Consider the following 72,089-nt stretch of genomic DNA (forward strand, 5'->3'; position numbering starts at 1 on the left):
AAAAATGCTTCTATTCAACTCACGCCTCAAATTGTTTTCGAGAAAACTTAAGTCGAAATGGTCGGGACCATTTGAAGTCACTCAAGCTTTCCTTATGGAGCAATTGAGGTGGTTAATGCAAGAAATGAGTGGTTCAAGATCAATGGACAAAGATTAAAACCCTACTTAGCGGGTGAAATCATCCCCACGGGACTTATATGTCCTTTGGATGATTCTTCTTCAGTCTAAAAAGCTAATACTTTGGAGTTGAGTCAATGACTATAAACAAAAGCGATAATTGGGAGGCAACCCAATGTTTTTGTTATATATGTTAATTTGATGTGATTTTATGTTTAAAATATATATTTAAGTTTGTTTATTATTTTTGTTATGTAGGAATTCAAAATGAAAGCAGAGATGACCATTTGAGGTAAAAAAGGCAAATTTCGGTCAAGGAACTCAACCCTTCGATTTGAGCAAATGTTGTTTTTGATTCGTTAGAAGGGAGTAAAATGCATGTTTTGATCATTCTACATATGCGCATATTGATTATTTTCATAAAAGAATGATTTAAGATGTATTTTGAGTAATTGGGGTAGCATGTGTAATTTTTGAAAATTAAAAATTCTGCAAAAAAAGTGTAGAAGAAAACACTGGTATCAGAAAAACGTGACTTGAAGTCGCGTTTTCATCATCTCGCATATTGTCTTCTGCGAGTTTACAACAGAAAACGCGGCAACAGAATATGCGACCTCAGGTCGCGTTTTCTAAAGTTGTGTATTGTATTCTACAAGTTTAAAACAGAAAATGTGATTAAGTAAAATGCGAGAAACATGAAGTTGCGTATTGTTCCTTGGCTTTAAAATGAAAAACGCAGGTTGCACAATTTTTTCTTCTTCTCTTCTTCTTTCTCTTGCGTATTCACACATCCACATGCACACAATTCATAAACACTCATTTTTAACCAATTTTCTTACTAGCAATCACCAACCCAACATTTTGTGACCCTCCTAGAGTCTTTCTAACCAATTGAAAATCAAGAAAACCATCCAAAAATTTGATTTTTAAGAAATTGAGGCTAGGGTTCTTAGTTGTTCAATTTTACAATTTGAGGTCAATTGGGGTGTTGTTGATAGGGCTTTTTGCATATTCTTCATCACCAAATGTCATTCTATGTGATTGAGGTGAGTTTCTACATCAATTCTTTGAGTTTTAGAAGTTGGTATTTTTCAAGTTCCTGAATTTTCAGACATCTTCTAATTTCAAATTTTTGATAAGAATTATAGATGTTTATGACCTCTAATATTCTAATTGAGATTGCTTAAGTATGATTACATATTCAAATGTAGTAATTGATATCCATATGGTTGATAACAAATTAAGGTTGCTATATTGAAAAAAATTGGAAATTAGCTTTGAATGATAATGAGACATATTCATTAATGTGTTTGGCTAAGATATGGTTGGTTGGTGATATTTTAGCATGTACATTGTTAATTAGGAGTAATTTTAATGAATTTTATGATTTTTGGGATGATTTTTGCCTAATCATATTTATTGCTAAATGTGGATTATTGTTGTTAATTTATATTTGCTATGAATATGATTGTTGCTAAAAGACACTAAATTGATCATATTTGTTGCCGATGTTAATAATTTGGTGATTTTAGCAATTTTCTGGAATTTTTCATGTAATGTCTTATATGTCATAATATTGTACATTTTGGGGATTTGCATTGATTATTTATGACATTAAGATGTGTATGATTAATTGAGCCTATTTTGATCCTTATACTTGAAAGATAATTCTATAAAATGTCTACGGATGCTACAATTTAAAAAATTTTTCTTTGACATTTTGTAAGAATTACATTTTGTATAATGTATGATGTGTACACAATTTTGATATATAAAGTAATGGTCTTTTCTTTCTTAGATAGCATAGTGAGAGGAAAACGACCAGTGGTTCGTGAACCCTCTTCTTCTAGTAGTAAAGAAAGCGAGGAGATGGACGTGAGCGAGGAAGTCGAAGAAAGTGAAGAAAAGGAAAGATCACCTTTGCCTCAACCTACGCCACCGCATCAACAGGGGAGCACATCACGACAAGCTCAGTCAGAGGTTTATGATAGCGATAAATTTTCAACTCGAAAGAATAAAAAATGGCACAAGACACGTGCTAACTTGGAGTTTATCTTTGAGAAGCATGTGAGTTCGGAGATTGAGTCGGTGTACTGCATCTTTAAGGCATTCAACCAACTTGGTTGGGCACCTATTCTTAACTTGCTGACTCACTATTACCCTGACTTAGTGCGCGAGTTCTATGCTAACACTGCTAACAAGATGAGTCGCAATGGGAAGTTGGTGGACTCGTGGGTGCTCGGAACTAGGATTTACTTAAGTCGTGACCTACTAGTACAAATATTGGGTTACACCAACATTGGTCCGGTGGTTGATTTGAAGAAAGGGTTTGTTGCTCCTAACAAAAAGTGAGATCCATCACATGCCATGTCTCGGTTTGGTCTCAAGTACCAACCGTTCCGGTCTTCAAGGAAAGAGACGATGGTGACAAGCGTCTTTGGCACTTGCCGCTACCTCATTATATACATGATGGCGCACAATGTGATCCCAAAGAAGACTGATCACAGTGAAGTCCGAAAAAGCGATATTTATTTCCTAGACTACATATTTCACACCCAGAACTCTTCGTATGTTCATATTCCCCTTCTGAACATCATCATAAGTTACATACGATTTACGGCTAGAAGACGCACAAAGTCGTTTAAGTTAGCATTTTCTCGGCTACTATCCTTGGTGTTCGAGAGACAGGGGGTCAATTTGGCTAGAGCCACACGGGAGACTGTTTGTCCTAGCACAGAGTTATCCGTCTCTTCACTTAGTAGCATGGGCATTGATGTGGCTCTTATTCCTTAGCCGATTCAAGAGCAACGGTCCAAGATAAAACTGGACCCTCTACCACTGCTCCACCTCCTCCACCACCTCAATCCAATTGGCAGAGGTTATTTAATTACTTAGATACCATTGACTATCAGTTGGGGTCGATGGACATTCACTGAAGGCATATTGAAGACCATTTGGTCATGCCTCCACCTCCCACTGGTGACAAAGATGAAGATGATTGAAACCAAGCCGGATTCATCATGCTCTTTATTTTTGTTTCCATTTTGCTTATTTTTAGTAGTTTTCTTTTTATCTATTCTTCGTAGCATATTTAACTTGCACTTATCGTTTTGTACTTGGGGACTTGTGGCAGCTCTAGTAGATACTTGGTTGTTGATTGTAGATGGCTCGTAACTCATGGTTAATCTGGATCTCAACCATTAAAATTGGGGTGTAACTTGTTCTTATTTTCTTTACTTTCTTTTCCTACATATTGAGAATAATGTGTATGTTAAGTGTGGGGGAAGAATTGTCTTTAGATATTACTTTTGTGCTTAAATGATTGAACATACTATTGAAAAATTTTCTTGTGCTTAAAATGTTGCTTCTTGGGTATTGCTGGCGGGGAGTTTCCTCCAATTGTAATGGGAAACTCTATCAAAATTTTTTAAAACTTTTTCCAAACTTCAACTTTTAGCCCCAAATTTTACAATCTACTTAGATGAAGTTCACCAATACATGACAATTAAGTCCCTTTTTGTTTAAATTCCTTCTATTTAAGTGAGATGATTTAAGTAACTTGACAATTCGATGTTCACTCAACTTGAAAGTAATTATTATGTGATAACTATTATTACATGTGAGAAAGTATATCTTGTAAAATAGGAAAAATTATGTCTACAATTTTGCATGATAATGAAATCTTTCATCCTACCTGGTTTTACATGTAATTGATTTATATAGTTGCTAAGGTTTTTTCTTCCTTGTATCTATATTCTTGAGGGGATTGTTCATAAAAAAAATCCAATAAATTCAAATAACGAGTAATCGGGAGTCTTCATCTAAAAATGTCGACTTTCGCATAAAAAGATATTTGGAATTAAGAAGAAATAAGTGAAGTGTCGAGTAACCGGGGATCTTCAGCTAAAAATATTGATTATCGAATCAAAAGACACTTTCACTTTGTTAAGAATGAATAAAAGAAAACTAAAAGTGAATAGTTTCATCTTAAACCTCAGAAGATCAACATGTTATTTTAAAGGAAGAAACTCTACGGTGACTATATAGGTTTGTTATTTGTGAGAGTAGACGAGAGAGAGAGAGAGATTAACTTTGTTGGCTTAAATTTTAGGTATAATTATCTCTCTTTTATATGATATGATGAGTATTGAGGGTAATAGGAATGATTGCACAATAAAAGTTTGTCGAGTTGAAAAAAGGATTGAATTTGAAATTTACTTGATTCATCTCGCCTCTTAAACCATTATCTAGATATTTTCTTATTACTTGAGGACAATCAATGATTCAAGTGTGGGGGAATTTGATAAGTGTTTATTATTAGTATTATTAAGTAGTATTTTGTGCTTATTTTTTATACAAATTAGGATGATTTAGGATATAACTTGCTCTTTAAGTTTCTAAATTTTGCAAGTTTCATTTGAGCAACTTAATATGCAAAAAGTGGTTATATTTGTAAGAATTGAGAAAACACAAATCGTCGAATCAAGTCGAATACACTTCAACTTCATTAGAGCGTGATTCAACGATAATTTGGAAAGGACATTGGTTACTCAAGAAAATTATTCTTGGCGCAATGCATGGATTCAATTGAGGACATCTTGTTTTAAACCTTAGAATCAAATTGGAGCAGAAAAGAAGCAAGAAAACGAAGCAGAGGAGAAAACACGACTTGGAATACATGAGCTGAGGTCGCGTATTCCAAGGTCACGTATTGTGCTCAGATTTTCTGCAACTTGTCTTGCAACTTACTCTATTTTCACACTACTTTCCAACTCAATTCCAACATAGAATTTTGGCTGTACATGCTCAAGAAACCTTAGGGGAGTAGATTGAAAGCTTTATGTATTGTCATATGATGCTTTTTGACAATCTTAACATTGTATATATAAGAATCATTAGGTAAGAGAGAAGTTACTCATTAAAGGAGTTCTTATCAGATTTTAGCTTTAGAGTTTAGTTTTAGTCTTTTTTTGTTATTTCTAACAAGAAAATTGTGAGAACAATTGGAGACTTCATTGTACAACTCTTGTTGAAAAAATAAAAGATCATTGAGAGTTTGTTCATCATCTTGGCTAAACTTTCTTTATATATCTTTTTACTTGTGATTCAATATGTGTTCATGCAATGAAACTATTTTTTTTTTTGTGATATATCATATGAGTAGCTAAATTTCTAGATATAAGGAGTAGATGAAGTTTATGACTACTTGATATGAGTTGAATATGATTTACACTTGTTACATCTTGTATTAACTTGTTCATTTAAGCATGCTTATCATTTGTTGTTGCTTGATCATCAATAGCAAGTGCTTAGTTGTTATTAATCAATGAAAGTTGGCAATAATGATGGAACGAAATAAATGAAACTTATGTAGTAGACTCATGAGAGTAGAGGTACACTTAAGTGGATTAATTTTGCATTTCATGAAGAATACAAGAGTAGATCTAGTAATTCACCATGAGAATAGGAAAAACCTAGTTGACGAGATTCCCCTGCACCCTAGTTTTGTTCAATAACTCCCTTGTTAGTTGCAAGTATACAAGTCGTTTTGTAGTACAAGGAAGTTAAGATCGATTCCTTGAGGAGCACTCACAACTACTAGAATTTAATCCTACTTTATTATCTAGACAAGCAACAACAATGAGGAATAAAAGCTGTTCTATATACTAATGTGTAACAACTACAAGTTAATGGATGAATTCAACTAAAACACAAGCTCTAGGATATGGAATTAACCAAGTGTTCTTGTCTATAGTTCAAATGAGTGATAAATATTACACTACTTGTCTTGCTAAGGGTTCATTCACATAAGGTATCTGAAACTCGCTTTCACGGTGAATCGAGTGTCACCTATACATGCATTTCCCTACTTTCGTGGTGAAAGAACAAGCATGGTGCCATTAAACTCAAGAATGTATTAAAGCCCACCTAGTCTCAACACTACTTTCGTGTGCCAAGATCCTAAACTCCATCTAAGCTTGTTCCATCATCATCTACCAACTTTCATTGATAAACAACAACTAAAATAATTTGTAAATGGTGATCAAGCATTCACAAATGTCCAAGCAAGCTTAAATGAACTAGCAAGTACAAAAGGCAACATTTATCAACTCATTCCAACTAAGATCAAGAAACACAAGGCATCATCCACTCCTAGAACAAATATATTAGCTAGACATGAAAAATAAACGCATGAAACATAAATCTTTGATAAATCCCAATATATATCCAACAAAATAAAGAGAAAGAGAGAAGAAAATCTTTATCTAATTGAATGAACAAGAATCTCCAATCTCCAAATTCTTCTTTGCCTTCAAAGTACCAAAATTACATCAAGAGTTCATCAAGAGTTTTTGTTAAAAGTCCTATTCTATTCTAGAGAGAGAAAGTATAAGTTCTAGTCTAAGAAAGTTACTCTCCTTCTCTCTTCTAACTTCTTCATATATCCAACAAAAGTGTCTTTTCTATTCTTCATGAAGCTTCTCTCCCAAAAGTCTTCATCCATCCTTTCTTGACATAATTGGATATTGCAAATGACTTAAAGTTGCGAAAAGGTGAGAAAAATTGATGCTCTAGACCTAGCTAGCAGCTGTCAAGACGTGCTAGTTGTCACCATAAAAGGAGTTGAAAAGTTGGCATCAAGTTGTGCACATTGCACAACTTGGAGATTTTTCAAGCCCAAGTATACGATGCAGTATCCGAAGGAAATTTCACTATCCGGCGTCGTATACTGCTAAACACTCTTCTTCGAAAAACTCACTAACGAGTATCTGGTGCAATTATCCGACTTGACTCCTTCTATTTGGCGTTGTATATTTTCCCTGAGACCAGGTATCCGGCACTGTATATCTTGTCTTCCTGTCACAACCAATTTAGCAGATAAATCTTTCCATTTTCACACAATTTTTCATACTTTGCTTACTACATCAACTAGTTATCACCTAATAATCATAATAGTCATTCTCAACATCATTTTAAGCCTAATTCCATCACAATCCATCCAAAATATGTACAAAATATATACTTGCCAACTCCCCCACACTTGAATCATTGCTTGTCCTCAAGCAATTTACAAAATCTATCATGCAATGATTCAAGGGTTGAGATCGCACATATACCCCATCAAAAATTCTTTGTGAGTCACCAAAAGATAACTGCTATGCGATTGCTCAATAACCATTTTAGTTTTCATGATATTATATGGAATAAGGGTACTCATGCTTCAAAGTGGACGAACTCAGGTCAAAGTTTTGTTTTCAAATGATCACACGAATGTATGATTTTCATAACTAATGCATGTTCCAATTCCTCTACTCTTTGCTCTTTAGTTTTGTGTAATTAGATTGCAAAGGGGAATTCAATCTTTCTTTCTTAGCACATTGAAATTGCTTTTTTACGTGAAAACCAACATTTGTAGATGCAGGTTCCCGGTTATTCAGCACTTCCTTACTCAAGTACCTTTTGACGCGAGAGCTAACACTTGTAGGTGCTAACGCGGTTACTTAGTGCTCAAGTTGTATTTATTTTGCTTTCCCTCTTTTTACACTTTTTCCTCTTTTAGTTTTTCAAAGTTACATCAAAACCAAGGAGCTACAAGTAGAGAAATAATGCCCACACTCATCATGTTAATCTCACAATTTCAAGTAATCATTTAAAGACAAATCTTCTAACTGAGCATGCACTTTTAACACGAATGCCCTTGTTTCATATAATATACTTCTCTAGATTCAATACTTACACAATTGCATCACAATTTACTTCCAGTTCTTCAGGTCATGAAATTTTTTTTTTATATCAGAATATGTGCTAAATCAACCAACATGGGAGTCATTTCCTAGCTTACCATCCCAAAAAAAAATTAAGCAGCATTTCCCCTACACATGCAGAAAAACATCATGCCAGCAATTCAAAATATACACCTTATGTACTTATAATTCAGTCAAAAGTCCAAATACTTTACTCTGCCCATCACAACTCACATAATGCACACAAAATTATCCCTCCCCCACACTCAAAGATCACATTGTCTGCAATGTGAGGGAAGAAAACTAATAAAGAGAGATAAAGGAAGCAATACTCCCCTTGCTTTGACCGTAGAGCGAGTTGAATGAGTTTGAACTGTACTTCCTAACTTGAACACAACACAAACAAAGAACAATAAAAACATCAAAAGAAACTAGTAGAAAAGTAACACAACACAGGCACAAGAACTAAGTGAAAACAAGTGAAAATGTTCATTATTGCAACATCAAAACAATTCAAAAGCAAAAAAGGTCAATGTTTGTGACGCTCGGTGAAATACTGGATTGTGATTGCTATGAAAGTGAAATATTGAAATTCTCTTCATCCTATTCTATAACCAAATTCCAACAGAACCACATGAATCTTATTCCAGAACACAATATTAGAAATTGCTAATCATAATATCACCACCTTCAATCAAATTACATCAAACCCATGAGAAATTCAGCCACTTCCCTTAACGACCCTATAGAACCCAATAAAAATTTGCAATATGTAAACAAAATTTTTCTCACATGAAATCATTGTCACCAATAATATGCATAATATAGCAAAAGGGAATTATCAAGTATTAATCTGAACCCTCTCATGAACATAGCATCTCAACTTCACAATTTCATGAAAACAAAAATCTCTATTTAGCATAGCCGAAAATTGAAATCGAACAGTTTGTGAGATAATCATACCTGGAACAAATGACTGGATGATTTGTGATGCAAATATGTGAAAATCTCTAAAAATTAACCACAAAATTTGTCCCAATTACCATGAATTCAGAGCTACAAATGCTAGGGTTCTTGGTTGACTCCTTAGATTAAACCATGTTTTTCTGACTTTGAATCCGTGGGATTGAGTCACAAATGTTGGAGGAGTGCTTTGGAGAAAAGAATTTGAAGTTTAAATGGCTGGAAATGAAGAATCTAAAGGTGTGGTATGCAATGGGTTTGAAGTTACGAAAGTAGAAGAAGAAAGCAAATTGCGATTCTTTTTCACGAAGTGATTATAACTGCAGATCTGGAGGTATCTGGCACCGTATATACTTGTTTAGCATTAGATACTGGGTCAGATAGTGATCAGAGAATTTTGACTTTGATGCCAAGTTTTTAATAGTATTTGATGCACTATTTGGAGCAAAAGCAACTATATGAAGCCAGATACTAAACTGCTACCAGAAGACATATACTGAAACTCGCACCAGATATTAGATACATATATAGGTTAGAAAATATGCTCTATTCTATCTGCTATATGAGGCAAGTATATGAGACGATAATAATTATATGAAACCGTATACTGAAAATTTTAAAAATTCTGAGAAATTAAAAAACACTGGATCTGGCTCCGCTTAGCAATGAAATGCATCAGATATAGGCTCAGTTATCTCCCCAAGAGTGTCTATGCATTACCCTTCACCTATGTTCCATTGGTACCATGCTTTCCACTCTCAAGACATCATTTCAAAAATATCTCCCAACACAAAAAAATTAACACCAAAACTCATCTTTTCCACACATCAAACATGAAATAATTCATGAAAATGAATGAAAACTTCCCTATGTCCTTAGCTCATGTTACCATCTTTTGTCTTGATTCCTTGATGTTGCAACCTACAAACACAAACAAAATATTCATTAACAGGTTAACTACAATAAAATCTAAATTTCGTTGGGTTGCCTCCCAACCAGCGCTTTATATAAAGTCGTTAAATTCAACTTATTAATTAAGCTTTTCAAATAAAAGAAGGAGGACTAAATCCTTTCCAGGGATTAAAGTTCCCAAACCATCTCTCCTTGTGATGAGCAGGGCATTGTTCTCCTTTATCTAACAACATCAAAGGTCTAGGATGATTGTTAGTTTGATCAAAATAATATTCATCAACATTGTATGGTTGGGAATTCATACCCTTCTCAATTTTACTCAATGTTTCACCTTTGACTTTATCAAATGGAGAAAAGTTCTCAACTTTCTTGATAAAAATGTCATGTTTTGATCCCTTCATGGCTTGATCATGCTTCTCATGATGACAAGGAGTGCTTCCTTCTTCTTTTTGCTCCATTTCATGAGTGGCCATAGTCACCCGTGAATCCTCTAAACTGGAGTTAGTAGAGCGAATGCACTTTTCGTTTGACAGATTAAAAATCACAGTTTCACCATTCACTCTAAATAAAAGTTTACCTTCTTGTACATCAATTATTGTACCAGCAGTGGCAAGAAATGGTCTACCTAATATTATAAGTGTGCATACATCTTCCTTTATATTTAGGACAACAAAATCTATAGGTATAACAAAATTTTCAATTTTCATGAGCACATTTTCTAATACACCTATGGGATATTTGATTGTTCTATTCGCCAACTGCAATGTAATATTAGTAGCTTTTAATTCAATTAACCCCAATTTTCTGGCAATAGATAAAGGGATCAAAGATACACTTAGACCTAAATCACATACAGTATTTGAGAAATCAATATTGCCAATAATGCAAGGTATAGAAAAACTACTGGGGTCCTTCAATTTAGGAGGGAGCTTGTTTTGAATGATTGTACTACCTTTCTCTATTAATGCAATTATCTCATTATCCACAAGCTTCCTTTTCTTGGATATAAGATCCTTTAAAAATTGAGCATAGGAAGAAATCTACATAATACCATCAAGAAGAGGAATATTAATATGTAGTTGCTTGAAAATCTTCAAAATTTTATCAAACTCCCTCTCTTGCTTCTCTTGCTTAAACTTATGAGGAAAAGGAATGGAAATATTAGTATTCACATTAGGAGAAACTTTAGAAATAGGTAAATCCACATCAATAACTATGTAATCTTTCTCCTTGTTAATTTCTCTTTTTTCACTCTTTCCATCTTCCTTATTCTCACAAGACACACCAAGGTTAGGATCCTCTAATTATTTGCCACTTCTAAATGTTATTGCATTAACTCATTTTCGATTTTGCTAGGCAACTCCCCCGGATTCCTAGGATTCAAAGAGCTAGCAATTTGACCAATTTTGATCTCAACATTTCTATACATTGTAGTAAGTTGGTCCAATCTTCCCTCAATCCTCTCAAATCTCTTGGAAGTTGCACTCGCTAACCTATCAATTTTATCATTTGTAGCATTGGCTAGCTTCTCTATCGAAAGCTCCCAGGTAGGTTTAATCTCCATATTCATAGGCCTTGGTTGAAATCTCGGGAGATTTTGTGGTCTTGGTTTGTTGGCTTGGTCCATTTATCCAAAATTTGGATGATTTCTCCATTCCAAATTGTATGTGTTCGAGTAAGGATTGTTTTGTGGAGACCGATTATAACTACTAACAAACTGTACCTGTTCATTAGCACAACTAAAATCATCATGATTTCCTCCATATATGGTACAACAAGTTACATTAGCATGCGAACTCGAACTGGAACCAACATTAGTCATATGAGTATTCAGCATCTTTACCACATTATCTATCTTGGCATTCAATAAATTTAGGCTATCAAGTTCAAACATACCTGCCACCTTTCTAGTGTCACCTCTCTCGTTAGCCTATTAATAATTGTTCGCAACCATTTCTTCTAGGGGTGTGCATCGAATTCGAATTCGATAATTCGGAAGTTTGAATTCGAAATTTTGGTATAGGAATTACCGACCGATTTCAATTTCGAATTCACCAGTTTCGATTTCGATTTCAATTTCGAATTCAATTCGGAATTTGGTAAATTTCGAATTCGGAAACCTTTTTTCTTTTTTTTTTGTTAGATGTATTGTTATATAATATAAATTTTATATTACAAATATTATATATAAATATATTATTAAAATATTATTATATACATAAATATATATTAATATACATATTATAAAACGAAATTGAAATAAAAATATTATTATATATATAAATAAATAAATATTAATATATTTATTATAAAACAAAATTGAAATCGAAAATTCCGATTTCGATTTTCGATTTTGAATTATGAATTCGAAATCGGAAATTCCGATTTCAAAAACTCCATTACCAAATTCGAACCAAATTTGCATAATTCGAAATTGAAAATTCCGATTTCAATGCTGAATTCCGAATTACCGATTTCGAAAATTCCGAATTCAATTCGAATTCGGTAAATCGAAATTTTTCGATTTTGCACACCCCTAATTTCTTCAATCAATTCATGAGTTTGGGCAGCTGATTTACCCATCAATGCTCCTCCGGCTGCAGCATTCATATGAGTCTTGGTAGTGAAATTCAATCCATTGTAGAATGTCTGCACAATGAGCCAATCTGGAAGACCATAATATGGACACTTCGTTATAATTTCCTAAATCACTCTCATGCTTCGTACAAAGATTCTCCCACCTACTGACAAAAGCTAGTTATATCCTTTTTTTTTTGTCAAAAAAATTAAGAAATATTGGAGATGCGGGGTATCGAACCCCGTACCTCTCGCATGCAAAGCGAGCGCTCTATCATGTGAGCTACATCCCCTTTGATTAGTTATATCCATTCTTAACTTAGCAGTTTTTGCTGGTGGGAAATATTTATTTAAAAATGAGTGAGACAAATCTTTCCAACTTGTGAAAGTGTTAGGTGGATGTGAATTCAACCAGATTTTAGCTTTATCCCTCAATGAAAATGGAAACAAGCTCAGTCGAATTGTATCTTCACTAACACTATTCATTTTAATGGTATCACAAATTTCAATAAACATAGCTAAATCAGAGTTAGGATCCTCAGTAACATTACCTTTGAATTGAGATTGTTGCACCATTTATATTAATGTAGGTTTAATCTCAAAGTTATTAGCATTTACCGTGGGTCGTGTGATACTCATTTGTAGGCCATTTCCTCCCGATAATGCAAAATCTCTCAATGCTCTTCTGTTAGCCTCTTTTGTCATTTGCTCCATTAGGGGAAGTTCAATATATAGTGTCCCTTCTTGTTGATCTTCCGTGTCTCCTTGTAGTGCACACCTTCTTGTTCTTCTCAAAGTCCTCTCAATTTTTGGGTCTAACGGCACAATTGTCTGAAAGGCTCGATACATATACTGCCAATAGTCAAAAAGATAAATCAAGATAACTTTTACCCAATATAAATGCAATTACTTCAACAGAAGTAATCTTTTACACCAAAAATTATATCCAAAATCTCACTACAATCAAAATCTAGATTAATAAAGATCGTTTTGCTCCCTGGCAACGGTGTCAAAAATTTGACGCGATTCCCCTGCACCCTAGTTTTGTTAAATAACTCCCTCGTTAGCTGCAAGTATATAGGTCGTTTTGTAGTACAAGGAAGTTAAGGTCGATCCCTTAAGGAGTACTCACAACTACTAGAATTTAATCCTACTTTATTATCTAGACAAGCAACAATAAGAAGAAATAAAAGCTATTCTATATACTAATGTGTAACAACTACAAGTTAATGAATGAATTCAATTAAAACACAAGCTCTAGGATATGGAATCAACCAAGTGTTATTGTTTGTTGTTCAAATGAGTGATAAATATTACACTACTTGTCTTGCTAAGGGTTCATTCACATAAGGTATCCGAAACTTGCTTTAATGATGAATCAAGTGTCACCTATACATGCATTTCCCAATTTTCGTGGTGAAACAACAAGCATGATACCATTAAACTCAAGAATGTATAAAAGTCTACCTAGTCTCAACACTACTTTCATGTGCCAAGATCCTAAGCTCCATCTAACTAGGTTCCATCATCATCTACCAACTTTCATTGATAAACAACAACTAAAATAATTTGTAAATAGTGATCAAGCATTCACAAAAGTCCATGCAAGTTTAAATGAACTAGCAAGTACAAATGGCAACATTCATCAACTCATTCCAACCAAGATCAAGAAATACAAGGCATCATCTACTCCTAGAACAAATATATTAGCTAGACATGAAGAATAAACACATGAAGCTTAAATCTTTGATGAATGCCAACATATATCCAACAAAATAAAGAGAAAGGGAGAAAAAAATGCTTATTCAATTGAAGGAACAAGGATCTCCAAGCTCCAAATTCTCGTTCGCCTTCAAAGTGCCAAGATTACATCAAGAGTTTTTGTTAAAAGTCCTATTCTATTCTGGAGAGAGAAAGTACAAGTTCTAGTCTAAGAAAGTTACTCTCCTCCTCTCTTTTAACTTCTTCATATATCTAACAAAAGTGTCTTTTCTCTTCTTTAAGAAGCTTATCTCCCAAAACTCTTCATCCATTCTTTCTTGACATAATTGGATATTGAAAATGACTTAAAGTTGCAAAAAGGTGAGAAAAATTGATGCTTTGGACCTAGCTAGCAGTTTTCAAGACGTCGTAGTTGTCACCAGAAAAGGAGTTGAAAAATTGGTATCAAGTTGCACAAATTGCGCAACTTGGAGATTTTTCCCTCCCAAGTATATGATGCGATATTCGAAGCGAATTTCAGTATCCGGTGCCGTATACTGCTATACACTCTTGCTCAAAAAACTCACTGATAAGTATCTGGTGCAATGTATCCAACTTGACTCCTTCTATCTAGCACCGTATATTTTCTTTGAGACCAGGTATCCGACGCCATATATCTTGTCTTCCTGTCACAACCAATTTAGCAGATAAATCTTTCCATTTTCACACAATTTTTCATACTTTGCTTACTACATCAACTAGTTATCACCTAATCATCAAAATAGTCATTCTCAACATCATTTTAACCCCAATTCAATCACAATCCCTCCAAAATATGTACAAAATATTAGGCAAAATATATACTTGTCACTAGTCTAGTTTAGGCCATTTCATCATGAGAGTGAGTTTTGATAACATTGGAAATGAATCCCTAGTTGAACAAAAGTAGTAACGAGAGGTAAATCTATTCACTTGTATCTTTTGTTCCGTAAGTGGACTCTACACCTCTAGAGTCAAGTATTTAGTGAAATTTTTTCATTGTGTCTTGCAAGCTAATTAGTAGAAAACTTAAGTTGTAAGTAAATGCAATTTCTCTTGCTTTTATTGATAGTTGGTCTAAATAATGAAGTAAGTAAGATCTTAGTACTTGTAAAAGTTACTCCTAGTTGAATCGACCCGATATATGTTCTAAAGTACTATTGACTTGTATACTTGCAGTCAACGGGTATATTTTGGAATTAAACTTATACTCATATTTAGAACCCATCAATGCTATCCATCTCTTTTCATTCCAACTCATTTTTAGGACATTGATCCAAACTGAACTTTTCTCCTTTGATAATGGGATCTGCAATGGAAGAGCAGTGCTTCATTCCAAATCTTTCTAAAACGTTTTCAATGTAGGTCTTTTGAGATAGACTAAGAATTTTTCTTGTTTTATCTCTATAAATCTCTATGCCAATGACATTGACATAACAGGCTTCACCCATATCCTTCATTTCAAAGTTTTGTGCAAGAAAATGTTTAGTTTCAAGTAGCAAACTTATATCATTACTCACAAGAAGAATATCATCTATATATAAGACTAAAAAGATATATTTGCTCCAATTTGTCATAAGATATATGCATTGGTCAATGATATTCTCTACAAGACTAAATGAAGAGACAACATTGTGAAACTTAATATTCCATTGGCGGGAAGCCTGTTTTAGTCCATATATAGATTTCTTTAACTTGCAAACAAGTTGGTTGTTGTCATTATTGACAAAACCCTCAAGTTGACACATGTATACCTCTTCTTCAAGACCCCCATTAAGGAACGCCATTTTCACATCCATTTGATTTAACTCCAAATCAAAGTGGGCTACTATTGCCATGATAACACGCAATGAATCCTTCTTTGAAATGGGAGAAAAGGTTTCATGGTAGTCAACCCATTGAATCTCTTTTGGTTTTGAAAACCTATTTGCAACCCACAATAGAGACCTTTTTGGAATTCAACGAGATCCCAGACTTTATTTTTAGCCATTGATTCCATTTCTTCTTTCAAGGCATTATACCAAGATGTGGAGTTTTCTCCATTCATGGCTTGTGAAAAATGAACTAAGACCATCCTTAAGTCCAACGTCATAGTCAGACTCTTGAAGATTACTTCATAATCACTAGAAATTGCTGGCCTTCTAATTCTTGTGGATATTCTAACTCCCACTATTTTATGGGGAGTTTGATTAGTGGGATCAACTATTGTTGATTGTTGTGGCCACTCAGGTGGAGATTGCTCAACTGGTTGTTCTTCAATATTTTGAATAACAACTAGATCATTTAAAGGTGACACAGGTGCATACTTTACTTCTTCAAATTCCACCTTTTGAGAACCACTCCCACTGATTTTGTGCTCCTCAAGAAACTTAGCATTTCTAGCTTCAATAATATTTGGACTGTGCGAAGGACAGTAAAATCTAAACCCTTTAGAGTTAACAGCATAGCCTATGAAAAAATCACAAACTGTACGTTCATCCAATTTCTTAATGTATGGGTTATATACCCTCACTTGAACTTGACAACCCCATACGAGCAAATGTTTTAAACTAGGTTCCCATCCATTCCAAATTTCAAAAGGCGTCATAGGGATAGTCTTGGATGATACCCTATTTAAAATATACACAGTTGTTTTTAAAGTTTCACTCCATAAGAATAAAGATAAACTAGTGCTGCTAATCATGCTTCTAACCATGTCTATGAGAGTTCGATTTCTCCTTTTGGCTATACCATTTTGTTGTGGTGTGCCAGGCATTGTATATTGAGCAACAATACCTTCTCCTTGAAGAAACTTAGCAAATGGACCATATGCTTGTCCTTTATCTGTGTGCCTTACATAATATTTGTCACCCCTATCTGATCTCACAATTTTGATTTTCTTTTCCTTCTGTTTCTCTACCTCTAGTTTGAAAATTTTAAAAGCATCAAGTGCTTCTGATTTATCAAACAAGAGATAAAGATACATAAATTTTGAATAATCATCTATAATTGAGATAAAATATCTCTGACCATTCAAGCAAGAGGTAGGAAAAGGCCCACAAATATCCATGTGTATAACTCAAGTAATTGAGAACTTCTTTTTCGCACTTTTTGAGGTCTTATTAGTCTGCTTACCGTTTATGCAGCCTACACAAGTACCAAAGTCAGTGAAATTTAAAGTCTCTAAGACTCCATCATTCACTAACCTTTTGATTCTATCAATGGGGATATATCCCAATCTCCTATGCCAAAGTTTTAGAGAGTTCTCACTGATAATACTGCATTTAGTACTAGTGTCATGCATTGTTAAAAGGCTATATTCGTATGTGGAGTGTAACTCAAGTTTAAATAACATTCCATCCAATTTGGCAGAACCAATAATTTTATTATTTTTCAAAAGATTCATAGTTGAAAGATGAGAATTGGAATCATATCTAATAATAGATAGTCTAGAAAGATAAATTAAATTTCTAGAAAAGCATGGAACATAAAAGGTATTTTCAAGATCTAATTGAAAATCGGTATTTAAAATAAGTCTATAGGTCCCTATGCCTTCAACAGATGAATGCATCTGATTTCCAAAATAGATGATTTGTTCACTTCCCAACGGCTTCCTTAGGTTCAGAAAGCCCTGCATGGTTTTGGAAATGTGAATTGCAGAACCACAATCAATCCACCAAGCATTATCAGAAACTTCAGTGAAGTTAGATTACTAACACACAAAGGTGAGATTACCTTTCTTTTCGAGCCACTTCTTGTACTTGAGGCAATCTTTCTTCCAGTGCCTTTTCTTCTTGCAAAAACAGCATTTTTCTTTATTGCTATCTTTTTTCATAGGAACACTCTTGCCTTTTCCTTTCTTTGCATTTCCTTTGCCATGAGTCACAAGAAGAACACTTTCTAGTGTCTCATATTTCAATCTCTCCTCCTCTTGAACACATATGGTCATGAGTTCATTAATTGACCATTCCTCTTTATGTGTGTTATAAGAGATCTTAAATGGAGTATATTTCGATGGAATAGAGTTGAGAATGAAATGTACAAGAAATGACTCAAAAATCTCAACCTTAAGGGACTTTAGTTTGGCTGCAATATCTCTCATTTTTATAATGTGCTCGCGCACACTCCTACTTTTGTCAAGTGTCATGCTTGCAAATTTCTTCATAAGGGTGCTATCCAAATCCTTGTCAGAGTTTACAAATTGTTCATCAATTGCTTTCATGTAAACTTTGACTCGGTCACAATCAAGGATTGAACCCCTATTATTTTGACTGATATGTGACTTGATGAGCATCAAACTTAAGCGATTAGATCGCTCTCACCGCTCATAAGTAGCCTTTTTCATTTGGCAAACTAGAATCTATGGGAATGGGTTGTTCATTCTCACAAAGCGCCAAATTAAGATCCATGCACCCTAATGTTAGAAGAATCTTGTCCTTCCATTCGGTGTAGTTTTCACCGGATAGCATTGAAATATGAGATGAATTATTAAAAAGAGTAGTGGTAGAAAAAATTGAAATATCCAAGAATAAACATACATTATTGCTATGAAATTTAAGACATAAGGATTGAATTAACCAATGTTAATTCAAATAATAAATTCAAACCTTCCTGTGGGTAGAGGCTACAAAACATGCATTGAATTTACTTTCTTTCTAATAAGACTGGTAAATTTAAGCTATAAAAATAGAAATTTTTCATACATGTGGTTTTAGAAAAGTCTCTTAACACAATGTTAAATTTACTATCTTATTTCAACTAATCTTATTAAAACTACCACTTTCCTACTGGCCTAGTGGTAATTTTAACAAATTAATTGCTTACTTAATTAGATGTTATTCATTTAATTACTAGACATTTATGTGATTAAAATTCTAAGTATCAAGCATATAAGATGCTATGGCCACTCTTAAATACAAGATGCAAAAATCTTTATGATAGCATCTAAATAGGTGACAAAAATGAAAGGTTGATAGATGTCACAAATTATACTTTTAAATAATTATGCAAAAGTGCAGCAAACAAACAAACTGCTGATACCAATTATTAATCACAATTTCAAGAGGCATGGAGTCATTTAAATGGAACACATAAAGTGCCCCAGAAGCAAAGTTCAACCTTTATGATATTTTAGCATACATGATGCAAAGTCAAAAGGCATAAGTATACTAACCATAATTCATGCAAGATATAATTAATTATGTTGTCATATACAAGCATAACCAAATGAAGATCAAATATCATACTAACGATATATGTACGATACATACTTGCATGACCAAATAAATCATCAGAAGGATGATACACATACATGGGATTATAATTCTCAATCATTGAGATAATAGATACATAGATCCCATGACAAATTGGATTTGATTCATTGAATAATAAATGAATCTATGTAGCTTTTCTCACATTGCCAACAAACCATGAAGTTATATGTTAAATAACATGGTTAGAGGGTGGCTTTCATACCACATGTAAACCAAATAATTACAAATAAATTGTACTAAGCAGTAGAAATTTAAATGATTTATCTCTAGTCATTGTTGTTGAACAGAGATTAATCCTTACAACTCTCTTATCTTCTTGCCTTGTTCTTGTCTATGTGGACAAAGAAACTATGTAGATATGTAGAAGAAGAGAAAAGTAGAAGAAGAATTTAAAGGATCTTCTAATCCATACCTAACGAAAAAATGTACAATTGATGGAATACTACAGGCTTTTTATAGGTTAGGTTAGAATCAATCATGTAGGTCGTAATTGCCAAAGGAGGCAAGCCTTACAAAACATTCCAACCATTGACCTTGAGGAAGCTACAAGCTTGAACAAGCTGAAGTCATTGGGCAGATTATGAAAGCAAGCCAAGAATTTGGATTCTTTCAGGTTCATAGCACTGGTTATGTTTGAACTGAAAAACTAAACATAATCCTTGATGATGGTTGTCTAAGACCATCATTTGGAACGCATTATCAATCTTGCTACTCATGAGTAAATGCTATTAGTTCAGGTCATTAATCATGGAGTTTCTGAAGGCTTAATGGAGGAGACAATGAATGTTATCCAGGAGTTCTTTAGGCTACCAGGCTTTTACTCCAACGACAGTGACGTTAGCCAAATCTGTAGAATCTTCTCAAGCACTCTAAATAATCACAAAGAAGATTTTCACTACTGGAGTGATAACGTCACACACAGCTGCCATCCTGTGGAGGATCATATTCAATCATTGCCTGAAAAGCCTACCAGATATCGGTAAAGCCTCTACGTATGACCCAACTTATTTAAATAAGAATGAAGCTAGGAATTCCGTTACAATGATTAGCACCACAATTCATACAACCTTTTTTCAAGGATGTCATAAGTACATATTATGTTGAAGCACGAAAGTTTCTCTCGAGGATTTCGGATCTGATTTGTGAAGGATTGGGACTCATAGGCTACTTTGAAGATGAGCTAACCAAAGTTCAGCTGTTCTTAGACTGGGAATGCCAGAACACTATGATCTTGATCTCATAATTATGCTTCATCAAGGCACAATACCTGGACTTCAGTTCTTCAAGGAAGAAAACAGTAAGTTGGTGTTGAACCTTAGCCTGATGCATTAATCGTCATTTGTGGTCTCCTATTGAATGTACGTATTATTCTGAAGCTCATTGAACTATAATTCTTGCCAATAATCATGTATGCCCCCTGCTAGGTATCCATCTTTTTCGTAAATAGTACGGGTAATCAGTAATGATTTGTTCATAAGTCCTAAACATCGAGTGGTAATAAACACAAAAGCTTGAACAACCATCGCAACGTTCTCGGCTCCATCTAATGATGTCGCAATAGAACCTGCAACGGCTTTGACTAACAAAGGAAATCCTCCTGTTTATACTTTATAAAGCTTTCACATACAAAGAGTTCCGGAGCTCCTAGCTACCTTGGGAAAGATATTAGCAATGCTCTAAATGCTTTGGGATGCTTAAGAATAGAATGGAATGATCATGGTGTTTGTATGTCATTTGTCTCTAAAGAAAATACAACAGGAGTAACTCTGATGTGAAATATGCATTTTTTTCAATTAAATGTTCTAAAGATCAACCTTGCTCGGTTAATTTTCTCAGTACCAATGTTGAATAAGTCATAAAGTTAACTTGGATCAACATTTTTTTAAATACCTTCCTACTCCTTCCCATGCCCTTTCAATCTCAATTGTTACGCACAAAATTTAAATCTTGAATCTGATAGTGAAGAGAATTCAAGAGCATTCCCCTAATCACTAGGCTGACGCCAATGATAACTTGGATCAATGCATTGCTATAAGAATGGTAAATTTATATCACTATATAAGAACAGTAAATATATGATTTCCTAAAGGTGCAAGGAAATCTGTCTTCCAAAGATGTTATTGACAATGGTGAGTGGAATATAATCTTGTTGGGTCAACTGCTGCCAGTGGAGGTTGTTCAAGGAATTGTGGGTATGGTTGTTCCTTCTAGGGATGTTCCAGATGCCATGACTTGGGTTTTATCTACATCGGGTAGGTTCTCTTTATTCTCTACTTTCCAGGAGATATGGGGTCCTAGGGATTCTTCATTCATGTCTAAACAATGTTGGCATATGCAGGTGCCATTGAAAATTTCATTTTTTATGTTGTGATTGTTCAGGGGTAGGTTACCTTTGGATGATGTGCTGACTAAGTTTCAGTTTCATATGCTGTCCAAATGTTTTTGCTGCATGGACTCTCAAGCTGAAACGGTAAAACATTTGATTTTGGAAGGGGAGTTGGCGATGGCCGTTTTGAAGTTTGTTGGATCGTCTTGTGGAATTCGTTATGCTGGAGATCATTTGCGTGTGGTCTTGGCTAATTGGTTGTATAAACCAGCTAAGTCCGAAAGATTAAAGTTTATCTTTCGTCTTTTGCCTATTTTTGTCTGCTGGAATTTATGGAAGGCAAGGAATATAGCTTTCTACCAAGGAGTTTTTGTGAATTTTCATTCGGTGTGTCAAGCTATCTTTAGTGATTTGAGGTTTGTGTATTGGATTAAGTTTAGGGAATTTCACAATATTATGTCTTGGCATCATTTTTTGGAACTAGTTGAGCAACGATTGGCAAAGTTTTAATGTCAGGATTTTTTTTTGGCAATCCCCGCAGAGGGGAGTATTGTAACTCAATATTGACGGATGCTCGAAAGGAAATCCAAGTATGTGCGGTGGATGGGGATACTCCGGGATTCGATGGGGCGCTTACATTTTGCCTTCTCCTCTTTCTTTGGTAAGGGTACTAGAATATAGGCAGAAGCTAAAGCTTTATTATTAGGGATGAAATTGTGTGTTCAAAGGGGATTTATGCAGGTTATTGTTGACTCAGATTCAATGGTATTAGTACGGATTTTGAAGGATTATTATCGATGCCCGTGGTCTATTTGTAGTGAGGTGGAGCAGGTTTTTGAGTTGCCTAGAGATGGTTTCCAACTCCACTCCAGCATTGTTATAGGAAGGCTAATAAGGTGGCAGATTTGTTGTTGAACGAAGGTTATCCTATTTTAGAAACCGGGGTTTGTTTGTATGAATGAGTAGCTGATTTACCGATGATGCCGAGGGAGAGCAGATCCTCTGTCCAATTTTTTGTGTCCAATTTCCTGTCCAATGTGAAACTACGTAATTTCACTTATTACATCTGCTGATGTGGCAACTAAAAATAGGTGGCTGTTTGGCTGCCTTATACTTCTTTTTCCTTCTAACGGCCTGTCAAATAATTTTCATTCACCGTGAATTCCTCCAAAGCAAAACCACTACATATTTCTTGTTGCCAACGTCACCACTACATGAAACCGAAGTTTGTTCGATAACATCAATCTTTAGTGTATGATGGGGGATGAACTTTGAGTGCATCTAAAAATTCTCACCGTGAGTGTTTCAATGTCCAAATGCATTCCATTTCTTCCTTGTTAAAAATTGCTTTGTTGAAGAACTTCCTTCTGTCTTCTAGGCAAAAAATGGTGGCAACAGGTTTTGGGAATTATAACAGTAGCAATAGGATTTTAGGAATTGTAACAAAGTTGTGTAAACAAAGGAAATCCAAAAAAGAAGAAAGAAAAAGAAGTATAAGGCAGTCAAACAGTCACCTATTTTTAGTTGCCACATCAGCAGATGTAATAAGTGAAACTACGTAGTTTCACATTGGACAGGAAATTGGACACAAAAAATTGGACAGAGGATCTGCTCTCCGAGGAGAGAGTATAGATTGGACAAGTTAGCTTTTCCGTCTTTTCTTAGATGTAGGATTGCTTGTCAATGTTCTTAATTGGTCATTTTATCATGTACTATGTGAGGTTTATCATGTACTATATGAGGTAAGGTTGATGTCCCCCTCTTATTTGGTTTGTTTCTAATAAAATTTTTGGGCTGCCATTCAAAAAAAAAAAAAAACCCCCATGATAAGCACACCAAAAAGAGGGACTAAACTACTATGAAATTCCAACATTATCAGAGTGAATTGTATATAACTTAACTAGCATTATTAGCTATAGTTACATCGTGCAAACAAGATAACGCCAAACCCACCCCTTCTTCCGTATCCTTAGGACATAGTATACAATAACCCATCACTATAGTCTATAAGTTACTTGCAAGAACTTCACTAGAAATGAAACAAAGTAAAGCTGAAACATCATAAACAAAGACATTAGCAAGAATATGGTGTGGCAATGGCATGCAGAGGAAATTTTCTGTGGACTGTGATACCAAATGATTCGGTCATGTCCAACTCGTTTGGATTGATTCCATCGGGTGATGTAAAGTTAAATTTGTTGACCAGTTTTGCCAATGCAAGTTCAGTTACTGACATGGCGAAGTTAATACCCGGGCAAACTCTTCGTCCGGCACCAAACGGAATTAACTCAAAGTTCAAACCATGAAAATCTACACTCGAACCCAAAAACCTCTCAGGTCGAAATTCTTCAGGGTTCTCCCACAACAATGGATCTCTTGCAATTGCCCAAGCATTCACAAGTACCTGCGTGTTCTTTGGTACATCATACCCCATTATTTTGACGTCTTGATTCGATTCTTTAGGACCCAGTAATGGAACTGGAGTATGAAGTCGCATAGTTTCTTTAATCACTGCTTTTAAGTACCGCATTTTCTCCATATCAGCTCGAGTTATTTCTGGTTTTCCTTGAGTCACATCTCTTACCTCAGCCTGCAATTTATGCAAGACTTTGGGGTTCTTTAGAAGTTCTGACATTCCCCAATCCATAACTGAATGTGTTGTATCAGATCCAGCACCAAAGACATCCTAAATAATGGAATCAAAGAAAGTGTTGCATTAGAACATGTTTCGATTATACAATGGCAATAAGCCTTTATTTCTATTGTGTACCAATCCAACTTTATTCAAAACCATGTAGTAATCAAACTTTATCAATGGAATGATTTTAAAATCAATAAATATAAGCTAGCTTGGGCTGGCTCATAGTCCAATAAAGAGCCTAAGGTTTGTGAGCTTTTATAGTTCTAACGTATATATGAATATTTAAATGGGTTGAGTTTAGGTTTGTCAAATCTCGATTGACAAAACCCAATTATTACTCCATTCACTCATCAATCCAGGCTTCATAAGGCTTAACTCAACAAACCTGAATATTTATATGTTTGAGTGGTTAAAACTGGTAAAAAATTTAGAATTTGATGCAAGTTCGGTTGTGATTTATATGTTGTACGACTATTGATTTCTTACATAATTTGATTTATGCTAATATAACTTATATAAATATCACTTGCGTACTCTAATTTACTGATATAAGTATATACCAAATTTAAAAAATAAGAATAAAATGACCGTATGCAACCACACCAAAATCAACCATACTTGCCTCAGTCCCAAAGATTTATTACCAATGCAAAGAGATGTAGAGAGAAATTTACCAGGATGATAGCTTTCATGGCATCTCGCTCAAGAGCAAAGCCCATAGTCTTTTCCTCATTAATCTCAATCAAGATATCTACAAAGTCTTGGCATCTTTCCTCAGTAGTAGAGTCGCTTTCAGCCTTTCCTTTCCTCTTATTCATGTGCTCTTCTATCACACCCTCCAGAAATCCATCAATCTGTTTAACCGTTTTCTTCACTTTAGAATCCAAGCCATTGAAGCGATTAACCCATGCAAGCGAAGGAATATAGTTTCCTACATCAAAAATACCCAGTAACTCACCAAACACCTTCAAATTCTCCATACTTTTCCTCCCATTTTCTTCCTCACTATACTTCCTCCCCAAGGCAACCCTACAGATTATATCATTTGTGAGAATTAAAAACATGTCACTTAAGTTTACAGCTGTGGAAGAACACATTCGGCTGATCTTCTCGATCATGAGTGACGTCTCTTCTTCTCTGACATGTTGAAAAGACTGAATCCTTTTGTTACTCAAAAGATGAAGCATAGAAATGCTTTTTAGTTGTCTCCAATACTCGCCATATGGCGCAAAAGCTATGTCCTTGCTTCCGTAAAAGAGTTTATCTGGGATGCTCGATTTAGGCCTGCTTGCAAAGGATAAATCATGGGTTTTCAAGATCTGGCAAGCTGCATCAGAGGAAGAGACAACCAGCATTGGCTTGCTTCCCAGTTCAAGCAGCACGAGTGGACCATATTTTCTTGACAGTGATTGGAGGGAGCGATGTGGAAACTGGCCAAGCTGGTGAAGATTGCCAATAATTGGGAGCTTTGGTGGAGATGGTGGTAACTTTTTCTGGGGTTTAGAAGCAGCATAGAACCATTTGAGAAGGGATAGAAGGAATATGAGCAAGGAAAAAATTGAGAAAAATGAAAGATCAAGATTGATCAAAGCCATGTCGTATATGAGCATGCATTTGGCTGTGATGGTGTTCTCTTTTTATACTAGTTTTTCACGCGCTCTTACCATGGAAAATCCAATAAATCGGGACCAGAGGGGGTGATTGAGTCAATACATCATTTAGGGCACTGTTGTACGAGTACGACCATGGAAGGTCCTAGGGTCGTTCAATTTTTGAGCAGTGATATTGGAATCTTCTATATATTTATATCTATACAAATAAATTTTTACAAAGTAATATGTTTATGCGAATAGTTTTATTTTCACAAGTAGATCAACGCAATTAAAAATCAAACTTATCTATGTCATTAAATTTGAACAAAATATTTGGACAGCACAAAATAGGTCAAAATTACGATAAAAGTTTTAAAGTTTAATCTAATGGTAAAATTTAATCAATTTAATTTTTATTTTTGTATATACATTATAATCCTTTTCAGTTAATGGAGAGGAGCTTAATTCTTTGTATGTGAGAAAGGTTTCATAGATAGGAAAATTTTTAGGTAGATCATGTGGTTTATTTAAGAGTTTGATAGTCTTTTTCATACCATTTTATCTTGCTCCTCATGACTTTTTTATGTACTTATGAATATCTACGTGAAATTTCAATACATCGTCATGGTTTGACTTTTGAATACGTCACAATCTACATGTGCCTAACTTTCGAATTGCGAATGAACTTCCCTTGAGTAAAATATCTCATTTGCCCTAACTGATTTGGCTTAAATTGCTGCCTAAATTTTTGGCTATTATCTGGGATTCAATTGAAACTTAACTCCAGACAGTTGAACGTTGAATAGAAAATTCCAAGTCCAATTCATCTAGATGGCTATCAGAATTTTTTTTGTTATAATTAGGGTGCACCGTATATGGACTGGAGGCTGTCAGAATATTCTTTTTACGAAGTCAGGTTTTACAAAACAGATTGAAAGTGAGTTTAAGATTAAAAATGTTTTCTACCCATTACATAGAAAGGAATAACTAAAAAGAATGAGTGCTCACGTTCATGCGAATGTTTTTTGTTGTATGCGAATGAGTGCTCAATTCTACAGAAGATATCTTATGTAGCTCTTTTAATTAGACATATATGATAAGAATATATTGATAAAAAAAAAAAGGAATTGACGTTGCATTTTAGGAATTAAAAATAAATACAAGATCTACGAAAGAGGAATTGAGATTTTGGAGGTTTAACAAGGCTTCTAACTAAAAATTCTGCAATTTATATAGAGTAGAAATCAAAATGGATCTTGGAGATAAAGAAAAATGAATTCACAATAGTAATAGTAATTTTAAATTAGGGTAAATACATAACCAAAAATATATGTGGATCAGAAAATTTCTTTTTCCTCTCAAATTTTAAAGTCTGTGTATCATCAAGTTGTTAAGATTTGAAATAATTTAAATTTTGAAATGATGAGAATATAGTCTAAAATCATGTTTTTGCAATCAACTCATTACATTTTAGGAATTAAAATAAATAAAAGATCTACAAAAAAGGAATTGAGATTTTGGACTTCTAGAAAGGCTGTCACTAAGAAACCCTTCAAGAATTTATATAGATGTAGATATGTAAATATGGTAGGGTATTTCTGTATGGGAGGAAAATAATGTATGGTATTTGGTATTTAACGGTGGGAATGAGAATATAGTCTATAATCATGATTTTGCAATCAACTCATTACATTTTAGGAATTAAAATAAATAAAAGATCTACAAAAAAGGAATTGAGATTTTGGACTTCTAGAAAGGCTGTCACCAAGAAACCCTTCAAGAATTTATATAGATGTAGATATGTAAATATGGTAGGGTATTTCTGTATGGGAGGAAAATAATGTATGGTATTTGGTATTTAACGGTGGGAATGAGAATATAGTCTATAATCATGATTTTGCAATCAACTCAATACATTTTAGGAATTAAAATAAATAAAAGCATTTTTCACCAATTATAGCCAAAATGATTCATTTTCTTCCAATAATATAACTAAAGTGACTAAAAATAATATAAAATATCATACAATTATTACGTAAATTAGTCACTTATCATAATGCTGGAAAATTCGTTCTCTCGATATTGTCTTTATTAATCAAAGCAAAGAGTTCGGCTATGTATAGCCGAAGTACAAATCCAAATGGGCCAAGACTTAACTACTTAATTAACCAACTAAGAACTAACTAATTAAGGCCCAACTTAAGTTTTAAACTGGCCAAATTATTTTACTAACCTCAAAGGCCCAAAACAACTCAATTAAAACAACAACTATGTGGTTGCAAGTTACACGCAAGTTGGCCCAATTTATTCTTAACACAAATTAAGGTCCTATTTGATAACACAATTCAACACTTAAACTTAAAAATTAATCTTATATACACTATCACCATTAGATATACGACACACGTGCAAATTTTGAATTTGAAATTCAAAATTTGCTTATGAGTCATCCATCCAATCATGATAGTGTATACACTGAAAGTGCATATAAAATTTACTCTAAAATTAATGGATTCGGATCTTAATATGTTCAGATGTATTTGATAACAAAAAATTAAACATCTAAATTAATTAAGTGATACTGAATTTTCTAGACAAAACTTGCTCTCGAAAATAAGTGATAAGCTATTCACTTATCACTGAATGTGATATACATTCAAATATATTTGATTTAATACTTAACAATTCAATAACTTAATGGATTCAAATTTCAAATTTTAGTTTCATCAAACGCACCCTAAGAGAAATAGACGACGCCAAATCAGTAAAGAATCTGCTCCTTGATCTGCTTCATGAATTAAGGTTTGTGGCGCAGATTCCCCATCAATATCTTCAAAGCCTTGATTTGAAGCTTGGTTTGCAAAATCGTCAGCTTGAAAACCCTGAGAATTTGAGAAATTGATCCCTTTGACTTCACTAAAATGAAAGTAATGGAAGACATTTCACCATACTCGAATCCTAGCAATCGGATCAACACTTGGACAGCTTTTGTGCTCATAAAATCATCAATGAACACACCTCAATTATAAAGAGAAGCCACACCTGCGCCCAAACATCACAAAAGAAGTTAATTTGATCTTAGAAACCCGTGATATATACGAAGCCTAACAAAAGCACAAGAGAGAAACAACCACAGCCATTCGTTCACATTGAATAGAAAATTCCAAGTCCAATTCATCTAGATGGTCAGGGCTATCAGAAATTTTTTTGTTGTAATTAGGGGGCACCGTATATGGACTGGAGGCTGTCAGAATCTTCTTGTTACGAAGTCAGGTTTTACAAAACAGATTGAAAGTGAGTTTAAGATTAAAAATGTTTTCTAACCATTATATAGAAAGGAATAACTAAAAAGAATGAGTGCTCACGTTCACGACCATGCTTTTTGTTGTATGAGAATGAGTGCTCAATTCTAATTGTCATATGAGTATAACTATGAAATGACAATAGTTATTGTCTAGCTCTTTCTTTGGTCATAGTAATCAAATACAATTATACTAAAAGCTATGCCATAATTGATAACCTTGTGGGATGATTGTTATGTACTTAGAACAAAAATTGAAGAGGAAAGATTTTTCTTCAATTGAGGTTTGTGAGCAAATTGTTTCATTTATTTTACTCTTACCTTTATTACATCAGGTTCGTTTGATTCGTATGACATGTTGGATTTTTTTGGCTTTCGTTTGTTTTACTTCAAACATTTTGAAAGTTCTTACTGGAAAAAACAACCTTTTCTTTTGAAAGTTCTTATGGAAAAAAAGCAGCCTTTGCCTTTCAAAGTTGTTATGGAAAAAGCAGTCTTTTCTTCTCATAAAAGTAGGTGTGAAATATCATAAATTATCATATAGAGTCAACTCATTTGCTATGCAAAACTTTTTTTTTATTATTTTTCTTTGGCTAGAATGGAAAAGAATATTCAAAAGAATCACAGCATGCATGCACACAAATTCAATCACGAAATAATCAATGTGACTTTTCTGCTCATTTTTATTAGAGCTTTCTATTTGTATCTTTTGTAATTCCACATATACTTAAACTCTTTCTTGTGTTCTTCATTTGACATGCTTTTCGTATGCATATAGACCAAAATAGTGTGAGTCATTTCTATTACAAAATATCTTATTTTCTTCTTAGATGGCTGATTTGTTATTATTTGCAGCAATTGAGTCATTTCTATTTACAAAATGACAACCACTAGCCTCAAAGTCTAACATAGTTAGAGACATAGCATCCTACTCCCAAGTGGATGGTATTAGTATTTCAACAGGAAATTGAGGGCATATGTAGGAAAATTGTCTTAAAAGGCATATTAGATAAATCAAAAAAGTAAAAAAAAAAAAAAAAAAAAAAACACCCATCAATAAATCATTCAAAGCACTTTTATATATAGTACAGATTTGTAACAATTGAAGCACCTCACATAAGCTCGGCATTCCTACTAGGATATTATCCACCATCCAATCAAGCTGCAGTTTTCACTTTTGGATACCTTAATTGCTCTCTAATTGCTTCTCCCTTTACATTTTTTGTTTCGTGCTTCAACTTCTAATTTTAGATTGTGATGGATAACCACCAAATTTTTTATTTAGGCCAAGATGCACAATTTATGGATCATTGCATGACTTGAGTGAAAACTTAACAAGTCATCCTGCACGATAGATGTGGCAAAATGGAATCCATACAAAGCAAGTTTAAATGGATTTGTATAAAGGGTAATGACTTTAGATTGCACGATAGATGTGGCAAAATGGAGTCCATACAAAGCAAGTTTAAATGGATTTGTATAAAGGGTAATGACTTTAGATCGACAACGATTTCAACCCAATTGAATTGATGGATTTGCATGAATTATTCACTTGATCCATAAAAAATCCATTTTGCAAAATAGATTGCGGTGGGAACGAGGACCAAGACTCGTCTCACGCCCACCACCAAGTCTACAAACAGATAGCACGCAAGCGAAGTCAGGACCTGCAACCTCTTCTTTCCAGATTGGTGTTCTGGCAGTCCACAATACTAGAGAACGTCACAGTTGAACGCTTGAATAATTGACAAAAAAACAAGTGGAGCTAGAAGCAAATAGTTAAAATATTGATAGCTAGCCTCTCCAAGATATTTAAATTTGATAAGAATCTTGCTTGTTATTGTCTTCTACTTCCTTTAGTATTTTTCCTTTTTTTTTTTTTGTAGATTTTTTCCCTTAGTTGCTTAATGATCAAATGTTCTTTGTAGATTTTTTTTGTAGATTTTGTTAGATTTTTCCCCTTCGATTTTTTAAGTACTTTTAAATATATTGTTTGAAATATAGTTCCATAAGTACTGATTCTATTAAACAATGTGTAATTTAAAAATTTTTAAATGTATTTATCTCTTTATTTAGTTCATAATATAAGATAAAATGATTAAATTTAATATTTTATTTTTTATATCACAAAAGCTAGTCTAAAAGCACCAAATTTTGATATTTTGCTAAAAGTGCTTTTAACACCAAAAGCCCTACTCCTAATTTTATGGGATAATGTTTACAAAATGCCTTAATAGTACTTTTATCACATAAAAATGCTTTTTTAACCAAAAGTATCGCAACCTCAAATGTGGTCTAAATCTATGCCAAGTACTAAATTCATCATTATCATATGTTTAAACTCAAGTTGCTTTTTTAAAAAAAAAAAATTCAGTAGAAAAAGGGTGAAACTTGAGAAGCAGGAAGGAAGGAAGAGATTTGAACTCAAAACTAATTCTTCAATTTGGCCTTAATCAAGGACTCCTCACCCAAGTTGCTTCCCTTTTCCTTTTTTTTTTTTTCTCAATCTTTTTCATTTTCACTCAAATTTTCTAGTAGTATAGTTTGCTCCAATTTCTATCCTGATTATAGAATGAAATTTTTATTGCCTAATCTTTTACACAACATGGAAATGGAAAAAAAAAAATCACTCTTTTTTCTTTGACTGGTAGCGGCTTGAGAAAATCTTTCGCATTATCTTTGTATTAGATCTATTGGATTACATTCTAACCAATCATTATAATCAGTTTTGATGAATTCCTAATTAAATTAATAAAAATAGAGTAAGGCAATAAAGAGGCGTGGAAATAAACTTTAAATTGTGAAACATCATCCAGGAACCAAAAAGACTTGCAAGAACAAAATTTGGACAAGAAGAATCCGTATGCACACCAAAATAAAAAACTACTGTACTATGAATGGATCATCCAGTATCGTTTGGAATTGCAGGATTTTGAAGCTGTTTCACTTCAATCCGACGCGGCTCTGGCTTGGAGAGCCTCTGATCTAGCGTTGGATCCAGCATTGGCCAACAAGAAGATTTTTTGCTGTCTTCTCATTTTCTTGATATTTCTTTCCTTTTCGGTTTCAGATGTTTTTCGCCTATAAATAGATGTCATTAGAACTTTTGTTAGTAGACTTTTAATTAATCATTATTCAACTATTGTTGGTTTATTGTAATTTTCTTGAATGTTTTCAAAGGTTTACCTTGATTCTTTTGAATCATTTTTGAGTAGTGATTAAGACACACTTTGAGTTCAACTTTTTTTTTATTTTTGTTAGAATAAATAAAGTAGAAAATTAACTCGTTCATGCGAGTTTGACCCTGAAATACTCCAAGTAATTTATTATTACGATCGATTCTATGTGCCTGCAGGAATTCTTCGATCAGGAACAAGTAAACAACTACAAACAACCAAGCTTCTGTAACGTTTCAAACAAATAACACAAAGCAAAAAAAAAAATTAGAAAACAAACCTTTTGCTGAATAACAAATTAAAAGAAATTCATAACAAAAGAAGAGAAAGCCAAACGATTCTGAAAAAAGTAGGATGAATATTTTCAACCTATTTGACAAATCAACTAATTGAAAAGCATTCAAACTACGACTTTTTGTGAAAGAAATAACAATATATTATAGAAACAAAATTAGTTTATCACATAAATGAATCACAAATTTTGTAGGAACCAACATTTTTTGCATTTAAAATCATAAAAGTGAAAATGGAAAACCAACTCAGAAACCCAAAACATGCACAATTGATGAACCCTGAATCCCAAAAAGTAATGAGGAAAGAGACACAATCAAAAGCCTGAAGATAACTAATTTTAGAGCACAATTAGAGCCTAGTGTTCATATAATCACGTCAAAGCAACTGCATTTGACAAATTCTGAGTCCAATGATGAAATTACTAACCTTATTCAATATATATGCAATAAAGCTAGGTTTAGAGAATAAATTCAGCCTCACATACTAAATTCAGATTAAATAGTGGAATTCTAGTTACAAGATTATTTGCAGACGTATATGTAAATCTATTCTTTGTAAACCAAAAAATACCCAAAAAAAAAAGAGCAATAAACTTGATACGAACGCCACCAACCTTGTGACGAAACCAGTAAAAGACAAGCCCCAAATTTTCAAGGTTTCAAGAATTTCAAGATTCGAAAAGTTTGAGCACAAGAATTCAAGAAACCTTAAAGATTGTATTAAGATCTTCAAGAACTTCCGGAATTTAATCAAGAAATTCAAGAAACTCAAGAAAGATTCAAGAAACGAACATGAACAGCCAAGATTTCCCCAAAATTTCAAGAACTTCAAAAACCAAAGTTTAGGGTTTCAAGTATCAAGTGCGAACAGCTCACACAATCCAAGATTCAACAAGACTCACGAAGAAACCCTAGGCAAGAACTTTGGATTTCCAAGAAGCATTTTGAACAGAATTTTTTTTTCGAGATGGACAATAACACAGATGAACAGTACCACGAATGAACAATAACTTTTTTTTAACTCAAAACACAAAACCCTAGAATAAGAACGACAAAGATGCAAACAAGAAAACTAAATGGGATATAACTTTGATACCTTCAACTAACTCTAATATCAGACATAACTCGTAGCACCACAATCCGCAAGGATCTAGAATCAATATCAAGATTTAGGTAACAAAAATCAAAATGCTCAAGAAATGGCTCAAGAACATTTGATCAGTAGACTACGCCACAATCAAGATAACTACTTGATTGATAAGTCAATAAGCATTTTAAAACCACTCTAAGGTGTTCAAGGATAGCTCACAAAGAAGCCAAGAGGGAAACACACATGTTTAATGCTGGAAAATTCGTTCTCTCTATTGTCTCTATTAATCAAAGCAAAGAGTTTGGCTATTCATAGCCAACGTACAAATCCAAATGGGCCAAGACTTAACTACTTGATTAACCAACCAAGAACTAACTAATTTATAGCCAAAGTACAAATCCAAATGGGCCAAGACTTAACTACTTAATTAACCAACTAAGAACTAACTAATTAAGTCCCAACTTAAGTTTTAAACTGGCCAAATTATTTTACTAACCTAAAAGGCCCAAACCAACTCAATTAAAACAACAACTATGTGGTTCCAAGTTACATGCAAGTTGGCCCAATTTATTCTTAACACAATCAACTAAATAACTAAGAAATTAAGGTCCTGTTTGATAATTCAATTTAACACTTAAACTTAAAGATTAATCTTATATGCACTGTCAATATATACATTATCACCATTAGATATATGACACATGTGCAAATTTTGAATTTCTTATGTATCATCCATCCAACCGTGATAGTGTATATAAAATTTACTGTAAACTTAATGGATTCGGATCTTAATATATACAGACGTATTTGATAACAAAAAATTAAACATCTAAATTAATTAAGTGATACTTAATTTTCTACAAAACTTGCTCCCAAAAATAAATGATAAGTTATTCACTTATCATTGAATGTGATATACACTCAAATATATTTGATTTAATATTAACAATTCAATAACTTAATGGATTTAAATTTCAAATTTTAGTTCTATCAAACGCACCCTAAGAGAAATAGATGACGCCAAATCAATAAAGAATTTGCTCCGTGATCTGCTTCATGAATTAAGGTTTATGGCACAGATTCCCCATCAATATCTTCAAAGCCTTGATTTGAAGTTGGTTTTCAAAATTGTCAGCTTGAAAACCCTAGGAATTTGAGAAATTGATCCCTTCGACTTCACTAAAATGAAAGTAATGGAAGATATTTCACCATACTCGAATCCTAGCAATCGGATCAATACTTGGACAGCTTTTGTACTCATAAAATCATCAATGAACTCACCTCAATTATAAGGAGAAGCCACACCTATGCCCAAACATCACAAAAGAAGTTAATTTGATCTTAGAAACCCGTGATATGTACGAAGCCTAACGAAAGCACAAGAGAGAAACAACCATAGCCATTCGTTCACCATGGAGGAGTAACTAAGGTAATGGTTATGCAGAGAATGAATAAGTAAATTGATTGAAATTGCAGTTTAATGGCCGAACACTATATATCCATGAAGAGGCAGAAGAAATAGCACCCCCTTCTACTAAAACAGGCTGGAATGCCCATATGCCTAGAGTGGGTGCTCTATTCAACAATACGGGATACCCCTACACGAAGTATTTCCTACCAATGAGTGAAAACCCAACTTCTTAATAGTACTTAGTAGTATTTAAGGAGAGCTTAATAGTACTTATGCAACTATCTGCAACTAATGTCTCAGAATAAAGAATAGAAAAGGATATTTTGCTTTCTCCAGTAGAAGGAAACAAAGTCAGCACTCAAACCCTAACTCCTTCTTATACCGTATAAGGATTATACTGTTTAGAAATGGTTATACTGCCCCTTCCCCTTTTTAAAGAAGACAACTCTTAGAATTCAACCTTCTAAAACAGATCCTCATGCAATTGTTAGTGCCTATGAATTCAACCTCCTAAAATAGTTACTCGTGCAACTGTTAGTGCCTGATCCCATCAACGACCGATATAAATTCAATGAATACAGTACCTAGTTTGAATCTATGCGACCTGTGTAAAATTTAAATTTCAAATTTAAATTAAGATTAGTTTTTATATATGTAGACCGGATAGTGTATACATTGTTAGTACAATAAAGATTATTTCATAAAACAATGTTGTAGTATGAAGGGTAAATAGCTTCTAGTATTTGCCTTCTCTATAAAGAAAATTATTATGTAGATTAAATTAGTACATTAAGGAATCTATTATTATCTTCTATTGGTAATTAGTTTAAATTCTTAATAACTACCACACCTACAATGCAGGTATTGCTTGTAGTATTTATGAAAATTAGTCCTAATAAACATAAATAGAATGGACAAACCATTATGACCATCTTAGAGATTGTAAAAAATGGGACAATAACAATATCTAAAAAGTAATGAAAACTAATAGTATATAAAACCAAATTACCTTTTATTGATTGCATTAGTGAACTTAACTGTCAAACTTTATATGTGTAATTCTACCGCCTAAAGTGCCGATGTTAATTAATCTAGATATTGAGCATTAGACACAAACAACAATGCCAAATTCACAATTGAAACTTTATTTGGATTGGAAAGCTTACCTAATATTCAACCACGAAAAGCCAAAAAGTAGCTTTCAGATGATGACAGAGCATCTTGCGCCAGTTTGTCCTAAAATATTCTGTAGCTATATATCTTTCAACAAATCATTAGGAAAGAACTTGGCTTTTTGCCCAAAGTTGAAACAGAGACAGTAATGCGTCATTGTTTATATCATCTCTCTTGTCTATTATTTAGATAGCCAAAAGCCAATGCAATACGATTTATGCCAATTTTGCTAATGTCTTGGACTATATTGAAGAAGGATGTGGAATTATTTGACTATGTCTCTTTCACACCGCCCACCCCCCCCCCCCAAAAAAAAAAAGCGTTTTTATCCCCCAAAGTTGAATAAAAGACAACATGCGTAATTTTTATATCATTTCGTTTATTTATGTAGTTGCAGAACCCAAAATTACATACTACAATAGTTAATTAATCACGCATAAAAAAAATTAGCTTCAAATATCGTAATGTTTAGATAGCCAATACCTTTAGCGGCTACCAACTTATGTCATTTTTGCTGCCGTCTTGGACTACTTCAAGATGAATCTGATTATACCTCGCGGGAGTCATGCTTTTTTTGTTTTCTTTTTAATTTTCTTTAAACACAGGAAGAGTGAGAAGGGAGATTTGAATCCAAAATCTCTAAATTCGAGTCGAGCTCGGGCTTAAAAAAATAATTATTTTATTTTAAAAAATGAATAAAATAATTATTTTTCTTAATAAATAATAAAATATTAGGGATATACATGTAATTTTATTATTAAAATAATATATATATATATGTATATATATAATCGACCTCAAATCAACTCGTGAACTAATGAATTTAGTATTTTTGAGTTTGAGTTCGACTTGTTCAGTTTGATCTCGACTCTAGTTCGATGTTGACCAAACTCGGATTCAAATCATTCGCAAGTGGCTCGATTCGTTTGCAACCATACTCATAGTCCAATAAATAGCCTGCCAGGTTTAATAGGCTAAGCTTGGATTCAAACATGTATATGAATATTTAAATGAGTTGAACTCAGATTTGTCAAAGCTTGTCTGACAAAACTCAATTAACACCCACACTCACAACCTTCAAAACTCTTGAAGGTTATATGAGTCTTAGGATTAGGGGTGTCAATTGGCCTTTTATAAGTCGGGGTCTGGTAAGGCTGAACTCAATACACTTGAGTGATTAAGACAGGTAAAAGATTTAAGGTTTGGGGCAGATTCGATTGTGATGTAGGTGTGGTACAGTTGTTGGTTTCTTACATAATTCGATTTATACTAATATAGCTAACATAAATATGACTTGCGCATACCAATTCAGTGATATAAGTGTATACCAAATTTAAAAAATGGAAATAAAACGACCATATGTGTATACCAACGTCAATCATACTTCCCTCAATCCCAAAGGTTTACTACCAGTGTAAAGAGATGGGAAGAGAATTTTACCAGGATAATAGCTTTCATAGCATCTCTGTCAAGAGCAAAGCCCATCGTGTTTTCCTTTTTAATCTCAATCAAGTTATCCACAAAGTCTTGGCATCTTGCCACCGTAGTACAGTCACTTTCAGCCTCACCTTTCCCCTTTTTAATGTGCTCTTCTATCACACCCTCAAGAAATCTATCGATCTGTTTAACTGATTTCTCCACTTTAGAGTCCAAACCATTGAAGCGATTAACCCACGCAAGCCAAGAAATATAGTTTCCTACATCAAAAATACCCAGTGACTCAACAAATACCCTCAGATACTCCATACATTTCCTCCCATTTTCTTCCTCACTATACTTCCTCCCCAAGGCAACCCTGCAGATTATATCGTTTGTGAGAGTTAAAAACATGTGACTTGAGTTTACAGCTGAGGAAGAACAAGTTCGGCTGATCTTCTCGATCATGAGTGACGTCTCTTCTTCTCCAACATGTTGAAATCAGTGTTTTAAAAGGCGAAGACGTTGGAAAAACATTTTATTTGGGTGAAAGTCCCGTGGGATGTAGGCCCCACAAAATTTAAATTTTTAATAGATAAGAATAGATAAATATATTATAAATATTTCAAATAAATATTTTTATAATACAAATAAATACACCAAAATCATAGAGAAACTATATAGTGATAATAATAGTATTCAAAACATGGTAAAAATTCATGATACAGTAGTTGTAAGTACAAAAAATGATTAAATTTAATAAAAATCAATGATATTTAAAGTTAGTTTAGATATTTAAATATTATGGCATGTAATAGTACTATATAAAATGGTAAAAATAAAATAAGTTTTTTGGGTTAATGACAATTTAGATAACATGTGAGCTGACGTTTAAAAGTGAGCCAAAACATAAGGACCAAGATAATAGTGACTAAAAGTCCAATGCGTCAAAGTGCAAATCTCAAGACTCGTCTCCAATACTCACCATATGGCGAAAAAGCTACGTCCTTGCTTCCGTGAAAAAGTCTATCTGCGATGCTCGATTCAGGCCTGTTCACAAAGAATAAATCATGGGTTTTCATGATCTGGCGAGCTGCAGTATCAGAGGACGAGGCAACCAGCACTGGCTTGCTTCCCAGATGAAGCAGCATGAGCAGACCATATTTTATTGACAATTATTGGAGGGAGCGGTGTGGAAACAGGCCAAGTTGGTGAAGATTGCCAATAATTGGGAGCTTTGGTGGGGATGGTGGTAGCTTTTTCTGGGGTTTAGTAGCAACATAGAACCATTGGAGAAGGGATACAAGGAATACGAGCAAGGAATATGATCATGTCTTTGACTAGTAATGGTGCTCTCTTCTTATACTTTTTTTTTAAGCTCTTTTTACCATAGAAATTCCAATAAATCAGAACCACAAACGTGCATTTTGCAGAGGGGATGATTAAGTCAATACGTCATATATATAGGATAACCTAGTACGAGTACGACTGTTGAAGGTCCTGGGTTCATTCTATACAAATAAATTTTTACAAACTAATCTGATTAGGTCAATAGTTTTATTTCCACAAGTAGATCAACATACTTAAAAACCAAACTCATCTATGAACGTTTTGTTATTAAATTTGCACGAAATATTTGGACTGTACAAGATAGGTCAAAATTGGGATAAAAGCTTTAAAGTTTGATCTAATGGTAATATTTAATCAATTTAATTTTAACTTTCATATATACATTAAACAAGTGGAGAAATATATTATGGATAGTTTAATTTTTAAACATACTATTATAATTACAATTATTTATGTGTAATGGAAAGAAAATCCTATTTAATTAATGGAGATGAACCTAATCCTTTGTATGGGAGAATGGTTACATAGATGAGACAATTTTTAGGTACATCATGTGGTTTATTTAAGAGTTTGGTACTTTTTTCATTCCATTTTATTTTACTCCTCGTGACTTCTTTATGTCATCATATATTATCATGATTATCTATGGGACATCTCAATATACACCACAATCTAGAAGGACATCTGTCAGCCAAGCCTATCTCACAATTTCGAACAGCGAATGAACTTCTTTTGAGGGAAATTTCTCTTATCAACGTTTTGTTCTTCGTAGACACAAGAAATTCGATGTCTACCACAAAATTTGTATCAAATTTTCACTGGTTATGTCCACAAAAATAGATCAGGTGGCCGAGGTGGCTATAATCAGTAACCACATGCATGACACACGGTGGAAGATAGCAATAGTGGAAAATTATTTGGTAATCGTGTACAGATTATTTTGTAGCTTTGAAGGAAATTTGACACATATTTTCATACTAATTAAACTTTCTTGAATTCGTAGTAGTATTCCATAGTATAAATGTACTATATTCTTGTGATTATAGATTTTCTTCTAAACTTTTTAGCACTAAGTTTATTTAGAAAGTTTTCTTAAACAAATTTTGCTACCGAACATATTGCTCGATTAATTTCTTTTCGGTGCATTTGCATTATATCATTGAAAATTTTGCATTGAACAGTATTAGTACTATTGCAGCACAAACTGTGAAAACTCAAATGTTTGTTTAGATAAATACAATTTTTCAATCAATATCCATCCAAAAATAGATCGAGATTGGAGAAAGGATATACTATATTTACAGCTTGAAATGTGTGAGATTACAAAAAATTATATGCAATATCCAATATTTAAAATGAGAGTTAGGCACAAACATGGAAATGAGTTCCTAATTCAAATGGAGGGATTGATTAGATTATCACAAGCTGACAGCAGAAGCCTGTTATGGAAATTTTTAAAAATGATGCACCAAAAATTGCTACTATGTTGTGAATTAATGCTTCAAGCCCAAGACAGTTTAGATTTGGCAAAACATATTTAAGAAATCTTAGATTTAACAAGAAAACTAACATAATTAAAGAAATACTCCACACAAGAAAGTCTTAGAAGAAGAAAAACTTTCAGTAGAAGAATTTAGGGGGAAGAAACTCCAAATAGGAAATTCTAGCAGATAAGACATTCACTAGCTAGGAAACATGTGAACGAAAAAAATTGTAGATAGGAAGACCAAATAGAGGTAGAAGAAGTTAAACTGACGAAGGAGAAGTTTGAAGGAAAGCAGAGAAAATATAGTATAAAGAGAAAGTTGCTAACAAACATTTAGAATATAATAAGGGTTAATTTCACTTTATCCCCCCAAACTTTGGATTATTACCCACTTCAGTCCCTAAACTTCAAAATGGGACACTTAAGTCCCTAAACTTATAAATACCTCCTACTTAAGTCCCTAAACTTATAAAATGGGACACTTAAATCCCTAAACCCTTATAAAATGGGACACTTCAACCATCAACGGCATTCAGGATTTGTTAACAATTTTCCTTAAATGGGAGGTATTTATAAGTTTAGGGACTTAAGTGTCCCATTTTGAAGTTTAGGGACTGAAGTGGGTAATCGTCCAAAGTTTGGGGGGACAAAATGGTATTAACCCATATAATAATTTTATGTAATAAATATGAATGAATATGTAAGAATATTATTGATATTTTTTTCTTAAGAGCTCGAAATTAACTATAAATGAACGAAAATATACTCAAACTACTAGATAAAATGAACATTTGTCAATAGGTGAACTAGCAAGTACAAGATACAGTAATAATCAACTTTATTCAATTATAATTAAGGCACAAATAGTTTCATCTATTTTTAGAACAAGAAGATTTAATTAGACATAATAGATTTAACAATAAATCTCATTTTTTAACGTAACTAAGCATTAATGAAACAGCAAAGAAAGTAAAGAGGAAGAAACACTCATTCGAGTGAAGAAACAAAATCTCGAAGTTTCATCATCTTCATTGCCATCAAAAATACATTGTTACACCAAGAGCTCTTCAAGTTCTTCAAGAAATAAAAACTAGATCTACAACTGCACTAAAATAAACTAGAGAAGAAAAAGTTTTACTGCTTGTCAAGAGTTAAACTGTCCCTCCAATAATGTGTTTCTCTCTTGCTAAGAGTCAAAAAAAGAAACTCTTAGATGCCCCAAAAGTTGGTACAAGTTGCCCTTTTTTGTCTTGTCAAAAATGAAGAATGATACAAAAATCATGCAAGTTGGTAACTTGCAGCCATAACCAATCTCTTAAAGGATTCTTTCAGGGATTATGCAGAGCATTTGATTCTCTACTTTTCTTTGAAATGAATATTCTACCCATAATTCCTTGCAGAATCCACGGAGAAACCCTCGAGGGTTTCTTTCCTTTGTTTTTTGAACCTTTCTTTTTTCATCCTTGAGGTGAGGTGCACCACTGCTTTTTGACATTGTTGTGACTTCTCAAACTTTTACTCATTCACTTTGTTAGTTCACCATTTCATTTCCAATTGAGCTTCATCATTTTCCCTACAAAAAACAAAGAGATTTTGAGAGTAAAATGACAAAATCACAACTAATTCATCTACGATTTTGACAAAATTTGCACATTGGATCTCTTTCTAAATGTGCGCGAGATTTTACCACTTGCTTAATATTTTTTTTATAACTAAATGCTCTTCTAAGTTTGTTTATTTTTTATTATATAATTAGACCTTTTAACTTTCAAACTAAAAATATCATCATTATGTGACAATATTGGAGTAGTTAGAAAATTATTTTGTTTTTAAAAAATAAAATTATGAAAAAAATTATGCTATTTCCTTGAATATAAGTGAAATAATTTTGTTTATGTTTGACTACATAATTTATTTCTGTATAAATAAAATAAAATGAAATTAAGTCTTCTATTAATATTTATTTATATGTTCATTATATATCTTTTTAAGTACAACAATTAGTATCTAAAAAATTATTCTACTTTTTTATGTATACTAAAGTTATTATTTTGTACTATTTATATTTATAAATATTATTTAGTGATCCACCGATTCAACCAGTAATCCACCCATTGAACCGATGACTCATTGTGCTAGTTTTAATAATTATGCTTCTAAGTCTTGATGACTCAACTGTAATTACTAGGCTAATGCCTTCTCAGCATTGGCACTTATTCTCACTAATTATTTTAATCACAATTTCAAACTATAACCATTTCAAAATTATGTCCACAAGTCATGCAAGAATTTGTTTATTAATAATTAGAATAGAAGTTAAAGTCTCAAAAAACTAACTTAACTGGTAAAGACATTAGTTAGTTGACTGTGAGATCTCTAGTTCAACTCTCAAACTATCTACTTTCCCTCTTCTCCAAGATAAGGTTTGAAGTCTGCCCTTGAACCAAATAAAAATTAAACATTAAAATCAAAATTCTCCTCTTGTTCCACTACATACTTCACATAATTAATTCAATTCACATTTTGTTTCATTTTAGAACACTAAATATAATTATGTGAAACCTAAAGGACTACATTGATCAAAACGTCAAACATTAAGAACTAAGAATACAAAGTCAAACTTTTGATAAAAGGAAATTTGACTCTAACAATTATTTATTTTGATTTACTGTTGGATGTTTTAAATTTGTCTAAAATAAAAAATTTTGGGAACCACATTCTTGTTATGGTTGAAACAATTGAGATGCCATACATTAGGGACTAAAATTATATTTGTCCCTCTTCCTCATATAAAAAATGCTTGCACTAGAAGAACATGCGAGAGAAATAAACTAGTATGAATTTTCAGGAAAGAGAAAATGAGTTTGTCTTTCTTATTTTCAATTTGAAATGTGATCATTTATAAAAAGAAAAAAATAAATAAAAGTATTGACAAAAAAAACAAGAGAAAAATATAATACCAATACAAATTTGGCTGTAAGAAAAATTGGGAAAAAAAAAGGACGCCTATATAGCTTAACTAAACATGACATAATTTTAAATTGAATATCTAATTGTCAGCAAAAGTTTAAATTTGATAGGTAAAAAGTTACACAATTCAGAATGTGAATGATAATGTTTGAATTTTATAATGGGTGCACAACCTATATTTTATATACTTATGGGCATAACAAAATAAAAAAAAACCTTTTAAATTATTTATTATAAAAAGTATTCATATTAATTTTTTCTATGAAAAGCTTTGTATTTTCATGTTTTACCTATCAAAACAATGAAATTTTCTAGTACTAGGAATGTAGTGTTCAATACATAAGAAAACAAGGTATATTTTTGTATATAGATTAGTACAGATATATATATTTTAGTGGGAGTAATTCTTTCCACTTTACCACCCAACCCAACTCTCCCCTAAAATTAGTACAAATATAATACCCTTAACAACAAATAAGTTACAATAACAAATTAATTAAAACTTACGCCTTTTTTGGGTCATAACTGATGTCCTTTTTTGGCTTTTTCTTTTCTTAATTCCTTTTTGGGATAATTTCAGAGACCTCCCTCGAGGTTTCTAATAATTTCACCTAGTATTCTTAAATTTTTCAATATTACATTTACCTCCCCTGACCCTATAAAATTAACTTAAGAATCTTAACATATTAAGATTTTTCATGCAATTAAATAATCCACTCCTAATTTTGTGCATATGAATGCATCACACAATTAGACATTTAATTGAAACAAAAAAAGATTTACCTGTGGAATAACCAATTATGTTCTAGACACAGTTTTAACGTATTACAAATTAATTTTAACTTTGCATGGAGGATCTGGAGATAAATAGGAAAAAATATAAGTTGAAGGTTAAAAAAAGATGGGAATAGTATTGGTACTCCAACATTTGAGAGATAAGATATTATACGAACGTAGTTGGTAAAATTTTTTGAGTTTAATAAAGCTACTTTTTTCCTTTTTTAACTTAGATTAAGGTTTTAAAATTTAGGAACTGATATTGGTAATAATCATGGTGATATTAGCACTAATTTGAGAAGTGGGAATACAAAAGTTCTAAAATAGTAGAGATGATGGTTGAAAGTAGATATGAAATTTTATGCATGTTTCATATTTTTTTAAGAATTTTATAAAAAGGTAAACTGAACTACACAATTTTATGAGGACATTTTGGATTATTCATTTAAAATTTTGATCATTGAATGATTTTTGTTACGTAAATGATAAACTTGAGGGAGTTATATGTAATTTTTGATACGTCAAGGGAAGTAGGTGAAATTGTTTGAAATCTCAAGGGAGGTTTCTGAAATTATCACTTCATATTTTTCCACGGATTTTCAGTCCGTTGATGTACAAAGAAGGAAAACGGATTAAACCAATCAAATAAAGCACTAATCAAAACCTATCCAATACGTTTCCAGTGGACTAACCCCATATTAAACCCCCGCCGCCATTAAACCTCCGGCAAAGCTCCAGGTAAGCCGCCGCCGTCCCCCTCCTCCTCTTCCTTCCCTTTTATACCTGGAGCATCGTCCCATTTCCCTTCTCATCATCTCCCTTTTCCAATTGCCCCTTCCCTCTTTCGCATTTTTTTTTTCATTTTTTTTGAGTTTAATAGTTTTATACATTTATTCTTATCTTGGTCGTACTAGCATTTATGTGAAACTTGCAAGCTTATTGCTTTTCTTTTCAAATTTTTACAAGAAAATTCTGAGAGCTGCCATTATTTTTCTTTACTGCTTAAACAAAACTAATTTGAGAACCCTGATCAAAGTGGAATTGGGGTTCTTTTTTGTGCATTTTGCTTTAGTATCATTATTATTGTTATTATTGCCTAGTTGTGGAATTGCCCTCATGTTGGAGAAATTATTGCAATTATTTCTATGTAAAATACTGTAATAGGCTTTACTGTTCATAAGCAATCCCTTTTTTAGTAGTCTTATTGCTTTGTTCTGGAAATGTTTTCATGTTGGATAAATTTATTGATAGTTCACTAGACCGTTGAGACTCTGACCAAGTATCTGCATACTATTGTGATAGGGATTCATTTTCTCATAAATGATGGTTGTTGCTAAAGTCCCAATAGATATCTCGGCAACTTGTCAGCAGAAACAACTTGAGTTATTGTTTTTATCCAGCAGTACGAAGAGGAGTATTAGTATTACAAAAACATTTTTCAGAAGGCGAAAGTGTTTGATTACTATGTGCTCGACCTCACATATGCCGCATATCGAGTCCCTTGAGCATATCAATTCAGTTCAATCACGAAGTAGTTCCCTTCCTATTATGGTACACACTCACTCACTTGAAACTGGTGCAAACTTTTGTGGCATTGGTCATTTGTTTTCAGTGGTATATTTGACTTGAAATGAGTTGGTTGTTAATTACTATTGTTGATGTTGGAATGACTTAAGTGACTGGGACTTGGATATTGTAATCTAAAATGATTGTGAAGCATGATTTTTTTCCTACCAAGTTGTGGATTAAAAATTGGTGTAGTTATCAGGAGATATTTGGGGTGTGTTGAAGCTGTTTGCTTGTTTGTTTATAATCTTGATGATTGCTTAATATGACCTTTCAAAGTAAAACCGTTCTTTGGGAATGCCCATTAAAATACTTATAACTGGTTATACTGCAAATTTTGAATGGATGACTAGAAATGAAATTGGGGATTTCACATCAATTTAGCGTGTTCAGTTTCTTGCATTGGACGTTTGTAGGGTCAGGGTGGTGTTGAGCAATAAACTGCTGAGTGTTATGACTCACTGAAATTGCAGTCCGAAACATCTTTTTTTTTTTGGGAAGCTTAACAATTGTAATTCCAGTTAATTTTCTGTGTGGAGTGTTAGGCTAACTGTTATACATTAATGGTCTAAAACTTGTCAATGGCACTATTGCTTATGATTCCATCATTTTCAACATCATTTGGAGATTTCCTAAAAATATCAATCTATTGAAACCATTAATGTTAATGAAAGTTTTAGATTGGAGTCTGTGGCAAGCTGAAAAGGAAAATATCTAGAAAAAAATGAAATAATATGTTGATATTAGAGAAGACTGATGGTTTGACTAAACTTTGATGGAGTATTTGATGTCTGATTATAGTAATTTCTTCCAGGTAAATGGTTCTACTGGCAAAATGGGAGGAGCAGTTCTTGAAGCAGCTGTCTCTGCTGGACTTAATCCAGTTCCTGTGTCCTTCGGTGGTCCAGAAGATTCTGGCAAAATTGTGCAAGTGGGAGGGAAGGAAATCAAATTGCATGGCCCCTCTGAAAGAGAGAGCATTTTGTCTTCTGTCTATGCAGAATATCCGAATCTAATTGTAATAGACTACACTGCGCCTGCAGCTGTAAATGGTAAACAGTTCATTCTTATGGTGCACAGAAAGTGTATTTGTTTTGTTTGTTTCTATTTTTTTTAACTTTAAATAGTGCTGGATATTAATAAGGCGGTAAAGTACTTGTCAAGCCCAGATTCCCACCTAAAAGGAAAAGTAAAAACAGAGCTATTGCATTGCCTGGTTCTTGCTAATTGATAGATTTGGACACCTGGAAACTTAATTTCTTCTGAAATTATGTCAGTTTAGCTAATTTCTCTTAATATGGCAGTACGATTACCTCGAATACAGAATCTTGTGCATAGTTTTGAAGCCAATGAGCATATGTTCAAAGTCTATGCAAATTTACTGCAAATTAAGAATTTCTTTGCACATCTTATAGGTTTCCTCCTACTTCATAATGCAGTTTTAACTATATAATTTGTGCAACTCTCAAATTTTGAAAATTTCGACTTAGTGGAAAGTGATTTTGTTTTGGGGGGGAAGGGTGAATTGCCAAAGTATATCATGGAAAATACTCCTCATTTTATGTTATTTAAAATAGAAAAATGTAGAAAATTTTTGTAAGGAATGTAGATTGAAAGTTATTTCATATCATTATTTTAGCTGTGAATGGATAAGAACTTTGTGCTCAATTCTCGAGTTTTTTAAAATTTAATCAGACTTTTTCCTCATTGGAATTATCAAGCATGAAATTTGCAAAGCCTGGCCTCCTTTTGGAGATACAGAATAAAGGAAATTCCTTATGGAAGTCTTTTGTGCTTCAACCAGAGGAAAGAGTTGCTTACTTTTGGTTTAGGTGCTTACTGATCTTTTGAATTTCATGGACTTTCTGGAGGATAATGTGCTAGAAAGCAAGTCGATTCTAAGATGCATCCTGCAGTTGGATTGGAATTTGATTTCACTGTTCCCTAACTATACCTGTGAAACTTAGAAACATAAAATATGAGTAGAACTACTAGGTTTGGTACAAGAGTTTATGTGGATTTTCCATCTTCAGCATGGTTACTATCACCAACATGTTGTTAATTGATATGAGAAATTTCTCTACCCTGGCTGAGTAGAGGTGCCTTGATCCATTTGTAGGCTCACAGTTGTACCCGAACTTCTTATTGCAGGGCGGTTTAGTGTGCATTGGGGGGTTTATGTCATGGGTGTAAATCATGAATTTGTTTCCTGTTTTTGCATTTTTTGCATGTCATTATTGTGAGATGTAAATCTGGAGCTGGTAATATGGGGTAATATAACTTCACGAAATAGGACCTATTGAATATCTTCCTTTACTTCCTTCCCTTAGTCTTATGCGCCTGTTACATGGAACTCATTTTAATAGGAAATTGACCTATTATATGAGACCTTTGACATTTTGTTTTAGTTCTAAAAGAGAATGAAGTCAGATTCACTAGCCTGTGGGTTAAAAAAGTTGCTCTTGGATATCAGAAAGTAGTTTTTGTGACGTTATCTTCTAGTTTAGCTAGTTATAACGTGTATTTTCAAACCTTTTTTGGTGCTAATTTGGTGTGTGCAGAAAATGCCGAATTGTATGCCAAGGTTGGAGTGCCATTTGTCATGGGGACTACTGGTGGAGACAGAGAAAGGCTATATAAAACTGTAGCAGATGCTAACATCTATGCTGTAATCTCCCCTCAAATGGGAAAGCAGGTGTCAAGAAAAATCTTCCTTTGGTAATTTCTGACATGTTTGTTGCTATTTATGGACAACTTCTTTTCTTCTTTCTCATCAGGTGGTAGCATTTCTTGCAGCCATGGAAATCATGGCAGAACAATTTCCTGGAGCCTTTTCGGGTTATAAGCTGCAGGTGTTTGCTTTACTGTTATTCTTTATTAACTATTTATTATAACTATTCACTGGAAAATCTCTTATTTAATAAGAGTTGTATGATTGAGACTATCATTTGTATCTCTGGCTTGCAAATTATATGGGTATAGTTATGTGAGCAGCTCAAGCTTGTTTCAATGTGGTTTACACATAAAGTACTTGAACAAGGTGGCCATTATGTATGGTAGTGTTTTGCAGCTGCTCAAATGTGCTTTATTAATAGGCACGACTCTTAGACACAGATTACCGTAGAGTGAAATACATGTTGCTATTTCTATTAATTAAATAATAAACTATTTCATGGTATTTTCCTACTTAGAAAACTATAATGGTAATTTATATTTGTCTAGTCATAAACTTTAAGGTCAGAATGATTGATGGTCTAACAAGATGATTTTGCAACATTCTTACTCCGAAGTGTTTGGTCTGCTTCATTTATCTTTTCTAATGCTGTAAACAGAAGAAAACAATTAGCACAATAACAAATAGCAATGTACACTTGTGAGCTGTTTATCTCAAGGAAACCAAAATTCATGTCTAGAATAAAAGTGCTATAACTTATTACAATTATATTCACATGCTAATTAGCTGGAAACCTGCTGTTATTTTACATCTTAAATAGCTGAAGATGGAGGGTTGAGACATTCTATTATCAGATTGAAAGGATATGTAGGTCCTTGTTTGTCAAATTGGCTTTGTTGGTCAAGTAATTATTAATCTGATCTTGAACACACACGTGCTTACTGTATTAGTTGACATGTAATCAGGATCATACAAATCTAGCACATAGGTATGTATTGCAAAGTGTTTTTTCTACGTTGAATTGCACCTGGACCCAGTTTATGAAATGCACAAATTCTGGTGGAACAGTTGGCTTCATGGTTCCAATTATCAATGGAGTTGACCCCCATGGATTTGAAGGTTACCTTGCTGCCTAACTTCTATTTTAGTTGCAATCTCTCAACAAATATGGTGCCTTTTTTCTCTGTAGGTAATGGAGTCACATCAAGCTAGCAAGTTGGACACTTCTGGAACGGCCAAGGCTGTTATCTCATGCTTTCAGAAGCTAGGCGTCTCCTTTGAATTAGATCAGGTATTTCTTAGCACTTTATTGCATAAACTTGATAGATGCGTTATGGAATTATTTTTTCTTTCCTAAATTTTTAAGAACAAGTAGATCATTACAGATATCGTCAGCAGTTTTAGCAGTATTAACGTGAGTAGAATCGGTTGCACAACATACCCCTCTTGAGAAGTTAAAAATTATTCTTGTTTCTTGCATGCTATGGTTCCTTTAGTTGATCTTGGGCTTGTATGTCCTAATGCTGCAATAAAGATATTTGTTCATGCCCTTTATCTGAAAACATCAGATAAGCCTAGTTTTACAACTAAAATACTAATCCTACTGCAAGGTGCAATGGTTAAAAGCTAGGATAACAGTTTTGAATATTGAACCGCACTTCTATTCGATCGTAAACCTTATTGACCGCATTTGAAGCCTTTGATAGCTAAAAAACTTCCTTCTGTATGTAATTGTGTAGAAGTGCACTCTGTTGTTGCCTCATGTAGGTTGCTTTTACATGATGATACTGCTCTTGATATCAAGACTTTTTGTCGTTTTGCTACTTATGTAAATGGAAGAGGAAGAGTCGAATTATACATACAATTTTGCTTTGACATAAAATGTGACAGCCCCACCTCCTCCTAAGGCGAACCAAAGGGCTCGGCGGACCGCCTACCCAGCTCTCGCCGGGACTCACTCACACACTACAGTCCTCAAATAAATTATAATATAAATCTCAAATATACATCAAATGTTCCATAAATTTACATATCATAAGTGAAGCGACTACTTCTCAATTGCACTACAAACTAAAACCTCAAAGATAAAACAATACGAATTTCCCGAATAAGACAAAGGTCCTCAACTCTCACATCATTACAATACAATCTCAATCTCAAATATAACACCAGAAAAATCTAGAACTCCAACGGTACAGGAGATCATCCGACCATTCACACGAAGAACTTTAATACAAATGTTTCCTTCGCTTCGAGCCCTGTGGAGGGGAATAAAATAGTTTTTGGGGTGAGCTAGAAACTCAGCGAGTAACCAGTAAAATCAGTAATCAAATAAGTTTTACAATAGTTCATTTCAATGATGTCATGCATCAGTAATCAAATGTACATTTATTGCTCTCGTGAGCCAGTGAAATCATTGTACTTAAACATCCAACGCTCAAATAGATCCAGTAACAGTGAAACAGTGATAGGGAGCCCTTTGGTGCTCCAGATAACAGTAAACAGTGGTAGAGACGTTGGTTCTAAACACAAGACTTCCCAAGAACTCATTGTAGCCAAATCATGTCATGAACTCACATGTAGGCACACATGATATGCAATCGAGTAAATAATGCTAGAAACAGTTCATAAGTAGATTTGGAAACAGTTTGGGGTCACTCACCAACCACGACTCATGATCCAACATAAGCAGTTTCTCGATCAAGTCCAAGCCCTTCAACTCAAACTCAAAGCAACCAAACACTCTCAAAGATCGAACAGCATTTCCCCTTAATTTCTTTATTTTTCCAACCTACAAACAATCACCAATACCATTTCAATCAACCACAATTACACGTACAAATCATAGGCTACTAAACACTCTTAATAAGGGTCATAATACCCCCTTCAATCTTAACCAATTAAGAACTCATAATCAATCATAAGAAAGCCCCAAATTAAACCTTAAAATCGGAATTTCCGCACAAACCAGAAATTTTTCGCAAACAATCATATCCAACGTATACAAGCTCTATTTTACACCACAACAAGCTATCATTCCATGACCAACATACCATAATCATATAAAATCAGAAATTTCCCCAATAAATCAGAAATTGGTCCAACTCTACTTAAAATCATGAAATCATCCACAAAATAGCATCTTTAACCTTTACAAGCCACTAATTAACCATTATTAAAGCAAGAGGGAATTTTCTTATCCAACTTACCTCAAAACTCAAGAAAGCTTGCAACTTAGAGCTTTCCTTCTAAAAATCACTCCGTCAAAGGCTTTAAACTTCCTTAGTACACACTTGTATGGAGTAGTTTCCAAAACCATCGGTGAAATCTCAAGATTGGAGCAAAGATTGAAACTAAGAAAATATGAACTTTCTCTCTTCTCTCTACGTTGCACGGCTGAGCAAGGTGAAGAAATAAAGATATTTTGGGCCAAAAGCTAGATAAAAAGGAAGGAAACAGGCAGTTAAAGTTGATGGCCGCCTGTGACACGTCATAATCTGGCCGGAATATGGCTGGATTTTCGGCCGGATACAGGGTAGTGGCAAAAGTCAATTTTTTTTTCAAAACTCCAAGGCAATCCGGCCAGGTATCCGGCCAAGAACTGGCCGGATTTCCGGCCGGATTAGCCAAAACAAAGCTAACCAGACTTTTTTTTTTCTTTTTCTTCTTCCGGGCGTCACATAAAACTATTCCTAGATTACTTGCTTTATGTGCATATAGCCATTGGGCATGTATAATTTCTGCCTTTTCAATGACTTTTTTGGATTCTTTTCTTCAATATCTTTGTCAGATACAACAAATACGAGATCCCAAGTTGCAAATGGAGATGGTAGGTGTTCCAGAAGAGTATTTAGCTGGACATGCATTCCATATGTACCATCTAACATCACCAGATGACACGTAATGAGCTGATCCTGTATTTTTTCTTTCACTATATGTATCTTCAAACTAAGAATAAACCAACTGGCCTTCTTGCAGTGTTTCGTTTGAGTTTCAGCATAATGTTTGTGGAAGATCAATTTATGCAGAAGGTACCGTTGATGCTGTTCTTTTTCTTGCAAAAAAGGTATTGAAGCTTTCCCTCTTCAGCTTGATTTACTTCCTGCAAATAATTAGCTTTTAGGTTATTGTAACTTCTGATTAATTAAGAGGCACGCACAGATATTGCTTATTGAACTTCTGAAACACTGGAGTTCATTAAGACATGGCTAGTATTTCAATTACTATTCAAGCAGTTCCACATGCTTTCCCATAATGACAACTTTTAACTCTTAGCACACTAAATTTGGAAATGTTGCTTGAATGCAGGTGCAGTCAAAAGCAGACAAGCGAATCTATGACATGATTGATGTCTTGCGGGAGGGTAACATGAGGTGAGACCTGCATTAGACTTCTTCTAGTTGTAATTCAGGGAACTTTAGCATTAGTTTCTAGTAATTAGCTTTAAAAGGCTTCAGTCTGGCAATTTTCTATTACTTGCCAGCCGTTTGTGCAATTGTTAGTAACGTGTGATGCTGAAAATGTTTTGTAGCACCTGACAATGTCTGGTTTCCTCAAGAAATGCAAAGAGAGTTTAATGACTTATAACATTACTATCATCTTTTTTCATTGTTGTTCTTTTAAATTGAGATCCAATGCTAGAGTTGGCAGGGAAAAAAAAAACTGGAGTTATGATAACAAAAGGCATCTTTCCTCTACTGGAGGTGCCAATAACAGCCCAATGCCCCCAAATCCAAGATGGAAGACTCAAGATCTCATGAAATGAATGTTAATCAAGCCTTCTCAAAAACTGTATGGACACACAAATACATTTCAAAAATTTCAAAAAAAAAAAAAAAAAAACAGGTTATAATGAATGTGTGGTTAGAATGGATGAAATGGGGACAATGCGAATGACTATGGCAGAAAAACTGTACATGTTGCAGTGGTGGTCTTTCTTGAGAACTTCGCTTATGGATTGATAAATTCAAAACCTTATAGAGACAAAATTACATTTCAAAAATCTCGAAAAAAAAAAAAAAGAACGCATGATCCAATAACTATCTTCTTTTTCATTCTTTATAAGTTTAGGAGGGGAGGAAACTCATTCCATCCTGAGGTCATGTCATTTCACCGATGGAATAGGCGGCTTATGGTTATTCTTATAGATTGTTAATCAACTGCACTTTAGTGGGTAACATTTCCAATAATGATGGAATAATTATTTGGAATAATTGGATAGTAAGTGTTTGGATAGCATTGTTATCTCAAATAATATTTCGCTTGTATCATAAACACATTTCCCAACTCACCTTTTTATATTCCCAACCACCTTTTTATCTCACATACATCACATCACAAAAAGTGCTACAGTAATTATTCCAAATAATATTTCAAATAATACCCTATCCAAAAATATCATTTTGCTTGTATCATAAATATGTTTTTTAATTAATTCTTTTATTTTTTAAATCACTTTTTTAATTTGAAATACAAACATCACATCACGAACAATAATATATTAATTATTTCAAACAATATTTCAAATAAACTCCTACCCAAATACACTCGTAGTATTTTCCGTGATGTGATAAATGAGAAATGAAAATGTGATTGTGAAGATTTTTTTTTTTAAAAAAAAAGTGTTTAGTTATTGTGATTATAATTCAAGCAAAATAATATCGGTAAATAATGGCTACCCAACCACATAAATGCTTGCTCTCCCAACAATTATTAAGCACATAATAGGCACTTTTAGTTTTTTTTTTTCTTTAAAAAAGGTTTCTGATAAGCCATTGGTCCATAGTAATCCCAAATAGGGTTTAATTTCACTTTTTAAAAAGTTTTTTTTTTATTTTAAGAAAAACCCCTACAATAGCTCAAATTTAATTGTTTATAATAAGTCTATAAACCTGATTCTGTTCATACCGTTTGCCCAGTCCCGCCAATTCAAGCACCTAACGAACTTTTGCCTTCTCCCTCCTTATGTCTCTACACCCATTTTATGTCTCGCTCTCTTTTCAATCGCACCTTCTGCACATTTCCATGGAACCCAAGAACCCATATTTTTCAGTGCAACAAAAGAATCCACGAGCTGCTGAAATTTGGCCAAGTCGATCATGCCCGCAAGGTGTTTGATTCAATGCCGCAAAGAGACTCTGTCACATGGAACTCCATGATCTCTGGTTACTCGAAAAGCAACCGCATCAAGGATGCCGAAGTTCTTTTTAACGTTTGTCAAGATAAGAATGTGACAACCTGGACTGCAATGCTATCTGGCTATGCCAAAAATGGACGAATTTGGGAGGCTATTAGACTTTTTGAGGCCATGCCCGAGAGGAATATTGTTTCGTATAATGCGATGATTAGTGGGTATTGGGGAATTGGTGATTTTGTTAATGCGAGGAGGTTGTTTGATGTAATGTCTGAAAAGAATGTGTCAACTTGGAATTCGATGATCACAGGGTATTGCAGGTGTGGGAGAGTATACGAGGCTCATGCTTTGTTTGATGAAATGCCGGAGAGGAATTCAGTTTCATGGGTGGTGATGATTTCTGGGTATGTGGAGATAGGTCAGTTTGAGGAAGCTTGGGCTTTATTTTTGGAGATTCATAGATGGAGAGAGGTAAAGCTAGACCAGGCTGTAATTGTGGTTACTTTGTCCACTGCAACAGGATTGGATGATGTGGAGTTGGTTAAGAGCTTGATGGCATTGGTGATGAAGATCGGATACGACAAAGATGTGGTGGTGGGGACTGCGACTTTGAATGGTTTGACAAGGAATGGGAGTTTGGACTCTGCTATCAAATTTTTTGAGGGAATGCAAGAGAGGAATGACTATGCCTACACTACGATGATCACAGCCTTTTCAGAATGTGGAAGGTTGGAAGATGCCATTGCACTGTATAGACAAGTTCCTGATGTAACTGTTGATATAAGAACGGCAATGATGAGTAGCTATGCTCAAAATGGGATGTTAAATGAAGCGAGAATTTTATTTGATGAGATTAGGAACCCAAATGTTGTTACGTGGAATGCGATGCTCACGGGATATGCGCAAAATGGGATGGTTGAGGAGGCCAAAAACCTGTTTGCAAGGATGCCTGTGAGAAATATAGTTTCTTGGGGGGCGATGATCTCTGGGCTCGTGCAGAGTGGACAGAATAGAGAAGCTTTGGAGGTATTAGTTCAGCTACATAGGTCAGGCACTGCACCTAGTTGTTCTAGTTTCACTAGTGCTCTCCTGGCATGTAGTAACTGTGGAGATTATGAAGTTGGTAGGCAGATACATTCTCTTGTTTTTAAATTAGGTTATCAATACAATACCTACATAGGAAATGGGTTGATTTCCATGTATGCTAAATCCAAGAATATGGAAGTCAGTTCTCTGGCTTTTAGTTCTATGAGTGAGAGAGATATAGTCTCTTGGAATTCTCTCATAATTGGTTTCTCTGAGAATGACATGCTGGATTGTGCTTTAAAGACATTCCTGAAGATGCCAAAACATAACATGGTATCCTGGAATTCTATGTTAGCAGCTTATGTGCAAGCTGGGGAAGGAGAATTTGTTTGTCAACTATTCCTCGACATGTTAGGCCAGGATGTAAAACCAAGTGAGCTAACTTTTCCATACCTCCTTAGTGTTAGCGGGAGCCTATGTGCAGTCAAGCTCGGAAAACAGATCCATGCCCTTATTTTTAAACTTGGATGGGCTTCCCATCTCTTTGTTGGTAATGCTTTGATCAATATGTACTTTAAGTTTGGCTCTAAGGATGGTTTTTTGGCTTTTGAAAGTATGCAAGAGCGAGATCTGGTCACATGGAATACTGTTTTGACTGGCTGTGGTGAGAATGGATTTGTTGAAGATGCTATCCAAATTTTCCAGAAAATGGAAGGTGAAGGATTTGTTCCTGATCAGGTTAGTTTTCTGGGGCTTCTTTGTGCTTGTGGCCGTGCAGGGTTAGTAGCTGAAGGGTTGGCCTACTTTAGTTCCATGATTCAGTATTACCTGATTGCACCCACAATCTATCACTACACTGCTCTGGTGGATCTTCTCGGCAGAGCTGGGCGACTCTCTGAGGCTGAGTCCATTATTGACAAGATGCCTTTGGAGCCAGATGCCGTGATTTTGGAAGTTCTTCTAGCTGCATGTAGAATCCACAATAACATCAAACTTGGCCAGAAAATTGCAGGAAGACTTCTTCAGATTGGTATGTGAAGATTTTGGTCTTACATTTTGCTTTCACACATATATGCTTCTCAATGCTTCTGGTTAGGATGTAGTCTCTTTTTGTATTCATTTATTTTTCTGTCTACTAGTGCAGTAATTATGTTGTGCCATAATTAACTATACATATACTGCTCTGTGTTGTCTGGATTTGACAACTAAGAAATTGAGTAGTTCAATGTCAGTCTGCATTCTTTTTTAACAATATTTCACTATGTTGTATGTCTGTCTAATGTATTTTGCTTGACATTCTGTTCGTGTGACATTAAAAAAAAAAATTGTTTTAAGTTGTCAGTTTGCCTTTTATTGTGCTAAAATTACATTTCGGTCCCATCTTGTTTGTGGTGAGTAATATACCTACTATGCGTATGATTTTTACTAGAAAAGACTTGATTTGTTTTGTATTTCTTTTTCCAAGTGAAAAGACTGAAGGTGAATATGCAGTTTGAGTACAATCAGGATTGATAGCTTCCTGGTCGTCAGATCTGATTTATGCAAAATATTCTGAAATTTTTTAGGGGAATTGAAATAATAGCATTTCGTCTGTATTATTTGTTGGTATGCCAGGTTGATTTGTGATCAATGGAGAGGAGTACACTATCCATTCTCTGTAAATTCCCTGAAAAGAATTGCTAGAGTTTGTCTTTAGACGGCTTAGTACAGGCTTTAGTTGATTCATGAATCTGAGGCTTTGTCTCGGATGTTGACAGTGATGGTTTTCCTGTTTTCAGGTGGAAAGGTGTCAACCGCTTGTACAAGCTCTTGTGTTGGTTAAGAAATGGGCAAAGCGTCATGATAAGGTACAACTGATATACTTGATACTAAAAGAGGGAAAGTCTTGTAAGTGTGGATCCTGGTTTAAATTAAAATATAACCTAACTGATCTTTGATGATTATTCAGGAAAAACTGTCAGAGCAGAAGAAATTGGTTTACAGCGTGGTATAACTGGACCAGAAAAGGTGCAAGAGGTTATAGTAACTGGCATTGATTATGCCAGAAAGGCAGAAACTGTAAGAATATGTGCCCATACATGTCAATGTTGGTTGCACCTGTTATTCTTGGTCTTTACCAGAATTAGACAGTGATGTCCAGGAAATTGTTGGGAATAACTTTTGTATACAAAAATCAAGAAGCTTAGCATGTTTTAGTAGAAATGGCAAAGGGAAATTTTTGTCCTTTATCTAGTTGAATGATCTTAACTTTTGTAGTTTGGCCACATACAAAACTTCTTATCCTTTAGATCTGATTGCTTGGATACTAGACCTTGAGGTCCAGGAACTTGTTAGGAATAGCTTGCATATACAAAAATCAAGAAACTTTAAGCAGCATGTTTTGCCACAAATGTTATATGGAAATTTTTATCCTATCTTCTGTATAGTTATCTTTACTTCTGGAGTTGAGCCACTTTGTTAGTCCCTCATTCAGTATATATTTGCTCTCTTTTATCACTTATTGCTAAGACTAATTCTTATGACATTTGGATTTGCTCAAGTTACTTGCAGTTCTCTTGACTAGTGAATTAATATGTCTTCAGCGTCAATCATGCCATTTATCTTGCTTGTAATTGCTATATGATTCTCATGACCAGGTCCCTTTTTGGAACTCCAACTTTTCGGTAGACTTTTCATATGTTGCTGCATCAGAGGATAGAAATGCACTGGAAAGCTCTTTCATTTCAGCATTTGAAGGTACTTGTGCCAGTGGTTTAGGTATGAATAATATTGCTGTACTGCTTTAGAGGGTGAAAGGTTTGAAAATCTCATAAATTTTTTTCTGCTTTTTGGTTGCAAGGAAAATTGGCGATTATGTATCATTTTTTGGGGTGTTAATGTTTTCTGTGGAAATTATATAATTTATTTCTTCCTGTGACATAAGCATATTTGATTGTGTCCTGCAGGGTGCATCCAGACTGAATTCTAATGTGATTTGCCTCTTTCTGAGGGTATAAATATAAAAATGCATGTGGCTTATGTATCTTTTATCAACAAAACTATTGTTTAGCTTTAAAAGCTGATGTTGAAGAATTGGAACTCTTGTGCAGCTCAATTTTATCTCTGTTCTTCAGCTTTGTGGAGTATTTGGAAGTATACCGTTCTACATGTATCTGCTCTAAATGGCTATATCCAGTATCTTCTCACAAGGATCTGAGAAGATTTCTAGCTAAGGGAATGGATCAACCAATTGAAGAAGATCTTATGGAGTTTCTCCAATTAAGTCCTCAATTTTGGAGGATTTCTTACTGGGAAGTCAGCCAGGTAGAAGCCATAGCCTGGCAGTTGATGCACACAGTCTACAGATTTTATTTCCTGATAGTTCAGGATTTGCCAGTTTCTGAAATCATGCATTGGGATGTATTAGGTAATTGCCTGATAGCTCAGGATTTGCCAGTTTCTGAATCATACATTGGGATATATTGGGTATTTTTATAACTTTACACAACGACTAACAAACTCAGTAGGACTCTTATGCGTTTGCTTTCTTTTCAGGCTATGGTTTTGCTCACAGACTTAGTATGGGGCTACTGCTGCATGGCGAGAAGTGATGCTCCGACAAGATTTGAAGCTCCTCGAGATTCTCAATTAGGAGGAGTTTTGCAGTACAAGTTTTGGTGACATCAGTAATTGGCAAGATCAATGGACTTGTTCTTGTAATTTTTGTTTATGGATGGCAACAATTAGGGTAAAACCCAATACCCATTGATACACGACCTGATGATTAGTTCGATTGTACGAGCAATGGGTTATCCATTAGAGTTTGGTATTGGGGAGGGGGGGCTACTTGTACCATTTAGTTGTTGTTTCAAGTTGATCATTTGGCCACGATCTTTGAAGTGATTTTTTTCTAAGTTGCATATCGTATGATTGTAAATCATGGCTCTAACCTATGGTTTTATTATAATGGAATGTTTTTATCTTAATGTACTAATTTTGTTAGTTTCCAAATTTTTAAACCATGTAGATGCATGTATTTTGGTTTCATGAATGATTTGACAAGTTTAAGTAGCTGGTAGAGGATGCTTGAGAGTTGCAGGTTTGTTAATGGGAATTAAATCGGTTGGGTTCTCCGATAGGTTTGATAAGAGACTGTTCTGAACGAGTGAGGAGTGGGTAAGAGAGATTTTAGAGGATAACCTATCCCCTGCAATCCCTATATTTGTTTACTTCGGCAGAGAGTTATTTTTGTTTGCTTTGATGGAGAGTGATAGGACAACAATTAGCATCACAGATACAATGAATTTGAAAATCACAAAATCAACGGAAATCCAAATTATTACTCCTAATCTTAAGAAACTGCATTAGCTTGTGAAATTACCTTAGTCTACGGCTAATGGTAGGTTTAAATTGGGAGATTAATGGTTTAATCACATTAAAAGACAACCTAGGGATGATGATATTATAGTTTAATTAATGAGTAAATCTTATATATACGGATAGTATATACATTATCATAATTAAATGCACAACATATATGCAAATTTTGGATTTTAAATTCAAATTCGGATTACGTGTCATGTATCTAATAGTGAAAATGTATACAATGTTAGTGTGTAGAAGATTAATCCTTAATTATATTATAATACAATCTATGGTTTATGGAAGGTTGCAGCTCCCAGCCTCATTCATAATCTTGCTATTTTCCTTTCCCAAATCAGAACACATTGTCCTGCTAAGGAGCAAGAAAATAGCAAGTTTAAGAGTTACAAATGTTTATATTGTATTCTAATACTATTTGATTAATCTTCCAATCTAATTCCGTCCATATTCTTGGATTTTAGGTAATTTTACCCCTATAAAATAAACAAACATGCAGTAGGATCTGAGATACTAGAATGTAATAATTTGAATTTAAGTTATGTCTATGATTCATTTATGATGCTACTACCCATCTAATCCTATCCTAATTCTTATATTTTAGGTAATTATAAAGTCACTCATGTGCTAGCTAAGAATGCAAAATTCATATGTGATCATGTCTTTTTGCGGAGAGATCCTCCGGATTTTGTTGTGCCATTTCTAATGCCAGATTTGTTAGAAAATTAAAAAAATTTGAAGGCTTTTGAAATCCTCCGGATTTTGTTGTGCCATTTCAATATTTTTATCCAAAAAAATGCACGTTTATGACTTTTGAAATCATAATTTGATTTTCAATTGTTATGACATTCAAAATGATAACATTCATGGTGACTATTATCCTTTTGAAAATTCCGGACACAAACAAATATGAAGAACAAATAATAAAAATTAAGATAAAACAATTGTAACTCCAAGACCATCTGTAGTATCCGTTATTCTCAGATCTGTTCTTTAATATCTGTATATAGTTGATGATGTAACTTCCGCCATTTGTTCAGATTTTAATGAAATTATGATATTTTGTCAAAAAAAATCTAGACACAACAATAAACATAAGTTTAAGATTTCAAGTGCTACTACTTTAGTAGTAATTTATTAATGTGTGTGTATACACATATACCATTATGGAAATTTTCTTTGTTGAACTTTCCTTAATTAAAAAAAATATATCAACTATAAATAATGTTTGCCCTTTGAAGACTACATCAATCAGATTTTCAACTCAAATGGGACCCTAAAAGGAAAAATTATTCTTCGAGCATGGCCAGTCCACTCCCAACCTAAACAAACTTCTATTGAGCTAAGGAGCTTTTGGTCATTCAAATAACCTTATCACATCAAAATATAAGGGCATCCACAATGGAGTGTAATAGAAGGTGTAAATAATACCCTTTATTATACCCAACAATTATACCCTCTCCCATAGTGGGAATGTAATAGCCATGATGCATATCATAGTTAGGGGTGTGCAAAATTAAAAAATTCTGATTTATTGACCGAATTCGAATTGAATTCAGAATTTTCGAAATCGGTAATTCGGAATTCAGCACTGACATCGGAATTGTCGATTTCGAATTATGAGAATTTGGTTCAAATTCGGTAATGGAGTTTTTGAAATCGAAATTTCCGATTTCAATTTCGTTTTATAATATATATATTAATATTTTTTTATTTATATTTATAATAATATTTTTTTATTTCAATTTCATTTTATAACATGTATATTAATATATATTTATGTATATAATAATATATTTATATATATAATAATATTTTAATAATATTTTTATATATAATAATATTTTTTATAATATATGTAATATAAAATTTATATTATATAACAATACATCTAACAAAAAAGAAAAAAAAGGGAAAACAGGTTTCAAATTCGGTGAATTCAAAATTTACCGAATTCCGAATTGGATTCAGAATCGAAATTGAAATCTGAACTGGTGAATTCGAAATCGAAATTGGTCGATAATTCCTATACCAAAATTTCAAAAAATTTCGAATTCAAACTTCCAAATTTTCCGAATTCGAATTCGATGCACACCCCTAATCATAGCCATTACAAGCAGAATAGATATGCAAGAAGACAAAAAAAAAAAAAAAAAAAGGTTATGGGTCCCATTTGGTAAGTGTTGGGTATTTGTTTAATAATTACGTAATTATATTTTAGCAAGTAACAATGTATTATTTTTGAGAGCCACAAAAATATATATCATTTTTCAAAAATTAATAATATTATTTTTTAAAAAAAAATTTAAAAAATTAGGAAGTAAATTTTTTTTGAAAGTTAATAAATTATTTTCCAAAAATAATGAAATGATTGTTTAGAAAATAAATTTATTTCTTTATGGGATATGGATTGTGGATTATTAAAATAAATATGTGATTTGATTGAAAATCTATACTATTATACTCTATAAACTATAACTTATGGTGAGAAATAGTGTATTGAAAGAGGGGACAATAAACTAATGATGTGCCATATAATTTATACTTAATAGAGTGTAATCCATTACGGATGCCCTAACTAGTAGTGGAGCTAGGATCCTTTAGCGGGGATAAGGACATCCTCGAGGATGTTTACTTTACACTTGCCTCACTATATCAACAATAATAAGCTCAACCTATTTGCATAATATTTTTATGTGTAATGCATAAATCATATTATTTCATGTGAAATTAATATTACAAATTTAACTCCAAAAAAAGAACTTAAAAACTATAATAAAAGAGAAGAAAAGTTTATGTTTGAAAAATTATTTATGACAGGCTCAACAATTTTTTTGATGAGGTGGATTACAATTATGTCATTCAAAAAATTAAAAAGGTGTAAATCTTGATAGTTGGAAATACTAAGTAAAAATACCAGTCCGCATGGGCATGACATTCACTAAGAAATATAATGAATTGTGACCACCTTAGGCAATGTGAAATGTGAACATCTAACATACTTCATTGATGTTAAATATTTCTCCCTTTTCCGTTTGCTAATTTGAGCCCTTTTTAAAAAGAAATTAATGTTGTTAGTTCAATATTTTGCGGGCCGAAATATTTCCAAACATTGAGATTTAGATATTTAGATCTCTCTGCAACTTTTTCACAATCTATCTAGCTTTTTGCAACTTACCATAAACAAATTTTCAAGAACAACTTTTTTATTATTCTATTAATTATTTTGCATTTTCAAGCTTTTTTTTTTTTGATAGAAGGGATAATTTCATTCAGTAAATTTGTACTAATGATAGAAAATATATCAAATCAAATATGATACAAATACGTATAGATCTGAAAATCTATAGATGCAACAAAATACAAATAAAGATAACATTGATGTTCTAACGTTTCTTCTATCCATATGAATCATTATAACCTGTTAGATCCATCCATAACTTCTAATAGTTAGATCCGATCAAAAACTGATTCTAAGTCCAAAAAGAAATTTAAATCTAACAATCGTAAATGGAGAAATTACAAATTCGAAATATCTACAAAATCTCACAGAAATATGACAACAACTAAAAAGACTCGCAAGAAAATTTTGAGAGAATAAAACTCCTAGTAGAACAATTTAGGAGAAAAGCAATACTCACTAGGAGATATTAAGAGAGAATAATCTCTCACTAAAAAATCCTATTAGAGAATTTATTTAAACAAGGAAAGCTAAAAACTAGAAGGGGCTCCTTCCCATAGGAAAAGATTAGGACATTATCATTTATTTTATTTCACCATTATTATTGTTATTATTAGGAAAGATTTGGTGTCGACAGGGGTGGCCTTTTAGGGGCAAAATTCCCAAAAGCCGACATTACTTGCTTCTTCTATCAGCCTCGGTTTCTCGCATATACAGGGACAGGGAAGGAAGCGTGGTGATAAATTGGCTGCCGTGTCTAGGGATGGGTAATCAACATGTGTTTCATTCTACTTTCAATCTTCCAAAGCTTCATTCTGTTATAAAATTAGATAATATGAACTTTGGTTGTGTTCGTTACTTTGATTTGATATAAGGGAGTAGTATTATTTATTTATTTTCAGTTGTTTTCACAATCCTTTCTAACTTTCTTTTATTTAAAAATTTGTAATATATGCGGCTAACATCTCCTCCTGTCTATGAAAAAAAGCGAGAAGGAAAAATTGAATCTAGAATTTCTAATTCTTAAAACTTCAATTTTAGCGAATAGACTAAAATCTCATCAGCAATAGAGATGGGTCAAGCTATATTTTGTTGGCAAAAGTTTAAAATTTTAAGCGAAATAGGAGGTGGGACTAGATCAAACTTTTATAATGGGTCACACCCTTTTTTTTGTATGCTTATTCTTTGTCCTAAGGGTACATCATAGAAAATTCATTTTTTTTTTTTGGATGGGCTTACTTTTTGTTACATCGAAATTGCTAATCGGGGAGCAGGGCTTAATATTCAAAACCTCTACCAAATGAAATTGTCAAAAACCTATTCCCTTTTTTTTTTTTAACTTTGCATATCCCTTAAGCTTAAAAATGCTTATATTTATGAATTAATTTTATATACATTGACAGTGTATACACTATCAGCGTCCGATGAATGATAACAATGCAAAATTTGAATTTAAATTCATTTTTTGCGCACATGTCATGAATCCAACGATGATAGTGTATACACTGTCAGTATACATAAGATTTACTCTTTATTTATTTGAATGTGTAAATGAACCTATAACAAAATTGCTATATTTTTCGTAGACATATTTTTCAATCATCTTTTTATCTCACATATATCAAATCGCTACAGTTATTTTCTTATAAAAAGTCCAATGCAATCCAAATAAAGCCAACTGTTTAAAAAAAAACTTTATGCCTTCTACAAAAAGATCAATATAGTAACAATATGACTTATGTGCATTTTTTTTTCTTCCAGTATGAGAGGGGTGAAATTTTAAAAGTGGATAGGAAGGAGGAGAATTGAAATTCAGAACCTCTATATTCTGACACTTTAACGTATGTATAAATGACTTGTATGCATTTGTCGAGTAAAATAATGATGTATACTATAATTCTACATGGTAAGAGTAAAAACACTTATAAAGATGGAATGTACAGAAGAAGAAAGTACTTACAAGCCTGTAACGAAGATAATTAAGATCAATGTCTTTGACATTCAAATCCTACTTTTTACCTGGTTTCTTTTCTTCTTAAATTTGAAGTTCGACATTCTGAGCTCAGTGGAGGCAATCTTTCTAGGCCAATTTCTTAGTTTGTGATGAAAACAAAAAATTTTTATCTACCAAAGGGGATTGATCTGGAAGAGATTCAGGCATATGAGAGAGTCGGATTCGAAGAATGTGACCATGAACGCAATTAGCCTATTTTCTTCCTCACAGAAAAAAAAATGAAAATTAGAAAAGAAAAAGGGTAGGTGGTCGCACATCGCGACTGTGACTGCTTCCTGCAATTTAAAAGAAAAATAGGAAAAGGCTGTAAGATGACTTAGGTAAAACCCATCCATCCACAATAGTCTTAGGATGACTTAAAAAAAAAAAAAAAAAAGAAAGGAAAAGCCCATCCCTCCCAGCAATCTCTTCCTCATCATATACTTGAAATTATTTGTTGCTAATTTTTAGAATTTTGTTATTGCACTTAAAAATCACCACTTTCAAGTTCACGAGTACAAATTATTAAATATTTACATTACTAAAAATGTTACTATTATAATAATTATAGATATAATCTAAATTAATGTATGAAAAATAAGCATGTATGTTGATTTATTGAATTTTGGGATTGATTTATCAAATAAATCAATCATTATTCAATTAATTTATAAAATTTTGATCACAAAAAAATTATCATCTTTAAAATAATGAAATACATTCTTATCAATAATCAGGCATCAGCCCAAAAAAAAGTACTTTACTAATATATTTCAGGTTGTTATTTATGCATATTCCAAATTCTCGATATCTGTTTTTTTGTCAACGAGTAAAATTCAAGATTTCTGCGCATGTAGTCTTTTTTCCCATCAACTAAATTTTACTACATAACAAAAATGGGGAGAGACGAACAAGGGGTGAACAAGAAAGGGAGAGGGCACTTGAAATACAAAATGGGCTGCAAAACAATGCAGCGAATGGTTAGGTAGGACCTTCTTTTTTTTTCCTAAGTTCGTAAAGGCAATCACATTTCTCGAGTAAGAAATTTATTATATATATATGTATATGTATGTATATGTATATATATAAATGTGTATATGTGTGTGTACGCGCGTTTACGGGCTTTGCTTCAATCCAATTTTTCGTAATTGAGTATCCAATATAATCGTAACGGATCTTCTGTCTCACTCCCTATGCCACTCTCCGTCCCACTTTTTATTATATTGCTATTTATCCTTCATAAACATCATATTTTAGTTTCTTTTTATTTCTTTAAAATCCAATAACTATTAATTGAGTAAAAAATTAATACAACAATTTCAAAAAAAGTAATGTATGATAGAAAATTTTAAAAATTACAAGAGAAAATTCATTAAAAAAAATCTCTTTTTTTTATGCAATTTTTATTTTTTTGAGTTCGTTAAATTTTGTACATTACTCAGGTGATAGTTAGTGAATCTTAAAAAAATAAAAAAGAACTAAAATATAATGTTTATAAAGCAGAAATAACAATATAATAAAAAGTGAGACAGAGAGTAACACAGAAAGCGAGACAGAAGATCGGTTGCGCAATACAATGCACTATTCATTTCATTTTTTACTCCTAAATTTCTTACCTACTTTTTTAAATCTCTCTTACAAACACACACGAACAGACAATGACATATTCCACATCCGTGTATGCTACTAAACGTTCTAATTACTGATAGAGTTCCCAAAATCATAAAGCCCCATGGAATTAGCGCAATTTACTATTTTAAAGGTATTTATTGTGAAACTTGTACTTTTATTTTTACATTTTCGTCTACATTTTATTCGACCCATAGAATTGAACTTACCAACAAAAGCTTTTTCATAAATCTTAATAGTATACAATTTAGAACCCATGCATAATCTATCTACATAGACATTAGTATGAAGTATAACTATAGGGAATCAAAAGTTTGTTTTGCTAAAGAGGCTAGAAGCCCACCTTTTTTCTTTAAAAAAAATGTTCACCTGTTTTCAAAAACCACAGTTTAAATTGCAGTCATATTTGTGCCCAACTTTTTATTTTTTAATATGAAGAAAATAGGATGGTCACAGACCAGGACCACGAATGAGACCATTCACCCTTTTTTTTATATTCAATTTCTTTTTGATGAAGGAGAAAATAGGGTGGTCGCATTCGTCAAACGTGACCACCTTGGCTAGTCATATTCTCCAAATGCGACTCCTCCTGACGCCTGAACCACTTGTAAATCAATCCTCTTTAGCAGATAACATTTTTTTTTCATCACAAATTATGAAATTGGCCAATCTTTCAAGCTCGTAAATTTGAGAGGGTGCAAATGCAGGACATCAACACATTATATTTTAAAAAATATATAATGCAAGGTGCAAAAGTTGTGCGAGTGTGTTTGGATTGTACTTTATTTACACCTTATTTATATGTACTGACTTTCTTGTATCATCAATGCATTTTCTAATCACTTTTTTATCTCACATATATCAAATCAAAAAAGTGTTACAGTATTTTTTTTTAAAAAAAAATTATCCCAAATAATCTCCTATCCAAACACACTAAAAAATTTCTTAGTGGTACTCAAGGAAATTTATGAAGTTGAATAATTAAAATTTGTTCCCCTTCTTTGAGCCAAAACAAGTGAAGAAACCAAATTGAGTGTGCTTAGTTTGACAGTTACTTGTAATTTTTTTTGTTGGATTATAAATATGTTGTTCAATTATATATGATATCATGAAACTACAAATTGTACAAAATTATTAGAAATAATCTTCTATCCGAACAGAACAGGCTGGTGATAGTTGGATTTTTGCCATGGAAGATTTTATTTCAGTCTAGAAATTATGAATGGGTAGATAATCGTGAAGGGTTTGAATTTTGGAACCATTAACAACATCATCAAGATAATTAAAGCCCTTGTGGTGGTAAACGACTATAGCAAGAGGAAAGAATTAATTTTTGTGGTGTCAATGAATTGAGTCCCATAATTTATTGTCCACAGGTTTACTTTTAGAAGGGGTAAACTGGATTTTGAAGACAAGTTGCTTTGGCTGGAAAATAAGAGCTCACAATATCGTCAACAGAAAATTGTATATTAGGCAAAAATAACGAGAGTGGTGCATTGTAGATGAAAAAGTTTTGTGTATTTGGTTACTTAATTAGGAAAATCCAAATTTATGTACATTAATTTTCTTTTATCGGTTTGTTTGACGGGTGCCTATAAGGCACTCATTAAGATATATTTCAGGTGTTATATTTTTTAAAATATAAGATTAATTACGAAAAGTAAATAAATACAAGAGAGGGTATGTAAGATTAAATAAAGAAAGTATACAAATACAAGGGAGGATAATATGTGTTAGTATGTGTGTGTGTGTATATATATATATATGATAAATTAGTTGAATATTAGGTGTGTTAACGAATGTCCTTAAAAACCCTTCTTTTATTAATATGAGTATAACATAGCAATAAATACCATATTCTTTAACAGCAAAAAAAAAAAAAAAAAAAAAAACTCGACTCATCGGAGTGGCCAAAGAAGCATGTCCATAATTCATGTTTGGGCGTTGTATTGTCAGATGAGATTTTTAATTGTCAAAAACTAAAACAATGGGCAGAGTGGTGGATTGTATCAAATTTGGATACCGTACCATTATCACAGAAATCTTGAAACACGAAATTTTATCGAGAAAATCTTAATCAAGTAGTTAAGAATGAGATTTCAAAATTTAGAAATCCCTCTTCTTTCTCTCCGTTTCTTGAATATCCCCTGCTTAAGGGGAAAAAAAAAAAGCCTTCTCACGTACTGTTGAATGAAGCACAATGGTTTTAAAATTTAGGTCAGTTGGCTCCATCATATTGTAAGATTTTTTCTTCAATGATATTGACATGTATCAATATCAGAGTATTTTCCTATTTTCTGCAGCTGCCAACTATCGATCATTTTTCTCTTAATTTTCCATAGTTGGATCATTGTCTGAGATTTTCTTACCCAGAAGACATCAATATTGTGACCATTAAGTCCGATAAAATATTGCATGATTCTTTTTTTTTTTTTGACACAAGGATGTCCGGGCCGAATCCCCTGCGACCAGAGAGAAGAGGTCCACTCCTCTCGAACACATTATCCGCCATATCCTAAAGAGGAGCAACGAAATCACTCGAACTACCCGGATTGGGCAAATATTGCATGATTCATGCCTTCATCAATTTGACATCAAATATATGTTAACCACTCAAATCAATTTGAATGTGACTGGAGGAAAAAATAATATAATAATGCCAATTGATGTTTTTGATGCTGTTGCGATTTTTGATTGAGATTAGTTGCACACAAAATTCACCTTGACGTGTGGACTAGCGCGTGAGGATATGGATTAAATGAGACCACAAATTTTTTTTTGGGGTCAAATTAACCAATACTCTATTGTCTTAATCCACAGGTATCTTAGAGCTAAATCCAAATTGACAATGGATTTTTCTAACCAATGCATTTAGATATTTTTTTCAAATTTTATAAAAAAATAGTGCTTCAAACTTCTCTTAACAATGTCTAATGGGCAATCGTTACCTAAATCCACGATCATATTAGTGATGTTATGTATCACTACCATTGTAAGTTTTGACGAAAGGTTTAATTTGTCAGACTAGCAATGTCAACTAGTTAAATTTTCATTTAATCCATGCTTTTGCATGTATTTTCCCTTTTTAATAATCTAGTAGAAATTAGTTTATAGTTAATTAAACTGTAAAAGATGAGCTAAAAAAAAAATTTTTGGATTAAAGAATATTAGAAAAAAAAACTTTTAAAATAATACTATAACATTTTCGATGATATGATGGATGTTAAATAGAAAGTTGGATGGAAAAATAAATAGGTAATTGAGCAATGTCATTATTATGTAGCAAAAAGAGATTTTTTTAAAACTTCACTATCCAAACAAACCCAAACTGCTATTAAAGACATGATATGCTATTTCTTGTATTAATTACTTTTGTGTTGCACAAGATAATAGGACACAATGTGAATGACTACATTGTAACCATCTATATTTTTTGAATGAAGGGTATATCTTCAATGGTTTTTTACATTTGACCAAAATTTAATGTTGATTTGCAGTAATCATATTTAACATTTTCAATTATAATTCCCTCTTTTTGTATTACAAAGAGACTAGGATCATCTTAAGACTACAAAACCTCAGTTACAATACACTAATACCAAATATTTCATGAGGACCATGTGAAATAATTATTAAAACAAGTTAGTCTTGAGGGTAAAGTGTAAGAAGAAAACGTTCGTATTCTTGAAGTTAATGACATGTGCATAAAATTTGCTCCTTTTAGCAACATTATATATATATATATATAGGCCTATTTTAGCAGAAAGAGAAATGTTTATGCATCTAGATTGGCTCATCATGTTGAATAACCTTGAATCTTTAGTTCAAATCACATAAATGATGTGTTATAGGACTAACTTTGTACCAATATGATAATGCTTGCTGACCGAAAGAGTCTTTATCATGAAACACATTGATATTTCGGATTTTGTACGTTCTTGTAAGTTGCTTCAACTATAGTTAAGTTTGATGTTGATCAAATAAACCAAAACTTTAAATTAAGAAAAGAAGTTAATTGCAAGTACTTGTGGCTTACCAAAAAAAAATTGCACCTATTTCATTAAGGTACTTGGTATCAGAGCTTCGGCTCTTGATTCAGGTTAATATCCTTTTCTTTTCTTTTTTTTCTTCTATTTATTTTTCTACCAAAACCCTAGCCGCCTTTTGATTTAAAAGAAACAAAAAAATAAATTTTGATTCTTGTTCTCTTGATTTTATCACTTGAATTTAACCTATCCTGTGATTGATCGAGGTTGGAATTTTTTGGCGTGATTACGTTCATGAAAACAGGTTTTTCAAGGGTTTAACTCCCATTAAATTTCTTCTAAGTGAAGTTGTAACCTTGTGTTGAGTCGTCAAAAGCAAAAAAAAAAAAAAAAAAAAAAAAAAAAGGACTGTTCACGGCGGTACTATTCATCGGCACTATTCATGACTGTAGCAGTACTGTTCATCCGACGCTACTGTAGCAGCATAGCATAGCCCAAAATATTATTACAACTCATAGGACAAAGAAAACATACAAGTACATAAATTATTAGATCATAGTAGAACACACCATATTATTACTATTCATAGGAGCAAGCACAATAGTAATTTCAATTTTTCACTTGATACAATAGTCTTCATCAGCTTAATTTCACTTATTCGACACACTAATATTTTTAGTGCTTGGAACTCCCAAACACATTTTCATGCCATATATGATGGCATTTAATACCCCCTTCATTTGAGATGGTGAGCCTCAATATCCTTTGTGACTTTTTGGGCTAACTCCATCACAGAATTTGGATCAGGGACACTCTCATTTACTTTCTCATAATCCAAGGTCCATGTAACCAGGTTGCTTTGACCTTTGGTATCAACATGAAGAGTTACGAGTAACTTCTTGTATAACTGCTTCAGATCTCCTTCAGTCGTCTTGAATGTGACTGATTTCTTTTCCTCATCTATGGCCTCAATTATCACTTTTATCACTTCCTGATTTCCATCTGATAAAAGAAATAAACCATCCAATGATTGGTAGATCAAGTGTGACACTCTAAAAGAGCAAGCAAAATTCAGTAATTATTAAGGCCAAGAAAAGGTTTGTTTGGGTTGAAGATTATAGCACTTTTTATAATGTGATGTACGTCAACTAGAATATGAAAGGGTGATTAGAAAATTTGTTTATGATGCAATAAAAATAATATTTCCAAATAACTTCCAATCCAAACATACTGC

The 72,089-nt window shown here is 33.2% G+C and overlaps 5 protein-coding genes and 2 non-coding genes across 18 annotated transcripts in view; 3 read left to right on the forward strand and 4 right to left on the reverse strand.

The window, feature by feature from the left end:
• Window positions 1-12,408: 12,408 nt before the first annotated feature.
• On the forward strand, window positions 12,409-12,513 carry LOC113738330 (small nucleolar RNA R71). Its single transcript, XR_003460116.1, has one exon. It is a non-coding gene; the product is annotated as a small nucleolar RNA R71 (small nucleolar RNA).
• Window positions 12,514-12,534: 21 nt separating this feature from the next.
• TRNAA-UGC (transfer RNA alanine (anticodon UGC)) lies at window positions 12,535-12,607 on the reverse strand. Its single transcript has one exon. It is a non-coding gene; the product is annotated as a tRNA-Ala (tRNA).
• A 10,884-nt stretch (window positions 12,608-23,491) lies between these two features.
• LOC113736587 (norfluorocurarine oxidase-like) lies at window positions 23,492-25,886 on the reverse strand. Its single transcript, XM_027263638.2, has 2 exons — window positions 24,948-25,886; window positions 23,492-24,318 (listed from the first exon to the last, which is right to left on the reverse strand). Exons 1-2 carry the CDS (start codon window positions 25,881-25,883, stop codon window positions 23,707-23,709), a joined length of 1,548 nt encoding a protein of 515 aa, XP_027119439.1. The 5' UTR covers window positions 25,884-25,886; the 3' UTR covers window positions 23,492-23,706.
• Window positions 25,887-28,451: 2,565 nt separating this feature from the next.
• On the reverse strand, window positions 28,452-39,127 carry LOC113737052 (norfluorocurarine oxidase-like). Of its 4 annotated transcripts, none has more exons than XM_072044707.1 (3): window positions 38,711-39,127; window positions 37,750-38,006; window positions 28,452-28,907 (listed from the first exon to the last, which is right to left on the reverse strand). In XM_072044707.1, the coding sequence occupies exons 1-3, from the start codon at window positions 38,874-38,876 to the stop codon at window positions 28,860-28,862; spliced, it is 471 nt and encodes a 156-aa protein (XP_071900808.1). In that variant the 5' UTR covers window positions 38,877-39,127; the 3' UTR covers window positions 28,452-28,859. The 4 variants fall into 4 exon arrangements, 3 of the variants coding, with proteins under 3 accessions (XP_071900808.1, XP_027120106.1, XP_071900807.1); XR_011812673.1 differs by lacking the exon at window positions 28,452-28,907 and adding an exon at window positions 31,930-32,247 and having other exon boundaries at window positions 37,750-38,104; XM_027264305.2 differs by lacking the exon at window positions 28,452-28,907 and adding an exon at window positions 31,930-32,247.
• Window positions 39,128-44,917: 5,790 nt separating this feature from the next.
• Window positions 44,918-53,137, forward strand: LOC140004609 (4-hydroxy-tetrahydrodipicolinate reductase 2, chloroplastic-like). 2 transcript variants are annotated; one of them, XM_072044708.1, is made up of 9 exons: window positions 44,918-45,046; window positions 45,611-45,859; window positions 46,689-46,926; window positions 48,436-48,569; window positions 48,652-48,726; window positions 49,738-49,839; window positions 52,339-52,448; window positions 52,527-52,614; window positions 52,857-53,137. In XM_072044708.1, exons 2-9 carry the CDS (start codon window positions 45,629-45,631, stop codon window positions 52,923-52,925), a joined length of 1,047 nt encoding a protein of 348 aa, XP_071900809.1. In that variant the 5' UTR covers window positions 44,918-45,046; window positions 45,611-45,628; the 3' UTR covers window positions 52,926-53,137. The 2 variants fall into 2 exon arrangements, with proteins under 2 accessions (XP_071900809.1, XP_071900810.1); XM_072044709.1 differs by lacking the exon at window positions 45,611-45,859 and having other exon boundaries at window positions 44,931-45,046.
• Window positions 53,138-54,401: 1,264 nt separating this feature from the next.
• Window positions 54,402-59,672, forward strand: LOC113736584 (uncharacterized). Of its 8 annotated transcripts, none has more exons than XM_072044712.1 (7): window positions 54,402-56,737; window positions 57,486-57,554; window positions 57,656-57,765; window positions 58,344-58,464; window positions 58,653-58,697; window positions 58,797-59,113; window positions 59,242-59,672. In XM_072044712.1, exons 1-2 carry the CDS (start codon window positions 54,532-54,534, stop codon window positions 57,527-57,529), a joined length of 2,250 nt encoding a protein of 749 aa, XP_071900813.1. In that variant the 5' UTR covers window positions 54,402-54,531; the 3' UTR covers window positions 57,530-57,554; window positions 57,656-57,765; window positions 58,344-58,464; window positions 58,653-58,697; window positions 58,797-59,113; window positions 59,242-59,672. The 8 variants fall into 8 exon arrangements, with proteins under 8 accessions (XP_071900813.1, XP_071900816.1, XP_071900812.1 ...); XM_072044715.1 differs by having other exon boundaries at window positions 58,344-58,443; XM_072044711.1 differs by having other exon boundaries at window positions 58,344-58,697.
• An 11,739-nt stretch (window positions 59,673-71,411) lies between these two features.
• Window positions 71,412-72,089, reverse strand: part of LOC113736968 (kirola-like) — a 1,326-nt gene continuing 648 nt past the window's right edge. Inside the window, exon 2 of the mRNA XM_027264197.2 lies at window positions 71,412-71,857. Coding sequence (XP_027119998.1) covers window positions 71,592-71,857 — 266 coding nt within the window. The 3' untranslated portion in view covers window positions 71,412-71,591. The remainder of the gene's footprint in view (window positions 71,858-72,089) is intronic.

Source organism: Coffea arabica, chromosome 3e (assembly GCF_036785885.1).
Source record: "Coffea arabica cultivar ET-39 chromosome 3e, Coffea Arabica ET-39 HiFi, whole genome shotgun sequence".
Taxonomy (NCBI): domain Eukaryota; kingdom Viridiplantae; phylum Streptophyta; class Magnoliopsida; order Gentianales; family Rubiaceae; genus Coffea; species Coffea arabica.

Bases quoted from the DNA above. Each gene is read 5' to 3' on its own strand.
- LOC113736587 (XM_027263638.2), bottom strand. From the start codon at position 25,883: ATGCTCATATACGACATGGCTTTGATCAATCTTGATCTTTCATTTTTC. The intron at 24,319-24,947 runs GTAAATTTCTCT...TCCATTATTTAG, and splicing joins CCATGAAAGCTATCATCCTG to GATGTCTTTGGTGCTGGATC.
- LOC113737052 (XM_072044706.1), bottom strand. From the start codon at position 38,876: ATGCTGCTTCATCTGGGAAGCAAGCCAGTGCTGGTTGCCTCGTCCTCT. The intron at 38,007-38,710 runs GTGAGTATTGGA...TTTTTGATGTAG, and splicing joins CGTAGCTTTTTCGCCATATG to GAAACTATATTTCTTGGCTT.
- LOC140004609 (XM_072044708.1), top strand. From the start codon at position 45,629: ATGATGGTTGTTGCTAAAGTCCCAATAGATATCTCGGCAACTTGTCAG. The intron at 48,570-48,651 runs GTGTCAAGAAAA...CTTTCTCATCAG, and splicing joins CCCCTCAAATGGGAAAGCAG to GTGGTAGCATTTCTTGCAGC. The intron at 52,615-52,856 runs GTATTGAAGCTT...GCTTGAATGCAG, and splicing joins TTCTTTTTCTTGCAAAAAAG to GTGCAGTCAAAAGCAGACAA.
- LOC113736584 (XM_072044710.1), top strand. From the start codon at position 54,532: ATGTCTCGCTCTCTTTTCAATCGCACCTTCTGCACATTTCCATGGAAC. The intron at 56,738-57,485 runs GTATGTGAAGAT...TCCTGTTTTCAG, and splicing joins AGGAAGACTTCTTCAGATTG to GTGGAAAGGTGTCAACCGCT.